General features: G+C 34.4%; 6 protein-coding genes across 9 annotated transcripts; 4 read left to right on the top strand and 2 right to left on the bottom strand.

Annotated features, from left to right (window-relative positions):
* Window positions 1-9,342: 9,342 nt before the first annotated feature.
* Window positions 9,343-27,262, bottom strand: LOC128202639 (zinc finger protein with KRAB and SCAN domains 1-like). 4 transcript variants are annotated; one of them, XM_052903643.1, is made up of 6 exons: window positions 27,178-27,262; window positions 26,128-26,269; window positions 25,342-25,516; window positions 23,965-24,432; window positions 20,746-20,883; window positions 9,343-17,451 (listed from the first exon to the last, which is right to left on the bottom strand). In XM_052903643.1, the coding sequence occupies exons 2-6, from the start codon at window positions 26,221-26,223 to the stop codon at window positions 16,829-16,831; spliced, it is 1,500 nt and encodes a 499-aa protein (XP_052759603.1). In that variant the 5' UTR covers window positions 26,224-26,269; window positions 27,178-27,262; the 3' UTR covers window positions 9,343-16,828. The 4 variants fall into 4 exon arrangements, with proteins under 4 accessions (XP_052759603.1, XP_052759606.1, XP_052759605.1 ...); XM_052903646.1 differs by having other exon boundaries at window positions 25,360-25,516; XM_052903645.1 differs by having other exon boundaries at window positions 26,128-26,266; window positions 27,178-27,226.
* A 4,720-nt stretch (window positions 27,263-31,982) lies between these two features.
* Window positions 31,983-35,814, top strand: LOC128203134 (uncharacterized). Its single transcript, XM_052904418.1, has 5 exons — window positions 31,983-32,097; window positions 32,545-32,644; window positions 32,923-33,020; window positions 33,445-33,520; window positions 34,712-35,814. The coding sequence occupies exons 1-5, from the start codon at window positions 32,058-32,060 to the stop codon at window positions 34,923-34,925; spliced, it is 528 nt and encodes a 175-aa protein (XP_052760378.1). The 5' UTR covers window positions 31,983-32,057; the 3' UTR covers window positions 34,926-35,814.
* Window positions 35,815-39,222: 3,408 nt separating this feature from the next.
* Window positions 39,223-40,488, bottom strand: LOC128245866 (transcriptional regulatory protein AlgP-like). The gene is made up of 2 exons (XM_052964087.1): window positions 40,463-40,488; window positions 39,223-39,901 (listed from the first exon to the last, which is right to left on the bottom strand). The coding sequence occupies exons 1-2, from the start codon at window positions 40,486-40,488 to the stop codon at window positions 39,223-39,225; spliced, it is 705 nt and encodes a 234-aa protein (XP_052820047.1).
* Window positions 40,489-41,217: 729 nt separating this feature from the next.
* On the top strand, window positions 41,218-49,385 carry LOC128203133 (uncharacterized). Its single transcript, XM_052904417.1, has 5 exons — window positions 41,218-41,332; window positions 42,621-42,720; window positions 43,349-43,446; window positions 43,871-43,946; window positions 48,932-49,385. The coding sequence occupies exons 1-5, from the start codon at window positions 41,293-41,295 to the stop codon at window positions 49,134-49,136; spliced, it is 519 nt and encodes a 172-aa protein (XP_052760377.1). The 5' UTR covers window positions 41,218-41,292; the 3' UTR covers window positions 49,137-49,385.
* A 1,277-nt stretch (window positions 49,386-50,662) lies between these two features.
* On the top strand, window positions 50,663-54,984 carry LOC128203778 (uncharacterized). The gene is made up of 4 exons (XM_052905318.1): window positions 50,663-50,743; window positions 52,240-52,347; window positions 53,671-53,751; window positions 54,541-54,984. The coding sequence occupies exons 1-4, from the start codon at window positions 50,689-50,691 to the stop codon at window positions 54,840-54,842; spliced, it is 546 nt and encodes a 181-aa protein (XP_052761278.1). The 5' UTR covers window positions 50,663-50,688; the 3' UTR covers window positions 54,843-54,984.
* Window positions 54,985-58,061: 3,077 nt separating this feature from the next.
* Window positions 58,062-63,557, top strand: LOC128245401 (uncharacterized). Its single transcript, XM_052963539.1, has 5 exons — window positions 58,062-58,228; window positions 58,720-58,825; window positions 60,047-60,144; window positions 61,771-61,846; window positions 63,070-63,557. Exons 1-5 carry the CDS (start codon window positions 58,189-58,191, stop codon window positions 63,296-63,298), a joined length of 549 nt encoding a protein of 182 aa, XP_052819499.1. The 5' UTR covers window positions 58,062-58,188; the 3' UTR covers window positions 63,299-63,557.
* Window positions 63,558-68,040: the final 4,483 nt, after the last annotated feature.

The following is a 68,040-nucleotide window of genomic DNA, read 5'->3' as shown; positions in this document are numbered from 1 at the left end:
CATACTCCTTTAAAAAAAAGTATCAAATACGCCCAAAATGCACCATTTCGGACAAATGGTTGTTAAAAGTGTCCGCTACCCCCTGCCAACACTTTAAACCAAATGTATTTCGGTTCTAAGAACGGGAAGTCCAGTCAAAAGCCTACGCCCCTAAGTTACGACCCCTCTAACATCATACCCTGGGTGTGTCCCTGCCTTGAGTTTGTTATTGTACAAGCAATGAGCTGTACATGTTCAAGTAAACAATAAATGTTTTGTTATGCTCTGTTATGCTCTTTTCTAAATAAAATTATGTTCTTTTCTGTTTTGTATATTATAGCTGCACTCCCACTGATTTTTTTTGACAACTTTTTTTTATTTTTTTTGTCTTAGAATGAGCCAAAATTTGCATAAATGTCTAAACACCAGTGATTTAAGACTGTTGACAAAAGATCAGATCGCAGGTTTTCATAATTACGTTCGAAAATTGATTTCTACAATTGATACATTACAGATAAAGTCATGGTAGTGGTTTTCTATTGTTCAAGGTCAAATGGCGTGTTTACAATATAGACGAACGCCGTTGGACCCATGTCGCTTGGCTCGAACTTGCTTGGCTCGAAGTTCTCGAGGGTCAAACTTGATCTAGAGGACCGATTTCCTTATACTGAAAGTAAGCATACCGCTTGGCTCGAATTTTCCGAGGCTCGATGTATTTTTCAAGAATTTCAAGCTCAGCACACTATTTTTGATTTGGTATACGTGTAATGTTCTATTTTTAAAGAATTGTGATGCTTTTAAAGGAAAAATATTTGAGGTGATAAGAAAGACTATTTTGTTTGTTCTATAAAATCAAATTTAAGTAAGTGTTTTTGCTAAATGAAATAAGATGCTAATGTGAGTTAGGCTTCAAGATGCACACATTCTCCCAAATAAGATTTACATGTACCACAATTAATGCATTTGTTTCAATATACCCAAAATGATGAAAAATATCACAAATGATAGTTCTTATAAAGGATACCGAATTTTATTTGAAAGAAAGCTGCAGAAAACACGGTATTTCTACCTCATGAGAGTATAGTTGACCACAGTAAATCTTTTAGGACTCACCAATCATTTAATATATGTGCGTGTTCAGCTATTAAATACAAGGGTTGTACGGAAAGTTTTAAGACTGTATTCATAAAAAACATACCACTCATAGGATGCATTTAAAATTTTATCAGCTGACAATTGTATCTAATATAAACACGGTTACAATCTTGTTATATGTAATCAATATTTCACATAAATGCATTATTTACTAGGAAGTAGTTTAATGTTTATCACTCAAAATGTATGCTTGTTATACATATGTATGTATTGATTTTGAATAAGTGTCACTTTAAGAATTCTTTAGAAAGTTTGGGTCATGTATCAAAATTTAACATTATTGTACGTGGAATACATATAATAATACGGGGGCATTGGCCCCAATTTCACGAAACATCCTTTATAAGAGGATTTCAAGCTCAGCACACTATTTTTGATTTAGTATGCAAGTGTACTATTCCATCTTTTAAGAGTGTTGATGCTTTTAGAGGAAAATAATATTTGAGATAAATAAGAAAGACTACTTTTTGTTATATAAAATCTAATTTAAGTAAGTATTTTGCTAAATGAAATAAGATATTTAAGTCAGTCATGCCAATAAATTCTTAAGGAATTTTGGGCCATGCATCAAAGTTTAAAATTATTTTACGTGGAATACCTTTACGCACATTGACCAATACCGAACTGCATTTTTTACGTCATGACAACGTTCTTTACATATGATTAATGAAACAATTAGACATATAATTAATAAATGCATAACAATTGTTATTATTGTTCCGCTAGCCTTCATACAGTCGTGAAATGTCACGTCATCCAAATATTATTGAGAGATAGTTCAGACTACGAGTTAAACTTTAATATCGCCTTTGATATCAGCATTGAATCATATATCCAATGGGAAGCTTGAAATTTATCCTGGATAATATACATTCAAGGAGTACACATTATATCGCCTTCGATATAGTTTTTGGATCATATATTCAAGGAGTACACATTATATCGCCTTCGGTATAGTTTTTGGATCATATATTCAAGGAGTACACATTATATCGCCTTTGGTATAGTTTTGGAAAATACATTCAAGGAGTACACATTATATCGCCTTCGATATAGTTTTGGATAATACATTCAAGGAGAACACATTATATCGCCTTCGGTATAGTTTTGGATAATACATTCAAGGAGTACACATTATATCGCCTTCGATATAGTTTTGGATAATACATTCAAGGAGAACACATTATATCGCCTTCGGTATAGTTTTGGATAATACATTCAAGGAGTACACATTATATCGCCTTCGATATAGTTTTGGATTATACATTCAAGGAGTACACATTATATCGCCTTCGATATAGTTTTGGATAATACATTCAAGGAGTACACATTATATCGCCTTCGGTATAGTTTTTGGATCATATATTCAAGGAGTACACATTATATCGCCTTCGGTATAGTTTTTGGATAATACATTCATGGACTACACATTATATCGCCTTCGATATAGTTTTGGATAATACATTCAAGGAGTACACATTATATCGCCTTCGATATAGTTTTGGATAATACATTCAAGGAGTACACATTATATCGCCTTCGGTATAGTTTTTGGATAATACATTCAAGGAGTACACATTATATCGCCTTCGATATAGTTTTGGATAATACATTCAAGGAGTACACATTATATCGCCTTCGATATAGTTTTGGATAATACATTCAAGGAGTACACATTATATCGCCTTCGATATAGTTTTGGATAATACATTCAAGGAGTACACATTATATCGCCTTCGATATAGTTTTGGATAATACATTCAAGGAGTACACATTACATCGCCTTCGATATAATTTTGGGAACCAGAAGGGACAGTTTAACATAAAACAACTAAAGAATTACCGTGACGTCTTGAGAACGATCTTTTTCGTGGACAATTTTGTTTATAGTTTGTTCATTCGGTATACATATCGAAACGAATACCACCGAATTTATAAATTAGTCTTCACTGTAGGATGAAAGAAACAGTACTGTACATAAATCAGACTCAACGATTGTGTTAAGGTCGTGTTTTAAAGATCACGTGCGTGCATATATCTATCCATAGACTTGGATATCGGTGAGTGTTTGAACGGACCTTTAATACTGACCATTGTAGTGACCAATATCATACTATTTCGTCGCCAAAATGTCACAGTTGTGAGTATATGGAAATTGGTAATGCATAACAAGGGATAAACAGTGCTTCTTCTTTATATAGAAGTGCCTGCAGCCATGGAGGAAACTGCAGACCACAGTGACTTTGCCCATTTTCTGAACCTTATGATCAAATTGGGAGCGCCTGTAATTTTCACCATTGTGCTACTGCTCATGATTTTATGTGTAATTCTGTTCTTCTGTTCTGGCCATGGACCAAGGAAACAGTTCTACGACGCCTGAAGACAAATTTTGGCAAAGGCTTGATGTTTGTGACTTTTGATAAATTATGTATGCGTCCATGCAGTATAAACGTTCGGCCGCTATTTTGCACACACATTCGAACCCGTTGGTTCGAACTCGCTTGGTTCGAATTCCGCTTAAGCTCGAACTCGCCTGGCTCGAATTCCTCTTAAGCTCGAACTCGCTTGGCTCGAATTCCTCTTAAGCTCGAACTCGCTTGGCTCGAATTCCTCTTAAGCTCGAACTCGCTTGGTTCGAATTCCTCTTAAGCTCGAACTCGCCTGGCTCGAATTCCTCTTAAGCTCGAACTCGCTTGGCTCGAATTCCGCTTAAGCTCGAACTCGCCTGGCTCGAATTCCTCTTAAGTTCGAACTCGCTTGGTTCGAATTCCGCTTAAGCTCGAACTCGCCTGGCTCGAATTCCTCTTAAGCTCGAACTCGCTTGGCTCGAATTCCTCTTAAGCTCAAACTCGCTTGGCTCGAATTCCTCTTAAGCTCAAACTCGCTTGGCTCGAATTCCTCTTAAGCTCAAACTCGCTTGGCTCGAATTCCTCTTAAGCTCGAACTCGCTTGGTTCGAATTCCTCTTAAGCGCGAACTCGCTTGGCTCGAATTTCTCTTAAGCTCAAACTCGCTTGGCTCGAATTCCTCTTAAGCTCGAACTCGCTTGGCTCGAATTCCTCTTTGGCTCGAACTGAACGTTATGGACCGATTACTATAAATTGAAGATAAGCATCCCCGCTTGGCTCGTAATTTCCGAGGCTCGATGTATTTTCGCCGGTCCTTGTGAGTTCGAGTCAACGGGGTTTGACTGCACATAAAACGCGCTAGCACTTCTTGGAAAATTTGCAAAATCGCGGCCAAGCGTTTATTCCGAATGAACGCACGAAGAATTAAAATCAATCGATATATGATTATATTTCCCCCTCTTTTTAACTTTATTTTTGTGGTAATTACGATTTTGGTTGTTATACTTTTCGCGTTTATCAAGAAAATTGTTGAGATTTTTAAATTCGTTTTTTTATATTTGCATCACCCAAGCCTTTCTTGCGAAACTCCGACTACAAAGATCACAAAAGGTCGACCGGTTCAAACAAAATGGACGGCAATTTTATCGTACCAAAAATCAAGTCTGAATATTAATATGTTTATACGGAATTTCGTTTAGGCCATCGCATGTGAATGCGTTGATCTCAAACGCGTTAGTAAGATTATGAAAACGCAGAATTACGAAACTACGATAACGGTTACGCGACAATACAATGATGATAATGCAACAGAACAATAATGAAAACGCGACAGTACGGTGATGAAAACACGACAGTACGATCATGAAAACACGACAGTACGATAATAAAAACGCGACAGTACGATGATGAAAACACGACAATACGATAATGACAGTGCGACAGTACAATGATGAAAACGCAACAGTACGATAATTAGAACGCGACAGTACGATGATGGACACGCGACAGTAAGATAATGAAAACGCGACAGTACGATAATGAAAACACGACAGTACGATGATGAAAACGCGACAGTACGATGATGTTAACGCGACAGTACAATAATGAAAACGCGACAGTACGGTGATGAAAACACGACAGTACGATAATGAAAACGCGACAGTACGATAATGAAAACGCGACAGTACGATGATGAAAACACGACAGTACGATGATGAAAACGCGACAATACGATGATGTTAACGCGACAGTACAATAATGAAAACGCGACAGTACGGTGATGAAAACACGACAGTACTATCATGAAAACGCGACAGTACGATAATAAAAACGCGACAGTACGATGATGAAAACACGACAGTACGATAATGACAGTGCGACAGTACAATAATGAAAACGCAACAGTACGATAATTAGAACGCGACAGTACGATGATGGACACGCGACAGTAAGATAATGAAAACGCAACAGTACGATAATGAAAACGCGACAGTACGATGATGAAAACACGACAGTACGATGATGAAAACGCGACAGTACGATGATGAAAACGCGACAGTACGATAATGACAGCGCGACAGTACAAAAATGACAGCGCGACATTACAATTATAATTACGTAACAGTACGATAATGACAGCACGACAGTACGATAATGATAACGCGACAGTACAATGATGAAAACGCAACAGTACGATAATGAAAACGCGACAGTACGATGATGAAAACGCGACAGTAAAATGATGAAAACGCGACAATACGATGATGAAAACGCGACAGTACGATAATGTAAACGCGACCGTACGATGATGAAAACGCAACAGTACGATAATTAGAACGCGACAATACGATGATGATAGTGCGACAGTACGATAATGACAGCGCTACAGTACAATGATGATGATAACGCAACAGTACGATAATGACAGCGCTACAGTACAATGATATTACGCAACAGTACGATAATGACAGCGCTACAGTACAATGATATTACGCAACAGTACGATAATGACAGCGCCAGAGTACAATGATGATAACGTAACAGTACGATAATGACAGCGCTACAGTACAATGATATTACGCAAAAGTACGATAATGACAGCGCTACAGTACAATGATATTACGCAACAGTACGATAATGACAGCGCTACAGTACAATGATGATAACGCAACAGTACGATAATGACAGCCCGACAGTACAGTGATGATAACGCGACAGTACGATAATGATAGCGCGACAGTACAGTGATGATAACGCAACAGTACGATAATGACAGCGCGACAGTACAGTGATGATAACGCGACAGTACGATAATGACAGCGCGACAGTACAGTGATGATAACGCGACAGTACGATAATGACAGCGCGACAGAACAGTGATGATAACGTAACAGTACGAAACTTCTGCCGAACATACTCACATAGTCTGATCATATTTTTGCAGTTTGACAATACCATAATGGATGCTGAAGACAATAAGGGATTTGTTAAAGTTTGCCAATCAGGGGACATAACATATGACTGATTAGTACGACCTCGCTGGTTATGGAACTTTGCCCATAGATTATTTTCATATATAATACATACGTAGATTATGCAGAGATTTAATAACCTGACATTTGTTAATCATTCAAAAATAGCTGGGGTTCTCTTAAGAGTATGAGGGATTCATGCTCTAAGCTTGGTCAAGGGGCTTAGACCAATTTTGAAATTATTTCCACGGTCATTCATATTCATTTTAAGGTAGTTCCTGTTGTTTTAGGTACAAATGTTCGAGCCAAACATTTTTACAACTTAACAAGAGTCTGGAGTCAAAAACCCTCGATCTTAGTTTCAGGATCAAGCCTGTACTTTTAAAAACCCTGAGTAATACTGTCAAAGGCGACATACATGAACAAGAACCACACGGAGCGAACGTCAATGCTCGTCTTTTGCTGTTCCTGTTCAGTCGAACAAGGGGCACAACTCGAAAATTGTTTCAGTTAGAGTTATAGACCTTGATATATAATTGCGTATTGTTTAATGGCATCATATGTTTGAATATCTTGAACGTTTTTTGCCTGTATGCAAGTTTTTTTTCCGACGACAATAAAAAACTAAGTTTTCACAATACCTCGAGGTTGTTGTTTTTTTTTCAAAAAAGAAACAGTGACCTTGAACTTTAAGGTAGGGATGTGGCCCTTCATTTAACGGACAAATTTGCGTTTTTTTAAATGCCACGGTGCATGACAAAGTTACAGCCCGGGCACGACCAACTATACTATATCTATGAGTATATGTGCAGCAAATAGTGATAAACCTGTGTGGAAAGTATGACCTTGACCGTTGAGGTAGCGACGTGCATTCTGCACGCAATACGTCTTCTTTATACGCTGAACACATCTGCCAAGTAATCTTAAAGATGCACACTTACTCCCACATAAGATTTACCACAATTAAAACAAATGTTTTAAATTAAAACATTTGTTTTAATTGTGGTAAATCTTAGTTGGGAGTATATTAAAACTTTTAATATAACAAAAAGAATAAGTGTCAAAAACAATGGTTTTTATGAAAAATACCGAGTTTAATTTGAAAGAAAACACGAAATTTCTACCTGATGAGACGATAGTAGATCACAGTTTATCTTTTAGCACTCACCAATAATTTACTATTTTTGCGTTTTCAGCTAATAAATACATGGTTACAATATTGTTATCAGTAATAAGTATTTTCCATAAATCTTGTGGCTTTAAAATCCCCTCTTCATCGCAAAGTTACAACCCGGACAAGAATAATGGGTTGACGGACGTACTGACAATCGGTGCAATTTAAATATGCCTACTTCAGGGTATATGAACAATAACTACATAAGCTGTTTAATAAGTAGGCTCAGGGCATACGAAACATAAACTACATATAAGAAGTTTAATATGCCTACTTCAGGGTATACGAACATAAACTCCATAAGAAGTTTAATATGCCTACCTCAGGGCATACGAACATATGCAGTTTTATATGCCTACTTAAGGGTATACGAACATAAACTCCGTAAGAAGTTTAATATGCCTACTTCAGGGCATACGAACATAAACAGCATAAGAAGTTTAATATGCCTACCTCAGGGCATACGAATATAAACTACACAAGAAGTTTAATATGCCTACCTCAGGGCATACGAACATAAACAGCATAAGAAGTTTAATATGCCTACCTCAGGGCATACGAACATAAACAGCATAAAAAGTTAAATATGCCTACCTCAGGGCATACGAATATAAACTACACAAGAAGTTTAATATGCCTACCTCAGGGCATACGAACATAAACTACATAAGCAGTTTTGTTTTACTATCATTTATTTTGGTATCTAGCCGACTTTACGGTATACATGAAGCAAAAATAAAAGTTTAACATCGTCTAGTAACAATAAACACAGATACGACATAAATTCATCATCACAATGTACAGGTAAATTATTGCTAAAATAGTTTTATACTAATGCCGCGTTCACAAATTGATGAATAAATCTTTAAACAGAAATATTGAAAGTTATGACAAGTGATGTTTCATGCATGCTTTTTACCTCGGGACTGATCTTTTGAAACTGGGAATAGGTGAATTTTCTTTTTTTTAATTGAAGTGGCTGTCTTAATTTTAATTCTTTAAAAACAAATGCAGCATATAATGTATTTTTTTTCATAAACTAAATCTAATCTTCTTTACTTAAATATCAAAATCATCAACTTAAAAAGGTCATTAATTATATTATTATCGCCTAAACAACTTTATTCTTTATTATGAGTTCATATGTCAACTCGTTTTATTAATTGTAAAACAGTAAAAAAATACGTTTCTCCATTGCAACGTCGACATTATCCTTTTAATGCGTTTTTCGAGACATAATACATGTACTTTCAAAAGTATGCAAAAATATAAGTACATAGGTAACAGGTAAATTAACAAGAGAACCACGGAGCGGCCCCAACGCTCCTCTGTTATTTGGTTTAATAAAATAATGGATATAACTCCACTAATATTTAAGCAATTTTTATTGGACTTGCTATACATGTGTGTATTGTCTCTTTCAACATGTGTACCAAGTTCCATTAGAATATCTCTAACAGTTTTGGGGTTGTGGCCAAGTTAAAGCTTTTTGAACGCTGTTACAATTATTCAAGCCATATGTATTGGCCTTGTTGTACATGATGTCTCTTTCAACATGTATACCAAGTTCCATTTGAATATCTTGAACATTGTTTAAGTTAGGGCCAAGTTTAAGATTTTGCATAACTAAACTGCTGACAATTCCTAAATTTTACCACAGAAAAATATACATGCTCATAAATGCATAATCCATAATAAACATTCAAGACTATTGCTATAAGAAAATGTTTATTATTCACATTTTTTTTTCTGAAATATCTACTCAACTACTATTTACATGCACAAGATCAATGTTATTTCATTGCAAAATATTGATAATATGGCAACTAAATATCACAACAAAAATCATCACTTAATGTTACAAATTGTTCAGATATTGTAAACTAAATAACAACGACAGTTTTTCAAAAGAAAAAAAATCTACTCTTGCATAACAGCAGCTTAACAAAATGTTAATAAATCACAAAAAAAACAATCTTGAAAAGATTATAATGACAAAAAGAAAAAAAATGGTTTCTAGAAAATCAATAAAGTTCTGAGGAACATGTTTACCAAGTTTCATTTTAATAGCTTGGTCGTTCATGAGTTATGGCAAAGTGTACAATTTTTATAAGCAACAATGCCTTCAACAACAATGCCAAGGCTTTTACACTTTGAAAATCAGACAAGCTTTTAAATTAAAAAAAATATTCATAACAACTATTAAGAAAATGGAATGTTTGTTGTTTTCAAAATTTGATGAGAAAGTCCTATGAAATGAACAAACATTGGATGGCAGGAAGGTTAAGAAATCACTCACATGTGAAATTATTCCTTATAACTTTCTTATGAAATAAACAAATCATACAATTTATGGAAAAAAAACAAACAAAAACAACTTAATTCAATAAAATATTTTTTGAAGATTATTAGTCACTTTTGGTATTTGTTAAATGACATTGTAATTGAAATTTGCAAGTATTGATCATACAGCAGAGATGACAATGGGTTGTTAAATTCAAGTCTTATCAAATTCTTGTAATATATCTAAAACAACATATTATTAAGTCATCCAAGTTATTTTTTGTTATAAGATTTAGTGGTTTTAGAATTTTACATTAGACAGGTGTAAGCTCAGGGTGAACGACCCATTATGCGTGCTACCCCAAACCCGATCAACCAAAAATATAGGCTCCAAATATAGCGGGCATTTTAGGAACGCCCCCTGCAAAATAGACATTAACGTTTGACATGAGACAACTTTAAAGGAAGTCAGAGGGGTGGGGTGGGGTAGGGGGGGGGGGGTCGTTTTGCCGAATGGATTCACTAGTGGTAGGTTAAAATTAGGCAAAATGAATTTTTTTTACGCATTTCAATGGTATAAGGGTGGATTAATGTGTTCAAATCTATGTACAGAATTCTTAAAGCTATCTTCGCGTTCATTATATCAAATCAGATAGCTAAAATAAAGGAAAAATACTATACAAATCTACTATGGGAATACTAATACACACATAATGACAATACTGACTTTAACATGACTATATTGCTTGGACAAATCACAAAACAATATTTTGATTTTATAATTTGATGCTTAAAATGAAAGGACTACAAAAAGCGATAAAAAAAATACGAAAGTTTTCAGAAACTTATTTCCAGCAAAATGACATTCTTTTCATACTGGCCTATAAATTCAAGAAAATTGTTGGCATTTTTTATCTGACAGAAAAGCATTAACCTATTTCTACAGCTCTAACACAGTAATAAATACAAAATTTATAATATCGCTTTCTTAAGTAAAGATTCTACTTTAGGAAAATTTGATTAAATGAAGTAACCAATGAAAATTTCACAGAAAATCATCTGTTTTAGGTCTAGAAGAACGAGTTTTCGATAACATGATTTATTCCTATCATATGTGTAAATTGAAATACTGCACTGTCTTGAAATGATTTTATTTTTCGTAGAAACATAATTGCCTGTAGAAACATAATTGCCTGCATGTTATAGAACTAGAAGTATTTATCTTTTTTCAAAAACATTTAGGCTGATTTCAGGGTGAAATGAAATTAAAACTTTAACAATGAAATAAGATTTTACTTGATTTTTTTTCCACAATTTCTGCCCTGTGTTTTTTACACCTATTAACTGTTTTTTTCTGATTTGATTTTGAGCCCAAAAATGCAGAAACATGACATGCTATACCTTTTCACTTATTAAAGATGTGTATGGTCAAACACAAATATTTTTCTATAAAAATTATAAAAGTTTCTCGCGAGCAAGAAAATAAACATGAATGCTAATTTAACAAAGATTGGTTATTGGAAGCTGGATTGTACCAACAAAAATAAAATATAAACATACTTTTAACAACAAAATAAGTCCGATTTTTTTCCGGTCGTCTGTGGGAGGAGAAATATTTTAATTTGCTTAAGCATGAGTAAAAGTATATGATATATTCCTGAACCTTTGTGAATTTATATTGCACTCTATATGAATGAAGTGTCTTTGGAAATGAGTACCCATATTAACATGTAAAAGGTAATAAAAATACCTCGGTTTATTTTTTTTTTATCAAATATATGTATTCGGACATAAAACATTATTAAGATAAGTAAGAATATTTTATAAATAAATGGTTGTGAAACAGACAATAATGATGATTATGATATGGTTTTGTTAAAGGGACTAGACACCAGATGGTCCAAAAATCAGCAAATACAGTATTTCCTCAAAGCAAGCCAAGAATTATCAAGGGGGGCTAGTATGAGGCCCATGATACATTATTTACATGATTATAAGAATATGTTGTCGCTGTCTTAGCGGAGTTTACCCATTTAAAAATAGCCCATAATGGTTTCCCAAGTTTATAGTGTCACACAGTGTATATTTAGCATGTGAAAGTCACATGATAAGTTCAGCTCCATATGCCGATGCTATTTTTAAACTTCCTGGGATTTATATGGTAAACAAACCCAGTCAATTTAGAACTGAAAAATAATCAAAAACTGAGAAGATACATGTGTCGTAAGCGCTATGATACATCAGTAAGTAAGATTTAAGATAATGCCTTGTACACAACAATATCAATTTTATTTATTGTCAAGTTTTTGACAAATTTCTTTTTTTCTTGCATTGGTAGCAATTGGTGTCTAGATCCTTTAAGAGACACTAATCATGACTGAATTCTTCAAGGCAAAGTAGTAAGAATGTCCTTTAATTCTATAGAATTAAGTACATGTATAGTATACAACTAACGTGGAGAAAACTCTTCTTTGTTGTTTTTGTGGAGAAAACGCTTGTTTGTTGTTTTAAATATCTGTTAATAGTCTTTTGCAACAACCAAGATTCATTTAAATATCTTGAAAAGCATACAAAATATGGCCAAGTTTGAGAACTTTTTGCATAATGCCACCAACGCTGATGATGATTACCTTAATGCTATCATAATACCTAAACATTTTTCGATAAACAAAAAAACCCGAAGAGATAATTACACACAAATAGGTGAAATCCAAACATTGTATAGTACTAAACTACATATACAATATATATGTATATATACAACATGGCAAAAACGGTGGTCAGAAAAAATGTAAGTTATTTATAACAACAACATGTGACATGAAATCGTATAACACAGAAATTATTTACACAAGTCTAATAGTATACATTGTTCATAAAATTCAGTTTCAAAAATCTGTTATAAATGTATATAATTATTCAGATCAATTATTGTAAACATGACTGAAACAAAACAACAATTTGATTAAGACCTTAAAACAAGTTCAGTATTACTGAAGTAAAAACATGTACCGGGTCATCGCTTATGCACCATTTCTGAGAGAAATATTCTTTACATCTACAATGTAGGTTATATATATATTTAAGATTGAGAAGAACATTATGATAACTTATCCTAAATCACTCTCTTTGGCAACATGTTGTGTTATGGGAGAAACCGGAGCACCTGGAGAAAACCCACTTGTCCAGCTTGGTGACCCAGGATGTCTTGGGTAGAAGTGACTTTGTGAACCATAATCACCTTTTAAAATTACACAAATACATATTGTCAAATATTGCATGTTGTTGTTTTTTACATTATATTCATTTTAATTATTTTTTTGAATCCAGATTGAAACCATTTTGATGAACTCAAAGCAATTAAGATTATAATTTTTCAAAATTCCATTAAAAATTTAGCAGGTCATGCATATGAAAAAATTTAATTTTATCACGAAAGTAAAAAGCACAATTATTGTAACTATTCTAATACAAATCATACATGTATATTCTAACAAGATCAACGTCTAAAATTGTTCACATGCAGGTACTCACTATTGATGTCTTAACATAAAACATTCCTTAAAATAATTGGATAACAATAAACAAGTTGTTCTCCTTGAACCCTTTTCATCAAAAATCCCAGGAGCCATTTTGTTCCTAGGATAGATTTTTCAACTGTAGTACAGCACCATTTTAAATCCATCCTATTACAAAAATTGTTTGATGGATTCTTAATGAAATGGCCCTCTAATGGTCAGATGGTCAGTGTCTCCAAATCATTGTAAGTCTGACTTCTCTCTTAAGATTGTAGTATACATTTTTCTCGTTGTCTTGAAGCTGTTGTAAGTTACGAGGTCTTGTAAACCATGTCATGACTTATCAGCAACTTTTTTTCTAATAACAGGGTTACAAGTTTTCATATACTTTTTTTGTAACTCATCAAAATGGAGACAACCTTTCAGTCATACAAGTTAGGTTTTCATTACCAAAAGTATATTATAACATATAATGACCAAAAACTTCACTTGGGCCACAAAATACATCTAGTATACATATCATTTAATTTGAAAATCGTAGCTGGCCTGGCAAACCAAGGTCACAGTACTACTTATGTCAACATAAATTACAACTATTCAACGCAATGAGGTTTCTCAATATACCGCAATGAGGTTTCCCAATATACCGGAATAAAAAAACAACATTCTCATAACAGTAAAATAGTCATTACTTTGGACACCAGACCCTGTAAGGCAATAGAAAATGGCTTAATATCATACAAATCCAAAAAATGTTGGGACAGATATGGAGTTACATTAATTCTTTTATAAACTATAAAAGTTTGCACAAGTTTCAAAAGTCAATTATTTGCTTTTACAGAAAGCATGCACATGTCACTTATAGATTTCACTTAAGGCCAGTCAAGTTCATTTTAAAGAGCATCACAAAAGATACCTATGTGTCAGAATTTTTTAAAAGCATCACAAAAATACTAAAGTCAATTCAAAATCTATCCATACAACAATACAAAAAATCTAGATATTCAGCTTCTGGCTTAAAAAAAAAGTCCATTTTTAGATATACTGTCAAACCTGTATTAAGTGGCCACCTTTTGGAAAAGGTCAAAGTGGCTGCTTAAGACAGGTGGCCACAAAATGCATGTGGGAAATTTCCGCCGCTGAGGCTTTGTTTAAACAAAGGTCTAATATATATATATTTGTTACTAATGCATATCATTTATGTAGCATTACCTTTCAATAAATAAAACTGGAAATATGAACATTTTAACTTTTTATAATGTATTTCCTTTTCGTCACAATATTTTTTCCCATTTTCTCTCAACTGTAATACTAATCTTGTTATCAATGTACAATTACAGGAGAAGAGTATCACATATGTGTGTTTAAATATGTTTATAAAAGCAGATGAACTTGACCAGCTTTAAGTCTTGAGATAATATAGAGACACAATATCAAACAATCTGGGGTCATCTAATCAACTACTGTACAACGAGATCTTGTTAAATTTGTAAGTGAGTGTCACTACATAATTAAACGTTTTATTTGCAAAACCTCATTAACTTCGCGTAAAGGCAAATATCCCTGTTGTCACAAGAATTAAGAACAGTCTAATGATCATTGATAAGATGGCCCCATTTTTCACATGCCTAAATATAAATATTACAAAACACCTTCAAAAAATACAGGTATCAGACAAAATCGAATATGTTCAAAAACCTTATTATAATGTGCATAGAAATTGGACCATGCATCCACACTATTAAGTATAAAAAATACCATTCTTTAAAGGAATTAACAGCATTAATCAATAAAGAAATAGATAAGGACTTTATAGCATCTCACATTCCTTGCCATTTAATACAAAGTAATTTGATAACGAGTTTCGAAAAAAAAATTAAAAGCGAACCATTAAAGTATATTTTAAATTGCAACGAATGAGAAATAGCTTTTATCACACGACTCATTTTTTGCAAAAAAAATGTCAATCATATCCATTTAAAAAAAAATCACAATGTATATTATTAGTAAAGCGTAATGACTTCATTGTCAGGTTACATTACACTAGAATAATATAACAAAATACATAATGGTTGTATAACACTCAAAACAAGAAACATCAAGTGATAGATGGCATATATAAAAATAGTTTACCAGTATATTAGCAGTGGACATGTCTCTCATGTTATTGCTGCCACAAGATTATTCAGGTCTAAAAATACGACCAGTTCGAAGTACCATATCAATTATTATGATAAAAAAATAACAATTGTGGGTAAAATGACGGAAAAAATAAATACAATGGTGGGATGGGTGTAAAATAGAAGTTGTTCATTTTTGTGATTTATGACGATGTATAATGCCATGGACTATGTTAAACACATTATTGTAATACATTCATATTAATTGCATACATGTATATTTATGTACATGTATAAAAACACACGAGATACATGTACATGTCAATGAACATATCAGATATAGTAATAGAGAAATTTTAAAGCTGCACTCTCACAGATTGACAGTTTTGCCTTTTCTTTTCATTTTGTCTCAGAATCAGCTGGTTTTGGCATCAAAGCTTTCAATCCATTCATTTAGAATAACTAACCATAGAACATCTTTCAAATGTTTGAAAAACTGCTGAAAAACTCATTTTACTTAAGTGTTAGAAACGCTTTTAGCAGTAAATATCTATTTTCGAACTTTCATACGAAGACTGTGACCTAATTTTTGCCAGCAGCCTTTTATCACTGGTTTTCAGACATTTACACAAAAACTTGCTCTTTCAAAGACAAAAAATAAAATAAGATGTTAAAACGGTCAATCTGTAAAAGTGCAGCTTTGATTCCAAGATTTGAGACCAGAAAAAAGTACAACCTATTTGTCTTGGGGAGATTTCTTCTAGCGAAAATTTCTACACCAAAGATAAATCACTCACAGTTTGTTTCAAGCCAAACTTCAGTTTACAATACTTCAATGTAAACCTCAGACTTGAACTTGAAGACATCAGACCATACATTTATGATAAGCATGGTAGCTACACAGTTTCACAATTTGCCTATATGCCTTTAGCTAAAATGTACAAAGTGGTTTCAGTCCAAAAGAACTGTCCACACACTTCGACACTTGAGGAAACAATTATTTCAGAGTAAAATGGTATTCCTAGTTCAAAGTTAGACACGGTATTTCCTTTATAGACTTTTAGCATTTGAAGAATTGACAAGAAAAATTTCAACGCAAATTTTCCCCCTAATAAATGTAAACACAGATTATCCTCAAAGTTAAGACAATCCAAACCTTATGTCCACAGAGGTCTAAACATCTTATTTTTGTCCAATTCTATCTAAAAAACACAAACCACAAACAATCACCAAAAGTTTTAAATTCCGGGAAACCACCATATTCCAAAGCCTCGATTCAATTACATAGTTATATTAAATTGGGAAAACTGAGACTGCCGTGAACAACGTCGCCTGTGCTGGTAAAGACCGCTATGTGCCGAGAAGCTTTTCCCGCACATATTACAAGAATACGGCTTTTCTCCTGTGTGTACCCGCTCGTGCGTGATCAGCGGACCCTTCTGTGTGAAGGATTTACCACAGTAGTTGCAGCTGTAGTTACGAATTCCCAGATGTGCCTGCTTGTGTGTGAACATGGACGTTCCCTTAAGAATCTTACCGCATATGTTGCACTTCACATACCCGTTGCCAATACTTATACCCGTGGGATGAATTACTCCTGGCGGGAGATTTTCGTACTCTTTCCTTGGACGGCCTCTTCTAAACTGCTGAACTGGAATTTGACCTTGACCTTGAACTTCCGCTTCAGACCCAGATGCTGCTTGGTCTGTTGCATTGGTGTAGGTCAAGGTCGTGGAGGGTGATTCCATAGCAACTGAGGTGTTTTGACTAGCCTCGTTCATATAGAGGTATGAATCCTTACGTGGACGGCCCCGTTTTCGAGGTACCAGATCGTACGGCCCAAGATTCGCTCCAGGAGAGAGAGACACGCCGTTACTGGCAGCTGAGGTATCCTGCGTTAATCCTAGATACAAAATACATGGCTTTTAGTTTATGAACGTAAAACAAAAGAAGAACACAAGGGTATGGGATGAAGCTGAACTTTCAAAATTGGGAGAATTTTTCAACCAAACATTGAGAAATTTCCATGAAGTAGTGTAGAGTTTTAGCTAGGGGGTTATGGGAGGGTGCTGGACCCTGTCATTTTTTGAAGCACCCATCTGCCCTCATAGAGACCATAATGTGCACCCTCCTGTCTTCAAAGATTTAAATGCTTAACATGTAATATTATATTTCAGGGTTTCTAAAAACCGGCAATTTGCCAGTCTGGACCGATTTTTGACCAAGCCAGACCGATTTCAGTTTCAAAAAGTGTAAAAAAAGGTTCCAAAATTTTAGAAGCTCTGTATATGTAATATTTATTTTTTTTGCTTTGATTCAAGTTTGAAAATATGATTATGAATATTAATAGGATCTTGACAAATTTAGCAGGTGAAACCTAATGTTACTTCAAATAAGCACAATTTCTGTCATTTTCTATTACATTCATAATGCTTTAATTATTCACTGCACGATACAATGTGCCCTTTCAGCACCCTGTCCCTTTTCTGCAGAACCTGTCCTTTTTATTACTTGGCTAAAACCCTATAGTGTTACATGTATCTTAATTACATGTCATTTGATTAAATTCATATACAGAGAAAAACATCTCCTACAGTTACAAATGGAGGGACGTTTGAGAATTAAGGATAGTTCATTTTCCAAGTCTCCCTACAGCTTGATTACATCATGAATAAACTAGAGAATATCATTTCAAGGTGTTATTCTGTCAACAGGTAGAAAATCTTCTGAAAAGTACATGTGTTATCAACTTACAAATCACGTCAAAAACAAAACGAAAAGACGAATGCAATGCAAAACATAGCTCAAAAATATGATTGCACGGTAACAATTTCAAAACAAATAAATTGCAAGTCCATACAGTATAAAGCATGAAAAGTGCATGCCAGTTAAATGTAGGAATCATGTCATCAGCAAGTAAAGGGACATAATATGGTGTCACTGGGGAGCCAAAAACTCAACTCACCTGATAAATCATCTCCCTTAGAATGTCTCCCAACAATTAGGCTTCTTCTGAGAGTCACCACAAATCCATGCTTTTCATTTCCACTTTAAATAGGAATCTTGCCAATTCACCATTAACTGCAGCTTTTGATGTTTGCTGTATTACATTTAAGAATTTCAGATGTACTCTTTCAATATCCTGCAATCTGTGGAACTCCCATACTTAAGAACCATACTGTTTCACATCTGTGAATATCAGCTAATCCAGTAATTTAACTCTATTTTTTTTTATTTACTGCTGATGATGTGATAAATATTAAATTTTGTTTCACATAATTCTCAGATATGCGGTTGTATCTCCAAAGCTTTTTCAGTTCAAAGCGTATTTCATTTTAAAATCAGAATATTCACATTTAAAATATGTGCACATGAAACTATGGTGCCCATGTAGTTGATTGAAAAAATATTTTCATTTGTAAAATTGTGGCTGCCCATACAAATATAAGTCAATTGCTTTGTTGTAACTCTGTATTCAATTAACCACTATTATATATTTATCAGACAAAAAACAAACAATATAATAATCAATTGGCTCATTTATTTTATATATAACTACATAGGTTAAAGGCCATACAAACTAGGGTAATATTTTGAATTATAATACAGAATTTTGAAGACACCATTAAAAAAATCAAAACAGCATGCATTGTCAGAAACATGTGGTGTTAAAGTTAAGAAATATCAAATATAATTTACTTTTCCTAAAAATGTTTACATTGATACACCTGTATTGGAGTTACTGGAAATATTCAATTTTATACTAACAACACAAAAATTCTATGTGAATGCAAGAGTTATAAAAATAGTCCTCTTTAATGTTATATAACACTAAATGCCAAATCAAACTACATTTTTATATTCTTCAATCATTTCAGGTCTTAAATAAGTGTACAACTTACTACTTAAATGTAAGAATCCAAGAAATATCTACAACTTCAAGAAGAAAACCCTTTTGCCAGTTATAACATCATCTACTTCCTTATTCCCAAAATGTTAAAATGTTACAAAGACAGTAACTGTTAATTTGTAAATGTTCATAAACGTTCTGTATAGCTTCATAAACATTCCAGGCCCCAATATCACAAAAAAACTCATTCTCATTTTACCACATAAAAGCGTAGTATGATTCAAAATATTAAATGTTTTTACTCTTTTCCAAAGAAATTTACTTTCTCATAGAATGTATTGCTAAAAACCTGTCAACATTTCAAAGAAAACTCATTCAAAGGCAAATGTCAGAGTGTACTTAAGTTTGTTAAAGAACAATGAGTCACACTCGATGACGTTTTTTGCTGTAGAATTATTTTCTTTAAAATATTGACCACTGTTTTCAAACAACATATTCTATGTGAGAATGAGTGTTTAAAAGATGTAAAAAACATATACCAGTACAACTACTTTTTAATGTTATGTGGTAAATTGAGTTGAAATTGAGATTTGATGAAATATTCTTGTGATACAATGTTATGTCCAAGAAGTATGAAGGGAATAACAGAGTTCTACCTGAAATATTTGTCAATCAAAAATTCAAATTTAGATGTAAAAGTGAGTTAATCTGTATTACTGGTCTCATAAAAACTTATATCAGCATTCTTTTTGATGAGGACACCATTGCACATTCTAAATCAATAAATCTCTTCAGAACCAAATGTCTTTTTATCACAGTCCAGATCTAATCACTCCAAATCTTATCATTCTTATATTTCATCTTAATTTCAATGATGTTTATTCATATGGTAAACTAGTCCACTTCTGGCAGTAAATGCCCTGTCACAGCCATCATGAGTACACTTAAACGGTCGCTCCCCGCTATGCAAACGTTTATGAGTCTCTAACGCCTGTTTTCCGGCAAACTTCCGTTGGCAAATCGGACACTCAAAAGGTTTCACGCCCATATGAGCTCGAACATGGTAGTTATACAACATTTTGTTCTGCAAGACTTTTTGACAATGTTGACACCAGTATGTTGTCCCTTTACCTGACGATGACATATCAATATTTGAAAAACTTGCAATGTTTCCTACAGCCGGCGTGAGTAACTGGCCTGCTTGGACATTATCGGGTTCATGTAAATTGGAAATTGTTCCATCCTCGGGAGAAAGAAACTGTCTAACATTTATATTGTCGTTCGCAATACTTCCTACGTTTAGCAGATGGTTAACAACTTCGACTGAAGGAGGTTCACTAAAGTTACCTTGGTAAAGAACGTTCTTTAGTTCCGCCGAGGAAATATCGGGAAGGGTTTTCGTGAAGTCGTAGTGTGCATTATTGAGTCCCGGAAATGCAATTCCTCCCAAGTTTGATGCCTGCGAAGTAGCTGACTCCAAACCATCTGAAATTATATTAAAAACAAAACCTACAAATGCATGAAGACAATTTACCGTCCTTCTAAATTTGGGGAATGAAGCCAGAGCCCTGAAAACAGGAATTAAGCATTATTTTTGCTAAAAAGCATCATCAAATACCCCCGATTCACACTACGCTATGCTTGGTTGTGTACTGTGGGCAATTTCTCGGAATCATGAATAATTAATAAGGCAGTTTCATTGGTTCCGCAAAGAACCAGATGCTTAAAGGTTGAAAAATATTCTGGCAATTGCCAGAGTTGAACCGGGCCTGCCTTCTCAATACAATAATATTTGGCAGCAGTCAAGACCACACGGCCATGGAGACTACTGACACTGTCAAGTTATTGAACAATATTTGAGTGTGAATTCATTGGAAGAAGAGTTGTCTCTCCTGCCTCATGCATATTCATTAAAACATGATTTTGTCAGTCAATTGTCCAACGATATATAAAGTGTAACGGAAAAAAGTATCATGGTTGCCTAAAAAGGGGAAAGTTGACAGAATCATAATAAAAGAAAAATTTAATGCAAAATGATGTTATATAAATATACCTGTATATAAACACAGTAAACAATGTACTGTCATACCAAAATGAAAAAAAATCATTTCTTTAAATCTTTTTGAGCTGCAATCATTTTTTAAACTTTTTGAGATTATGAAGGGGAATGTTCGGATAAAAATATATTCCTTGGCTTTTGAAAGGGGCCTTTTATCAGCCACAGAAATCGTTGAACAACAGCCCTGGTAAGTATCATATTCGTAACATCTGTGAGGGTCAATTTAATGCTATATACAACTTTTTTAAACTGTACGAAGCACCAGCATTTTTATAGCTCTACATATCGATGGACTCACTTCCAAATGTTGAACTTCAAGCTACAAAATCCAATGTTTTCAGTAGCAACATTTTAAGTATTTAACCTTGGTAATTTGATCACACATTTTTTTACTAAATGCCGAAGTTATAATTTTTGTAGTTACATGTACAATTTCTGATGGTTCAGCATTTTTGCTTCTCTGTGAGATATCCAATCATTGCTCGACATTTTGATCACCTGATGCAACACCATTTTCTTATTGGACTATTTACTCGGCATTTTGCAGTTAGATGCGGCACGCCTACATGATTTTAGTGATGTAAAAATTCCGAAATAATAAAATGCAGCTTCGGCATTTTGAAGTGAGGCCATCGATATGCAGAGTGGCATGCCTAATTTCTAGTTTTTAAAATCCTACATTCTATTTTGAATGATAAACTTCTGGTAATTAAAGTGATACATTATTCTTCAATTCATTGTCATGTCAATACCTCAAAATTCTGGAAGGAGCATACTCCCTAGCCTTTTGCACAAAGCTAGACAGCATTTTCAATTAATCTAAAAAGCATTAACCCAAAAGACAATTTAAAGCTGCCCTCTAACAGATATGCTGTTTACAACTTTATTTTTTTTGCCTTGGAAAGATCAATCTTTTGGGTATATCTGCAAACAAACAATAAAAGATTGCTGACAAAAGATCAGATCGCAGATATTCATATTTCTGTACTAAAATTAATATTTTACGGCATTTTTTTACTAACAGTTTAAGAAAATGTGCAAAACACCAATTTTTGAAAGTAAAATTAGTATAAAAATCTGTGATTTAAATTTTTGTCAGCAATCTTATATAACTGGTATTAATGAATTTTCGCAAAAATTAGCTCGTTCCAAGACCAAAATTAAACAAGAGCCGTCGTAAGACAATGCGCTCGACTACGCCGCTTTGACTTAGAATACAAAAACGATGTAATAATACCAAGTTTGGTCTCTTTATGTCAAACCTAACTAAAATCATTCGATACATAAGGTGACTCTGATGCTGCCCTCCCACCAGCCCGCCCAAACAATGATGCAAGTCATCCAAATAACATGATTTCCCATTATGAAAATGTGGTTAAGAATATACAAATATGCCTTTCAAATGAAATTTAAAAAAAAAAATTCAAGGGCCATAATTTGTTTTTAGGCTGAAAACGGAGTTATGTTTCATGTTGTAAGATGGTCATGAATAATTTTGAATTTTATTAAGTGCATTTAATGAACGGTATAGAAGTTTTTTTATTAACATCCCAACTTGCCCATAACTTTTACTTGCCTAAAACTTTAACCTAAGTCAGTCAGGGGCCATAACTTGTATTAAGGATATCGAGTTATGTAACCTCATTGGGTGATGGTCCTGAACAATTGTGTGAAGTATTAAGTCAATTGAATGAAGGGTAGAGAAGTTATTAAACATTATCCCAACCTGCCCTAAAACTTTAACCTAAGTTCCATAGTCAATCAGGGGCCATAATTTGTATAAAAGATAATATGGAGTTATCTAACCTCATTATGTGATGGCTCTGAACATCTGTGTGAATTATTAAGTCAATTGAATGAATGGTATTGGAGTTTTAAGTGAAAATCCCAACTTGCCCTAAAACTTTAACCTGCCCTAAAACTTTAACCTAAGTCAATCAGGGGCCATAACTTGTATTTAGGATAATATGGAGTTATGTAACCTCATTGTGTGATGGTCCTGAACAACTGTGTGAAGTATTAAGTCTATTGAACAAAGGATATAGAAGTTATTAATAAATATTCCAACTTGCCCTAAAACTTTAACCTAAGTTCCATAGTCAATTCAGGGGCCATAATCTGTGTAAAGAATAATATATAGTAATCTAACCTCATCATGTGATGGCCCTGAACAACTGTGTGAAGTATTAAGTCAATTGAATGTAGGGTATTGGACTTATAAGTGAAAATCCCAACTTGCCCTAAAACTTTAACCGGACGCCGACGCTGGGGCGAGTAGTATAGCCCACATATGCTTCGAATAGTCGAGCTAAAAACATTCAATCTGTGACAGTGCAGCTTAAGAATAATCAGGAAGTTTGATTCCAGTCTGAGCTCTTTTATACGATCTTTTAGTCTTAATGCTCAAGTGTGAGTCCAGGGGCTGCCGAATGACAGTTAGAGTAGCAAATATCAGATGAATAGTATGCATCCATATGTAATTGCAAAATAACAAATAAAAATCTCACTTGGATCTTGCTCAGTATTCGAGTCATCCCCCTGTGCGGAATCATAGTTACTATCCCACTCCCCAGCGTCACCCCCGTCTTCCCCTTCCTTGACCTTCTGTGATTTCTGGTTGCCTTGGTTACCAGATTCTTCATCCTGATTGGTCGATACCCCTCCACTCTCTGACTTATCGTCACCCGATTGGTCATTATTGTTGTCACCGGAAACCGAATCGACGAGCATGTCTCCTGACTCTGGATCTGGCTTAATACTTCCAGTGCCAGCTGTGTTACTTTGGTTACTGCCGTGATTCGGAGGTGAGGACAGCTGGAATGGATTCGGGGAGCCCACAGGGGTGCTGGTTCCGGGGGAGGGGATGGAATAAGGGCCTGGACGGAGGCGGGGTTTGGGTCTCCGCGAGGGAGGCAGGAGGTTCCGGCTGCGCTGATATGTAAGATCAACATCTGATGAGGCCTTATGATGCTGACCTGGAAGAAATATAAAGATATAAGCCCAAAGTAAACTAAACATAAGTTCTTCCAGCAGAAAATGGACCAAGAGTCCAAATCTTGAAATTATATTCCATTAAGAGAAATTCAGGCCCCTAGCAAAGTAAAACGGCAGATACTTCTTTTAAAATTCTTTTAAATTCTAATTTATATCCATTTCAAGATAAATCATACATTTTTTCATGAAAATAACCAGCAAAAAATCATCATTACAAATATATAGAGCAATGTGAATTTTAGGCTCTAAATTATGAAATTGATTCAGAATTAATCCTGAAATTTAATCATCACTGTAATAGTCATCTTTTTGCATACAAGAGTACCTTTTTTACAGTTTTGAGTCACTTTGAACCACAAAGCTGTGACAAGACAAAGGCAATACCAATTCTTAGACAAGATACAAGACTGAAACCCCCCTTTTTACAGAGTTCTCAGAAGTAACAAAGTTGATATGTGATATGCATAATCGTATAATTTGCCGTTATAATGGGGTTGCGCATCCTCAAAAGTGCTAACTGCAGTTGACTGTAACTCCTAGCAACCGGCTTAAAGATGTCAAGCCTTGGAAAATTTAAGCCAATCAGGAATGCTTAGATTCAGAATAAAGAAATCGGTCCTTGACCTCAAGCCAGTGAGGTATTCGAGCAACCTACTCGAGGGATCTACTGTATCTGTAGAACAATAAAGGACACTGTGCACAGTCAGTCAAGAAGCCAGGCATTTCAAGACAGCAATGACAAGTTGTTTGGGATTTTTTCATGAAATTGGGAAAATATATACGTACATGAATTTGACTTAAGGAATGGGTCAGGCATTCTGAACTGTAAGTTGGGCAGAAAAAAGCCTGTATTATATAATGGGGAAAACAGTGGCAAAACAAGGCCCTACTATCATTATCACTCCTACTCTTGATGCAGTATCCCAGAAACTGGGCCTTTATCTCGTCTTTCCCGTCCATGAATCCCCGCCCCGTGGTCGAGCCCAGGGCACACATGGAACCATCGTGGATACTGGCAGTCAACACCACGGACTCCTCTCCTGTCTGGTCAGACATCTGTTCCATCTGTAATGGGAGTAAATTTCTATCAAGCCAAAAAATTGATCATATGGTTAGTGATACAATTTGTCTAAAAAAAAAGGTAGGGTAGTTAGGATTCGTTTAATATATTTTATAAGACTTAATATTAGAACTTTATTATTACCATAAGTGAAGGCTTGATCATATGTATAAAGCTTTTCAAACTATATTTTAAAACACTCAATTTAAAAAAATAATTTTGAAAGTTTTTTTTTATCTTACAAGACAATAAAAATGGTAGTGTCAGCTCCTAGTTCATAGGTAGGGTCCGGTTACCTGTACCAGAAGTGTGTGTGTGGGGGGGGGGGTTGCCTAAATTCTTCAATCATAAATATTCTCAACACTGTGTTTTACTGAAGACATAAAACTTCATAAATGAGTGTTGTGAACATTGTATGAATGAGACAGAAAATATTCATAATTGTTAAAGTAATATTTGGTTTCAACTGCCAAATATGCTAAGTTTATATGTTTTTTTATTAAGGTCGGGACTTCAAAAAAGGTTCTTTCAGGTAACCATGACCACAACATTATTTTTATTTTGCCTTACTGATACATACATACAAACAATAAGTGTTTCTTTGGGAAATACTTACCAGGAATTGTATCTGAGACTTGAGGACTGACTTCAGAATGGCCTTATACCCAGGAATCTCCCGAAGGACCTCCTGTTCCATCTGTGAGGCATTCATGTCCACAGTGTTACTTCTCACTGATATGTCTTTATAATGTTAGCTGCTAAAAAAAATATATGTATTTTAAATAGCCTTTATATTTAATCAACATTTATATAGTTAAAGTTATATTTATGACAGCTGTTTTTTAACATCCCTCGCAAGTTCCTACTTTTGGTGTTCACAAGATGAAATACAATGTGACCTAACACCGCCACAAATATAATTATTTTTACATTATGCAGAAAAAGGATATCAAATTACATTGAGTCATTTTATCTTATAATAGAGATGACTCAATATTAACATATTGAAAATAAGACCTTGAAATTGTTTCCCTGCCCTGTGTAGGCTTTGCAGTGTTTAGTAGGACCAGTGTAAACTTATGTTTGCTTTGATATATAAAAAATAAAAACAATATAAAAACACTGATAAATTTGACACAGTGATAAACAGAGATGTCAATAATTTCTCCAGTAATTCCCTCATGAGTTTATTTTGATGTGAACAAAAAATCGTGTAAAACTTCATTGGTTTGAAGTGGTTATTTTCTTTAGGCTAACACACCACAAAACATTGTCACAATAGCTATTTTACAAGAATTATTCATTTCAACTTGCATTGATCTAAATTTAAAATTTAGCAAAATTTAGCATCAAGAATGAAAGAAAACAATCTACTTGGAGAATTTCATTTCTTGAGACATAAAAATCACTTTGGCGATGCAAAAAAATCCAACATTAACTAATGTCTGACTTTAGAGTGAGAAATAAATGTTGTGAGCAGGTAAAAATAATAAAAAGAACAAAGAAATCCGCCATCTTATCTGCATCGAAAATCAAATAAAAATACAACTTTGTTTTAGCGCACTAGCGTGATATTTCAAAACAAATTACCAGTCATTGTGATTAAATCAATAAGCAAAAATAAAATAAATTGGATGATATAGATTTTAAACGACAAAATCCTTACCAATTTTATGAATTTAGAATTTTAATTAAATGATCAATTATGATATCGCCTCCATTTTATTGGCTTGAAGAGTTGTTTATATTTTTAATTTAACAAAAAGAAAACGAATGAAAAAAAAGAAAATTTAGGTCTTACACAACTATTTCTACCGTATTCCCCAAAACTTTGACGCTAACGTGCATTGACGTGGAACAAGAGAACACACAGTGGCTACGTTCAACTAATTTTATTTTTCTTATAAGAAACGGAACTTCTTTCTAATGTTGTTTAATCTTGTTTTACACATGTTGAACTTTTCCCCATATGCTTTTATTTTGTTCTTGGGGTTAGTGAAGCAATATAAATCAGGGTTATTTCGTGTACGTATTGGTCAGACGTCAGTTGTTTATAGAATACAATCTATAGGGAATTCGTTTAGTAGTCTGTGACCTTTCGGTGTCAACCCGGGGTTACCCTAAACTACTGAAATATATCTTCTTTAACCATTTTCACCTTCTAACAATAGACTTGTGTTATTTAAAACTGTTTCGAGCGAATATAAAAATAAATGTTTTGATTTTTTTACGTAAAGAACAATGAAAAAGCATGGGGTTCATCGATGACGTTTACTGTGTTAGATCGTGTGTTTTATTGTCATTTTTTTAAAATTTCAATCACTTAATGGCTGAATTCTGTAAAAACATCCAAGGGAACGTGATTTCGAGTGCAAATATGTTAAAAATAACAAGTTTCCTTTTTTCGCAAAAACACGATTTTGACTGTGGTGGGTGCTATTTTCAAAAAGCTCTAAAATCTTCAGTTATTTGCAATAGAACTTCAAATCAAGATTTTCTTTACCCTAAATTATTTACATATGTAAATAATGCAGTTATATGGAGAGGAAAGATGTCTCTTATCTTTAAAGCTGCACTCTCACACTCTTACAGATTTACCGTTTTTACCCCCCCCCCCCAAAAAAAAATAAAAAAAAATAATAAAATAATAATGTCTTGGAATGAGCAAATATTTGCGTAAATATCTGCAAACCAGTGATAAAAGACTGCCGACCAAAGAAAAGATCGCATAGTTTCATATTTCCATTTCAAATTTTATGTTTTATGGCTAAAACTGTTACTAACGGTTTAAGAAAAAATGCATTTATAAAACATCATATTTTTAACTTAAAAATAAAAATCTGCGATCTTATTTTTGTCAGCAGTCTTATATGACTGGTTTACATAAACATTTGCATGCGGGGGTTACCAAAACCAAACGAGATGTATGTTGTTTTACCATTTTTGCGTCCGAACAATAGAATTATGACGTTTTAATCCGCGTTTAGCGTTTAAATATAAAAAAAATGTTGATTTTGATTTTTATTCGTAAAATCTATGGAATGGCATATATGTCAACATAAACTTAAGTACTTTCTTGCATTATTTCATATAAAAAAAACGTGTGTTTTGATGACGTGCTTTTAATTTCAATCATTAAATGGTTGAATCCTGTTAAGACAAACATTTAAAAGTGATTTTAAAAAAGAGTTTGTAATGTTTGAGGTGTACTGGCGTAAGTACTATACATAGCAGTTATATTATCATGCACCAAAAGGCTCTTTGCGTTGTGCCTTTGCACCGAAATGTAGTTGAAATGCTAGCATTTCTCAACATTAGAAAAACAGTCTGTATCGGGAGAAAAGCTCCTAGCACCACAATTCGTAATATATTGAAACGGAATCGTAGCCAACCAGAAGTAAAAGGACTGTTTAAAAAAATGGCACCAGAGGCTGAAAAAAATAAGGTGTTTACATCAATTTATTTAACTTATCCAAATAATGTACAATTATCAAAGTTTACAAACATTATAATGGTCCAGTGAAAACAACCAGCATAAATTTTTGGCGGAACTTTTAATAAACTTGATCAAGGAAAACATATGAATTAATTGATCAGCTAACATATCAAGAATTTTGAAAATTACTTTAACAGTAAATAAAGATGGTATTGAGTTTCAGTGGCAGAGAAGTTTTGCACAATTTAACACCTTCAAAACACCTGTATGTCCAGTTTTGAACTAGAAATATGTTTTTCCATTACAAAATTGTGTTTATTTCGCAACGTGTGTACACAAAAGTGTATGCCTTGGTTAAAATAATAGCCAGATTAAAACACTAATATCCAAAATGTTTATTTGAATGACAACCAAGTACTATCTGAAAGATTTAAAACAGTAAATCACTGTTTGAATTATTTGCTGCCACAAATAATGAACATACCTCAATTGCCAGAAACGTTGCACTCCTGACAAAAAATGTCATGTAAGAAACTGTACTATAACACATTTTTCATTAAAACTATATGCATCAGCTTAATATGATGATTTTCATTAAAAATCAATCATATTTGTTCAGAAAGTGTTAAGACAATACACATTATTGTTTTAGCTTTTTATTCTGAAAGGGAATAAATTTGATTGGAATTACATGAAAACATATTCATTCATCATTTACTAAGAATAAGTTTTGAATAAAACAAAAAAGTGTCATCAGATCATTCTGTTATGATGGTATGCATAAAGAAAAAAATATCCAGAAACAACACTAAATACTTTGCTTCTAGAAACTGTGCGAGTTTATCTTTCCTTATTTCCTTGTAAGCTTTAGCCTTTGTCCTTGACTTGTTTAACTGTTCTTTTTATCTTTTCATATATCTGTTTAGCACTTTTCTATCAAGTTGTAAATTCATGGTGGAAAATGCCAGCTTCTTCTTAACATCTGACACATTTTTTCTTGGTCCCCCAACTTTCTTCAAGTTCAATACTGACTCACAGTTCTGTTTTGCTTTATCACTGCTTTCTCCTAGCAGCTTGGACTTTTTATCAGGTGTCCAGTAGTTTTTGCCAAGGCTCTTGGACTTGGGTGTTTGCCTGCACGCTCATTGAGCTCTCTTTCTAATACTAAATATATTTGCTGCTTTATAGACTAAACATTTGGTTTTCATTGAAAGTCTTACAGGTGTGTATTGGTGTCAGCTTTTTAGTCTTCTCTTTTAGCAGTGTTTTAGCCCTCCTTTTGCGGCTTACTTTCTGCCATCATCTGATATCTGACCTAGCTTTGGCATCATAAGTAGGATTCAATAGTCCCTTTTGTTTATTTCTTCTTTATACTTTGGTTTTCCTCTTTTTTTCCTTTCTGTCTTTCATTTTCAGGTTTTCACTGTCTCCTTTTAGTTTCTCGGAATCTCCGGAATCTCTCTGTTGAAGCATTTGTTTGTATTTTGGTATGTGTCTTTAGGTGTTTTTTTGTGATCTCTTTATGTAAACCAACAAAAGGTATCTCCATTATTTACAGTCAAAGTAGTTCTTCAAATAACCCTTGAGTCACTGCAAAAGGTTTAACTTCGTTTGTTTTTTTAAATCAAACTTTTGCTCACATTTTATGGTGATAATTAAAGAAGTCCAACTTCAACACAAATTATTTATTTACGAAACAACGTTTCGGCCATTCATCAGGTTGTATAATACAATGAACAGGAAATGACGTCAACATCAAATGACGTCAACGTTGATAACGTCAATATAGCATACATTTTTGCGCAAAATAATGTCTTATATTAAAATCTATAACATGATCATTATAAAACCACATTTTAAATTTTTTTGTCAGGAGTACAACATGTAAAGCTGTGTTAATGTTAAAAAGGGAATGAATCTTCTTCTTTTTTTAAATTCCACTTAAATGTATGTTATAAATTCATTATATTTACTATCATGTTATTCATTATCAAGGTTTTATTTTTAATGTCCATATTTATATTTTTCATATTTCAGTTTCAATAAAGTCTTCAATATGGATTTAATAAATCAATTTTATCACTTTAATCTCATTTTACTACCAGTGTTTCATTTTAAATGAATCATTTACATGTCTTCTTTGAAAAAAACAACAACAATAGGTTAGTTCTAGCAATAAACTTATCTTTTTCTATCGGTCAAAACAGCATGTCACATAAATGCCTCAAAAAGCGTTGCACTCCTGACATGCACTTATCAACCTCTTGCTTAAAGTGAGTGCATTAAGTACAGTTATTAGAGTTGAAATCAGAAAGTATTGATCTAATAATTCCAGGAAATGCAACTTAACCTATTTAAACTGAACTGTTTAAACTTTATACACCACTATATAAGTACTAAAAGTTGCACTCCTGACAAACTCTGGTTGTCATCATATAGTGTCAGATATTGGAGGGATAGTAGTTCACAGTGTACATTTTATGGTCAGAATTCCAAGATTACATGGTTTTGTTTCACATTTCACATGTTAAATCCCAAGAAAAATGTTTGTACTAGAAGTTTAAGCCTTTCTTTGAAAAGTTTCCATAATTGTATTCCATGAGAGAGAGAGAGAGAGAGAGAGAGAGAGAGAGAGAGAGAGAGAGGATTGGGAGTACATGAATACAGATGACGGAGATTAGGAATAAAGAGTGGGATATACAGTGTGTTGACGGGGGGCAGGGGAGGGGGGGGGGGGAATGGGAACACATGTGGGAGATAGGTGGATTACTGGATTTCAGCAACGCCCAGATAAATAATTTGGAGAAGTTCACTTTAAAAGCAATGATTTACAACATTTAATGACACATTCCTTATATTCAATACCCTAAATTTTAATAATGGATCGGTAATCTAATTTATACAAAGCAATAAAAGTGTTCACCAGCTTTCTACCTTTAACGTTATCAAGAGTCACTTACTTGAACAAACGCGAAAGGGCAATAAATCTCCACAGACAAACAAACGTGTACATATAATGCGTTCGTTATAGAACATTCAAATTAAAAGTTGAATACTTTCATGAGGTTTTTATTTTGTTCTACGCATTTCATCAATTTTCAAAACAAAACATGGATATGATTAACAAGTTATTTGTGTTCATGGTTACTGGTAAGTTTGAGTTTATATTATTATTAAAACGTAACTCCTCCATCACAGAGTCAAAGTGTCTTGGTTCTTATAGCTTGTGTAAATTAAGTCTTATTCATATCTTTATCTAATTAGTTGTTTTTTCGTTCGCTTGTTTTTTCGTTCGTGTGTTCGTTTGTTCGTTTTTTTGTATTTCGTTCGCTCGTTTTTTCGTTCGTTTGATCATCATCCATCCATCCATCCATCCATCCACCCATCAATCCATCCGTCCGTCCGTCCGTCCGTCCGTCTATCCACCCACCCACCCAAAATCCATCCATCCATCCGTCCGTCCGTCCGTCCGTCCGTCCGTCCGGCCCATCCATCCATCCATTCATCCATTCATCCTTTCCATCCATCCTTTCCATCCATCCATCCATCCATCCATCCATCCATCCCTTCATTCATTCAACTGTTGTTTTCGTTCAGTGGGATCAGTGGAGATGAACGAGACCGCAACAAATCTCCAGTGTTATTCCTGCTTTGGTACTGGCGGGAACAATGAATGTGAGCAATTCAAAACATACAAGTGAGTGAAAAACATTAATATGAATAAAAGTACTCAATCTTGCTTCCATGAATATATGATGATCGCACCCAACGATATTGATATGTATTTTATGAGTTATCAGCGATTCCAACATTGCCTTTTACATAAAACTATTCGATTGTGAAAGAAATGTTTCGATATAATTGTATACATAATAGGAAGGCCTCCTAGGATGTTTTTAATCCTAATTAACCTCAAAATTTCTGATCGTCGCCTATGTTACGTACAGCAAAAACTCTCTCATAACTTTCTTCCAGGGAGGCTATGGATGACAACAAAAGCTATTCTCACTATCTAAAGAACTGTACACCTCCATACAACCAATCTTGTATAATAGAGACCTTCTCCGTTCTGGGTAAGCATGAGCATTGTTTAAAACTAAATGGTTGAACTTAAACCATTTCATTCACATTTTAAATTGTGTATGTAACAATGAAAAAAACATGCACGGTCATTTATATGCAGTTAAACGGGATATTTTAACAGTTTTACAAAGTAAAAAACAAAACAAGACAGTTTGATAATTAAGTGTAGATACTTTACTTTTACCTGGGGTCGATATACTTTATCGTGCTTGTTTTAATTCTTACATACTGCTATAATGTTGTCTTTTATAAAAAATAAATAAAAAATTGTCATTTCTATCAGTTGAAAATAATAAACTATACCTTTGAACATGTGTCAAATTATATTGTGTATGTTCTGATTGTATCCAAGCCTACGTCTCTTGTATTTTGATGTATGAACTCTTTCCAGCGTGTCTGCATTAATTGTTTCAGGACAGACCGTATCTCACATCCGGGATTGCAGCGACGGGAGGTTCTTCTCATTTAATCAGACCTTACAAAACCAAAGGTACGACCTTTTGTGTTTAGTTTCCGCCTTGTGATTTGCATCAAAGTGGCCATTTATTATCTTTTAAATAATTTTGTATGAATAGTTTAATAAGATTACCGACTTTAATCTGAAAAATAACTTGTTGTTACTATAGTGATTATCTGTGAAGTGCTGTTTGCAAATAAACATAAAAAAGTGTACACGTCAATAATTTAATATAATGCCTTTTGGCAACGAAGAACCTCCCAAATGCGATTTCCGCGCGTAACTTTAAGACTTTTATTTAATTGGTCAATAGATTTGAAACATATGCACATTCGGAACTCCTCTGCCATTTCCCATCGAAAACAGCCTCGTATGAATGGCGGTATATCAGTAGTAGTTTCTAAAATTTTAGATGATAGTATTTATTAACTGTAGTGTTGTAACGTGTATTTTGTATTACTACTTTTGAATTGATTCCCAGTTTTATAGCATAATTAACAAAGACCCCAAGAGTAAAGCCATTAAATATATTTGCTTATTTAAAATTACTACGTGATCTACTTGCAGTGTACTTAATTGTAAAGATTTCTGACATTGTAAACCGTCCATATACATCCTAGGTTGTTTTCGATGAAAAATGACCGAGTTTCGAGTGGCAAATGCATACTGTAGATGTATAAAGACCGTTCGCGGGTGTCTCAGCCCGCCCCTTAATAGTAAGTTCCATGTTAATATCCCCAATGGCAAATGATGGGAGTCGGCACTTTTTATGTATGAAGTCGAATGAAAGGCTATAGATGTTGTATTTAATTCGGACTTCACTTGTGTGTTTTTGCCTTTGGACGAATGAAAGCCATAACCGTACATGCTTAGTATAGTTGCAAACAGAAGTATGTACGACGGTCGACATCTAGCGTGCCATGGGTACCGAAATTAATGTCTTCTGTATCTACCCCCATCATCTTTTCAATATAGCATTCAACCGTTTATTCGACTACAATGAAAAAGAGTTATGCCCCCTTTGTTTATAAAGTCGAACGCCCCGGGACCGACAAAAACACATCGAACCCCGGAAAATTCGAGCCAAACGGTAATGCTTTCCTTCCGTGGAATGAAATCGGTCCTTTACATCAGCTCGAGCCAACGAGGAATTCGAGCCAAGCGAGTTCGAGCCAACGGGTTCCGACTGTATTTGAAACTCTTGCATATTTAATGTATTTCTAGGAATGCGTATACAAGATTGCACGAATTGGATAACAGCAACGAGACGGCGTGCGTATGGGATGGTCAACATCTGGTGTGCCTCTCTAAATGTGACGGAGATTTTTGTAACGGCCCTGTACTTGAGAGAAAGATCAACGCCGCCGCTGAACAAGGCGTTTCTTTAACTGTGATGTCTGCTCTGTCTGTTGTTGGACTCTGTCTAAGGATTCGCTGAACTCAAATATGTCATACTCAAAGTGCACTTTTAATGAATTAAAGAAAAAAAATGTTGGAATTAAAGTGTAAAAAGTGAATACAAATTTAGGTTATTTTCCGTTCATAGAGACTGTATACAGTGCACATTACTGAATTAAGAAAAATGGATTTTATGTTGGAATAAAAGTGTAAAAAGTGAATAAATCTTTAAGGTTTTTTTCGATGTTAAATGACTATACGTCTACAAAGATAGAATTGCTATTATAAAACAGGCAGTGGACATTATAGAATCAAGAATAAAATGGGTTTTATGATGGAATGATAGTGTACAAAGTGAATGAATATTCAGATTATTTTTAGTTGCTAAATGACTATATGTCTACACAGATGGTATTGCCAAACACAGACTTACGGCAGTGCACAGTATTGAATTAAGTAGAAATGTTTTTTATGTTGGAATGATAGTGTACAAAGTGAATGCATATTCAGATTAGTTTCCGTTGTTAAACGACTATTTGTCTACAAAGATAACATCGCTAAACACAGACTTAAGGCAGTGGACATTATTGATTTAAGAAAAAATGGCTTTTATGTTGAAATGATAGTGTACAAAGTGAATGAATATTCAGATTAGTTTCCGTTCTTAAACGACTATTTGTCTACAAAGATAGCATTGTGAAATACATAATAAAGGCAGTAAACATTTGCATATGATTAAAACATTGAACAAGGAAGTTGTAAATCCTTATAAAACGTTATCAAACACTTGTTTAAAAACGGCGGTTTGCCTTGTTATTTAAATCTTGAGTTTTATTACATGATGTGAATAAGTTTTGTTTAACAGTTATTTAATTAATATTGCCTTCTTTAAGTTTATAATATCTTTACAGAATAAATCTTCGTTTTATCGTTATAAAACATTTCTTGTTTTGTGCTGCATCTAGCATTCCATTCTTAGCTATTAATATAAAAAAATATTTTTATTCAAACTTAAGCACAATCCACATCGATTCACCATACTATGACCATTGTGAGTTTTATCTAGTTGTATTTGCATATTTGGCTTGAGTCTATTCCTCATCTAAGATGTATTTTAGTAAGAAACCAAAAGAAATGCCATATAATTTAAGACGAAAACCGTGATGCTTTTAAAGGGACTCGCTCATGTTTTTGTAAAATGCGCTTTTTTGTGGGACGAAGAGTTGCAAATCATTAGGATGGTTAAAACTAAGATATTGACGGCTCGAAGTCCTTGTGACCATGTTGTTTTGTTGTAAGTTTTCTAAATTCTCATTGACTGTACCGGCGTGGGTTCGCTCCCCACTGAATCCATTATATTTATTTTCTATTTTAAGTGTATTTTTTTTCTGCATTTTCGGTATGAAAGAGTGAACTAGTTATATTGTAAGAGTTTTTAGATGCATTACCGGGGGAAAATTTGCTGCCAACACATGAACGAGTCCTTTTAAGTGTATCGTAGGGCTACAATAATGAGTATTGTTTATAAGTATCTTCCATGGCCGAGAGTGTAAGATAGGTTCATTCCGACCCGAGCGTAGGGTGTTTTGCGGAAACGAGGTTTATCAAAGTAAACTCAGTTAAACAAAATTAATTAAAAAAAAAAAATTTGCTGGAACTCTTTTGTGCTTAGTGAAAATAATTGCGTACGGATATGCGATAATTCGTGGTTGTCATGGATATTCGCGCAGTGATCCAGAGTATGTAAATGGTCTGATCGGTTTTTAAATAGTTCTAAGAAGAGTAAAGCATTATTTCTTGAAAGGTGTGTGAAAACTGTTTTCTGGTGACATTTGAAGCGAGAAATAATTAACTAGCGTTCTAAATATTGCCACAAGACAAGGTTTCCATGATGCGCTACAGACGACAGTCTCCAACAAGGGAGGTAATTACAATGTGGTGACCATAAAAAGAAGTTGCATACGAGCATTTTATCTTCGCCCGTGGGCAAGATAAGAATTTCTAGCATGGTTAAATTAATGGATCTACTTATCTGAGGTGGGAGAAAAATTTATACACATGTATGATAAAAAGTACCGTAAATTATCATTTATTGTCTTGGAATGAGCAATCTTTTGCGTAAATATCTGAAAACCAGTGATAAAAGACTGCCGACAATTTTCAAATCAGATAATGTTTTATGGCTAAAAGCGCTTTAAATAAGAACAATACATAACGCATCATTTTTTAACTTAAATATAAAAATCTGCGATCTGATTGTTTTGTCAGCAGCCTTATGATATCTGGTTTACATGCATTTCTGCATAAATTGGCTCGTTCCATGACAACATATAAAAAGTTGTCAAAACGTTCAATCTGTGAGAGTGCAGCTTTAAAAGTTTATTTGTGTTTTAATATTAATTTATACAAGTTTTACCTATGTATACTGCATATAGAAAAGTAATATTAGTATTGCATGAACAGAAAGCACTGTAAGACCTTATTTTCCCCAGATCATATTCTTTCTCCCTAGGAAAAATAGGATCCTGTTCTTCACAGCTGGGAAAATAAGATCTTATTGTCACACATATCGAACATATAATTATGTCCAAGTTTCCAAGTTTATTTAACATCACTCAAGTCATAAGTACTTAACAAAAAGAGCATGAGTACATATACAATACAACATTATTAGGCATTACAAGATATATTGGACATAATAATACAGATTTTCTTAATTTTCTTAATATGAATATGTTTTATGTTATTGAAACTTTAACATCAAGCATATATAACTATATGTGGAGGAGAACATAGTGTTACATTCTTATACTAAATTTGTTAACAATACACTTGAAGAATTTACATAAGTTTATGAATTTTATATTATCATTGGGATTGATATTCGTATGTCAGAGCTCATTGGAAATTTGTGATCGAAGCCGGTTTTATGTACCATTAAATCTCATTCCTTAACAGGTCAAAAATTGTAAGATATTTTAACATAAACATATCTTTTTACAACTGACTCACATTTGTCACATATTGCTTATGTCAATACTGCAGATATATTTCGTTGATGTACATGTATGTGTATATATTCTAGTTATAAACAATCGTTGATTATGTTGATGTTTTTGAGTTTTTCTTGTTGTTGTTGCTGTAAGTTCTCGACTTGGCTGTTTTAAATTGTTTTGAAAATTTATGTTGTTGCTGTATGTGTATTATTTCTTTTTTTAGTGGTATTATAAGTAGGAATAGTATTGGTTCTTGTTGGCACCGTAAAAGTAGGTTGTAAGCATAGTAGTGGTAGATGGCATTGTGGTTGTTGTTGTGAATTGTGTTGGCATAGACAGATGTACTGGAAAAGCATTTCCGACGCCTTCAATGGCTAAATTTCGTGCAAACAGTGAATACGCCGGAAGAGCTTTGGTTTAAGATAGTTCTGTTCAGAGCTTGCCTGATATGGTCGAGTAATAACGATAGTGGTCTGAGAAGTTATAACCATTAATTGACTGGCATGTGGCAGTTAAAAGAAATAAGGCGTGTAACAATGAGTTGGCACTTCCGAATTGGTGAAATTTTCCCTCGAAAACAACCTCTGATGCGCTGTCGAGTATGAGTTGCGCTGGAAATTGATATGGTTTAAATCCTTACATGCCTTGCAATGATTGTTTTGTCTATCTGCTACGGAAGCAATATTATATGCCAAAAACCTTGGGTGTGTGCCGGTGTAATTTACCATAAACCTGACCCCTTCAGATTCCAAGTCCTCGAAGCAACTTCGAAGTCTGGTATGGAAGAATGTCTGGGGGAAGGGGCACAATAACAAGCTTATATTTCATAATATTTTAGTTCTTTATTGATAATTACATTGGTCAAACTTATTCCGTAACATGATTAGGACATGCGTAGACAGTGGTACAGCTTTATGAAAGGTGGAATAAATATTGCCAAATTTTATTACAAGGGTTTCTGTGGGGTCCTTTGTTTTAAATACCGCGTCTCCCAGGAAGTATTTTGCTTATTGGGGCAGTCAAAGTGACTTGACACGTTTTCTTTTTTTTCTGTTTGTCTGAGACAATCCGTTTTTCTTGAAAATCTCCATCTGTAAAGTATAAGATATTATGTGTTGTTGTTGTTTTTTGTTAAAATTATGTAAGTCAACATTTTTAATTGTTAGACACTGAACAATAACGCTTACATATTTTCAAAATATGTTAAAGTCCGTATCGGGCGAAAAGCTCCTGGCATCACAATCCGTACTGAAACAGAGTAATACCCAAGATGCAGTAAAAGGGTTCTTACGCGGTATAACATTCTCCGATTTGCGAAATACCTCCATGTAATAAAAGTAATCAGATGTCACATAAATTATACTTGCGTATGTACACATTTACAATAGGCACAAATGCATTCTCTTTGCCCCACGGATAAGTGGAGGAGCTTGCGTCTAGTGGCCGTGCAATAGGCACAACTGCATTTTCTTTGCCCCACGGATAAGTGGTGGAGCTGGCGTCTAGTGGCCGTGCAATAGGCACAACTGCATTCTCTTTGCCCCACGGATAAGTGGAGCTGGCGTCTAGTGGCCGTGCAATTGGCACAACTGCATTTTCTCTGCCACACGGATAAGTGGAGGAGCTGGCGTCTAGTGGCCGTGCAATAGGCACAACTGCATTTTCTCTGCCACACGGATAAGTGGAGGAGCTGGCGTCTAGTGGCCGTGCAATAGGCACAACTGCATTTTCTCTGCCACACGGATTAGTGGTGGAGCTGGCGTCTAGTTGCCGTGCAATAGGCACAACTGCAATTTGTTTGCCACACGGATAAGTGGAGGAGCTGGCGTCTAGTGGCCGTGCAATTGGCACAACTGCATTTTCTCTGCCACACGGATAAGTGGAGGAGCTGGCGTCTAGTGGCCGTGCAATAGGCACAACTGCATTTTCTTTGCCACACGGATAAGTGGTGGAGCTTGCGTCTAGTGGCCGTGCAATAGGCACAACTGCATTTTCTTTGCCACATGGATAAGTGGTGGAGCTGGCGTTAAGTCGGCGTGAGGGTGTAGGACAAGGGAAAAGGAGAGGTAGGAAACAAGAGAGAGAGAGAGAGAGAGAGAGAGAGAGAGAGAGAGAGAGAGAGAGAGAGAGAGAGAGGGGGGGGGGGGTGATGGGGAGGGGGGCATATTCGGAGGGCAGAGAAAGATAGGATTAAAGAGTGGGATTGACAGTGATAGAATGAGGGACAGAGAAAGTGTATGAGAATACTTGGGAAAGTTAGGTAGAGTAGTGGATTTTAGCATTGTCCCGATCAATAGCTTCAGGAAGTGCACTTTACATGTCATGATTTATAAGATGCAATGGCACACACGTTACATCCCATACCCTAAATTAAAATAAACGATCGGTAAACTAGTTATATGGTGTCATATTGCTGCCATAAGATTACTTAATAACGTTCGCGAATTGTTTTGTGTTAACCACTTAATTTTCGCGATATTTATTTAGCTATTTAGATCTAGTTAATGTTTGCGAAACGTTTTTGGTAAATACCATTGAATCAAAATCAGGCTCAAAAGCGGCCAGAATTTCCATCTGTTACCTTTTCATGTTGTGCAGCACTATCATGTTATCAAGTTATGGTTTTTTAATTCCACTAAGTAAGTAATATAATGACTGGTATACTAGATACATTCGTGTTACCAATTATCTTTAAATGCATTTCTGACTTCGAACAGTAACTGGTTATCTAGTTAATATGGTTTGCGAATATCATTTAGGACTTGAACATACTAACGGGTTAAACAATCAAGTGAAAAACACAAAATAATTCGCGCACGGTAAAATGTTATCTTACGGCAATAATATGCCACCATATAATTTATACCAAGTCATAAAATTGTTCTTCCTTTCAAGCTGCACTCTCACAAATCTACCGTTTTGACAAGTTTTTTATATTTTGTCTTGGAAGAAGCCAATGTATGCAAACATCCATGGAAACCAGTTACATAAGACTGCTGACAAAAAATTAGATCGCAGATTTTTATATTTAAGTTCCAAAATTGATGTTTTGTGCATTTTTCTTAAACCGTTAGCCATAAAACATTAATTTTCGAACGGATTTCTGAAAAAACTACGATCTGATTTTTTTTCAGCAATCTTATATCATTGGTTTGAAGATGTTGACATAAAAAAATGCTCTTTCAAAGGCAAAAAATAAAAAAGTTGTAAAAACGGTAAATCTGTGAGAGTGCAGCTTTAACGTCAAGAGTCACTAACTAAAACGAAACGCAAATAGGCAATAAATCTGAATACACAAACACACTTGTACATATATTGCGTACTGTCGATTGAGAACATTCACAATAAAATTAAATAATTTCATAAGATTTTAGTTCGGTCTACGCATTTCACCAATTTACCAAACAAAGGATGGATTTGTTTAACATTTTATTTGTGCTCATGGTTACTGGTAAGTTTGATTTTCTATTATTGTTAAAACGTAACTCCTCCATCACATAGTCAAAGTGTCATAGTTCTTATAGCTTGTGTAAATTAGATCTTATTATTTGTATAAATATTCATATAATTATTAATTTCTTTCTTGCGTTCGTTCGTTCGTCCGACCGTTTGTTCGATCATTCGTTCGTTTGTTCGTCCGTCTGATCGTTCGTTCGATCGTTCGTTCGTTCATCTATCCATGCATCCATCCATCATTCATCCATCCATCCATCGTTCGTTCGTTCGTTCGTTCGTTCATTCGTTCGTTCATTCATTCAGTCATTCAGTCGTTCGTTCGTTCGTTCGTTCGTTCGGTCATCCATCCATCCATCCATCCATCCATCCATCCATCCATCCATCCATCCATCCATCCATTCATTCATTCAGTCGTTCGTTCGTTCGTTCGTTCGTTCGTTCGTTCGTTCGTTCGTTCATTCTTTCGTTCGTTCGTTCGTTCGTTCGTTCGTTCTTTCTTTCGTTCGTTCGTTCGTTCGTTCGTTCGTTCGTTCGTTCGTTCATTCTTTCGTTCGTTCGTTCGTTCGTTCGTTCTTTCGTTCGTTCTTTCGTTCGTTCGTTCGTTCATTCATTCACTCATTCATCCATCCATCCATCCATCCATCGTTCGTTCGTTCGTTCGTTCATTGATTGATTCATTCATTCATTCATTCATTTATTCATTCATTCATTCATTCATTCATTCATTCATTCATTCATTCATTCATTCATTCATTCATTCATTCATTCATTCATTCATTCATTCATTCATTCATTCATTCATTCATTCATTCATTCATTCATTCATTCATCCAGTCATTCAGTCGTTCGTTCGTTCGTTCGTTCGTTCGTTCGTTCGGTCATCCATCCATCCATCCATCCATCCATCCATCCATCCATCCATCCATCCATCCATCCATCCATCCATCCATCCATCCATCCATCCATTCATTCATTCATTCATTCATTCATTCATTCATTCATTCATTCATTCATTCATTCATTCATTCATTCATTCATTCATTCATTCATTCATTCATTCATTCATTCATTCATTCATTCATTCATTCATTCATTCATTCATTCATTCATTCATTCACTCACTCATTCATTCATTCAGTTATTCAGTCATCCAATCATTCAGTCAGTCAGTCGTTCGTCCGTTCGTTCATTCGTTCATTCTTTCGTTCGTTCGTTCGTTCGTTCGTTCGTTCGTTCGTTCGTTCATTCATTCATTCATTCATTCAACTGTTGTTTTCGTTCAGTGGGATCAGTGAAGATGAACGAGACCGCAACAAATCTCCAGTGTTACTCCTGCTTTGCAACGGGTGGGAATAATAAATGTGAACAATTCAAAACATACAAGTGAGTAAAAAACACTGATATGAAAAAAGTACTCAATCTTGCTCTCCCGAAATATCTCACGATCACTGTTGATATGAATTTCATGAATTGTCAGCGTTTCCAACATTGCTAAAAAAACTATGCGATTGTGAAAGAAATATTTCGTTATAACTGTAAACATTTAATAAGAAATTTTCATATGATGTTTTAATCACCTGCCTTATCAATCTCAAATTCATTCGGAACACCTCGACGATTGGCCATTCGGAGCTCCCCCGCCATTTTTATCGAAAACAACCTCGGATGTATGCCGGTACACCAGTAGAAGTAGTTCGTTAAATTTTGAATTATATTATTAATGTATTTTAGTGTTTTAGCTTGTATTTTATATAAGTTTATATTGATTGCCAGTGAAGTGTATATTTTGCAAATAATTAAGATACCCAAGAGTTTAATCATTAAGTTTAACTGCTTAATTGAAATTACTACACGATCTACTTGCCGCGTAGTCAAAGTATAACTATTTCTGACATTGTAAACCGTCCATATACATCCGAGGTTGTTTTCGATACAAATGGCCGGGGAGTTCCGAATGCCTCAAATTTACCGACCGTAGCCTATGCTACGTACTGCTTGAACTATTTTCCAGGGAGGCAATGGATGACAACAAAAGCTTTGCTCACTATCTAAAGAACTGCATACCTCCATACAACCAATCTTGTATAATAGAGACCTTCTCAATTCAAGGTAAGCACGATTGATGTTTAAATATAAATAAATTAATTCAAACCATTTACTTTCTATTTTTATTTTTTGTCTGAAACAATGAAACGCATGCAAATTATTTATATGCAGTTAAAGGGATCTTTTAACAGTTCAACGAAGTAAAAACAAATGTTGATAGTTCTCAAGTGGACTAACCTTAATTTGACATGGGACCGATATACTTTATCTAGCCAGCTTTATCGTACATGCGTATTCATGTTGCTGTGTTGCTTTTGTTTTTTAAAAATTCTTTGTTTTCCTTTTTTATTCTTATCCGTTTAAATGATAAAATATACATTTGAATATGCGTGTTACTTCATGGATATTTAAAGATTGCATCCAATCACCCATCTCTGGTATGTTGATGTATGAACTCTTTCTTTCATGCCTGCATTAATTGTTTTAGGACAGACCGTTTCTCACATCCGGGATTGCAGCGATGGAGAATTTTACTCGTTTTCGCAGGCCTTACAAAACAACAGGTACACCATTGCTTTTGCGCCTTGTGATTTGCATCAAATAGTTCATTTGTTATCTTTTAAATTAAACTGTATGAATACTTTAAGTTTAATAACATTTCAAACATTCAATTGAGAAGTGCCTAGTACTTCTGTGGTTATTAATGTGCTGCTGTTTGCGAATAAACTTAGTACGTGTGTACTTGTCAATAAATTAGTATTTACACCTCATCATCCATTCTTTAAACGAACCGCGTTTCGGCAATTGTGATATTCAACCAATGAATGCAACAGCTTCAGCCATGCTTGGATCGCGAATGATCGCGTATATAAAATAATAAATAAATATACATTCAAAATATGGTATTGTTTTTATTGTGTCAGTAGGCCTTGAAAATCGTATTTTAACATGTAGAAAAAAGTGATTTATGATTTGTTAAATTATTGTGGTCACCGGCTTTCAATTTTACATTAAAAATCAACTATAAAGTTGATTTTTCCCGCGTTGTTTTGACGTAATATGACAAAACTATTTCCGGATATGGTTGGCCCGTTCTATTTATAAAATGGGTTAGAACTAATAACTGAAAGGTTTTATTTAAATGAAATTAAGTTTTTTTCAACATTTTTTTGTACATGATGAGCTATTGGTGTATATAAAAAAAAGAATTGCATTTTTGATGTCATTATCGGGAATATGAACGCAATTGTGCTTGTTAAAGTACGCGTAGAGTCATTTTAACTAGCCCAACTGCTTTCTTGAACTTGGCATGCGCAACATCAGCTGCAAAAAACAACATTCTGTACTCAAATACTCACAAATTAATATTTCAACACTTCTTTGGTTGGTGAGCTTTTCCCAAAAGGATAAACAGGGTATTTGAAACATTTTCCAAGTCATACTTCTATAGATTCAAGTCAGATCTTTGGAGATAGTAGCTTTTCTTCTATCGTTCAGCTGATGTAGGTGAAGGTCGCTTGTTGACCTCACTTCCGGTTTGTTTGTCATATGTTTTCGTAGATATGATTATCTTGTTTACCTGCCACAAAAACAATACTCATACATGGATACAGATTAAAACGACATTTATCCCGTAAAGTAATTATGTTTGTCTCATTGCTAACTGGTTTTATCATACTTACTGGTGCATATTCTGCAAAGGTCACCAGGCCGGGCATTTTCCTCAGACATGAACTCGTTTGCAATTGGCCTTACTTTTTAAAATGAAGAAATTTTGGCCGCCGTCTAAGGATGCAAGAGGAAAAGTGCACACAACTCTTCTTTTCCTCTCCATTTTGCTCCTAGCTAATTCACTATATGTTGAATCAAATCCTGGACCAATCTTAACAGATTTATATCTTGAAGGTAACTCTACAGTTTTCCCATGTAATGCTGTGAAAAACTTGTCACCTGGTCTTGTAAGGGCGTTGAATGTGAGGGCTGCTTCATCTGGTATCACGCCGTTGTCGAAACATATACAATGAATCTATGTATGACCGTCTTGGACAAAGCTCCAGTAATACTGGTGTTTGGAAATGCCTTGCTTGTGAAAATATAAATATCACTTCATCTTCACTACAAAGTCTTCATTCCTACGAAACATCAAATCTCTATGAATCACTTAATGCATCCAACAGCGACAATATCGTTTTCTCCGGTGCAAACCTCCACACCAAAATCCAAACCAAAAAACCCTACAACTAAGCAGCCTCTCAAAAAAAACATAAGAAAAAAATCAAAGATCAGTCAAAGTCCTAGTAGTGAACTGCCGATCAATTGTAGACAAAAAGAATGAATATAAAAACCTTATTCACTCCACCAAACCTGATATAGTCATTGGAACTGAATCCTGGCTTAAACCAAATCACTTTGACCATGAAATATCCAATCCAGACCAAGGGTATACACCATTTCGTAGAGACAGGGCTGGTCAAACTGGCGCGTGAATATTCATTGCTGTCAGAAATGATATAATTGAAATGATATGAAAAATATCCAGTCAAACTGTGAAGATCTTTGGATCAAAGTAAACCTATTTAGTAGCAAGTCACTCTTTACTGGAACATACTTTAAACCTTATGAGCATGACCAGCATAGTTGGGATGCATTTGCCAAATCCCTTAATAAAGCCAGCAAACTTAGTTGTAACATCTGGGTCGCTGGAGACTTACTTGCCCAAGATGGATCACCGGTGTCCCTCCACTGACTACAATCATCTCTCATACTACAAACAAATCATCGAAACACTTAATGACTGCAACCTTACCCAATCAGTAGCTCTACCAACTCGTGAATCTAATATGCTTGATCTTTTCCTTACAACTCTTGTCCAAATAGTCAGTATTCTTACCGGCATAAGTGATCACGATATTGTCCAAATTCAACTTAACACTTTCTGTAGGAACCGTTTCCCAGAAACCTCGGACTACATCTCTCTATAAGAAAGCAAATTAGGATGAGATGAAGCAGGAACATGATGCTTACCATCAGGAAATGTTGGAAAGTTGTAAATAGTATTCTATTAAAGTTGAACATCTCTCACTTTTAAACTCTTTAGCACCAGATTCAATTTTCCATGGGCCAATAAAAAATCAAAATATTTTCTAGAAAAATAGATAGAGCCTACCGAAAACAGGGAAACCTGAATATAGAAAGATATTCCTTGATCTTAAACATCTACATCCAGTCACAGCGAAGGGGGTTGAGAATCTTCTATCAAACTTTAATCCCCACAAAGCACCAGACCCAGATCAGATTAAGCCTGTCATCCTGAAAAACCTTTCGACCTCACTTTCACTAAGTCTCTTGACACTGGAAATCAACCCCTAGTTTGGAAGGATACAAATGTGGCAAAAAGGGACCCCGCTATCTACAGGCCCACTTCCCTTACGTGTATACTGTGCAAAACACTAGAACATATAGTCGCATCCTCTATTTTAAAACACCTTACTAAGCTAAATGCCTTTTATGAACTCCAACATGGCTTCAGGGAAAGGCGCTCTTGTGAATCCCAGCTCCTTATGCTGGTAGATGATCTTGTCGAATCCCTCCATAACGAAAAGGAAACTGATCTAATTTTGCTTGACTTCAGCAAGGCTTTCGACAAAGTCATTTACGAGATACTTGCCCTCAAACATTATGGCTATGGCATCAGAGGCCCTGCTCTAAAAAAGATTAAAAGGTTTCTTGATAACCGACGCCAGACTGTTTTCAATGGGTCTTCAACAGAACCCATACCTCTCATCTGGAGTCCCAAAGGGATCTGTACTGGGGCTACTTCTCTTTTAGTGTACACTAATGATCTTCCTCAGAATGTTCAACCCGAAGTCAGACTATTTGATGAAGATACTGCCATCTATTTAATTCTCTCAACAGCTATCCAATGAGAATTTATTCAAGAAGATCTTGATACACTTGAACATTGGAGCCATGAATGGGACATGGAATTTAACCTATCTAAATGTCAAGTCGTTCACATAACAGGTGCCAAAAACCCAATTCCAACATAGTAAACTATTACCATTGCTTACTAGAATCTGTATCCTCATCAAAATATCTTGGTATTGTCCTCAGATCTATCGTGGGACACAAACATAATTTGCATATCCAAGGACGCAAACAGTACATTGGGCTTCCTGAGGAGAAACGTTAAGGTACACTGAACTATTCAGCCTACAAAGTTCTTGGCCACATTCAGCTTGAATACTGCTCCACAGTTTAATGTCCTTTCACTGATACCCACATATACCGACTCGAATCTGTCGAACGTAGGTAAGCCAGATAGGCCAAACATAACTATGAACAAACATCAAGTGTCAAAGATATGATGTAGTCTCTACAGTGGCGAAGGCTTGATCATAGAGAAATAGATAACAGGCTACACCTTATGTACCGAATAACACACAACCTAATAGCCATTCCTATCTCTGGCTCGACATTATCACAGCTCCGCTAACAGATGTATATCTGCCACCACCGACTTCTACAAATTCTCTTACTTTCCAAGAGTTATCTTCCATTGGACGGACGGACGTACGGATGGATGGATAATGACATACATCACGCAATTCATTCTTTAAATAAAATCATGATCGTGATTTGCAACGAATAGTCGCCGAAAAGCATTCTTTATGAGCAGAACACATACTTTCTTGACTACAGGATATATTGTCTTGTTAAATGAACATGATGGTATATGTATTGTCATATTAACATGTCTGTTAGACATAATAGCAAGGCAGTTATACAAAATAGCACAATATGTCACAGCATAAAACAGATGTAGCGTTCCATAGAAACCAATGCAAACGGTAAATGTATAGACCGTTTGCGGTTAAATGAGGCACTTGGGTGTAACTTGATACGGTAAGCATACGCTCAATCGCTGACAATGACAGCTTTCTTTGATGTGTGAAGTCAATTGAAATCCTAAATATGTTGCACTTGAGTCGAAATTCACTTGGTGTATTTGAACGGAGCAAAAGCCCCGATCACTCAATAAATAAGTTCTTTTGAAAACAAAAGTATATGGAACGATTAACATCAGGCGTGCCATGGAAACCGATATCAATGTATATCACACCTCCAACATAAATGACGCAACGCCATTAGTCCAGAACTGGTCACGCGGTGACCCCATATTTTTCCATATTGGGTCCCCAAATTTATATCGTACCAAAATGGCGTATATTTTCCGATTCCGATGAATATTCCGATGAATTAATGAAATATTTAAACATGTAAACAGGTTGTCGATGTGATTTATACGTTACGGGGTAAGCAAGTGACCCGATATGGGATATAAAGGGCGCCGGAAACCGTTTCTTTGTCCCGTATATCCCATATCCCTACCAATCCCGTAACTTATAATATTGTATCTTCTAACATCATCTTTTCAATATAGCATACGCCCGTTTGTTCGACTTGATAATGGACAAGAGATACCCCCCCTCTTTGGTAATATTTGAAGCATTTACATATTTTATGTCGATTATATCTGTCTATGCAGGAGTGCGTATACAAGGCTGTACGACTTGGAAGCCAACAATGAAACGGGATGTGTATGGGATGGGCAATACCAAGTGTGCTTAACTAAATGTGTCGGAAATTTTTGCAATGGCCCTGTACTTGAGAGGAAGAATAACGCCGACGCTGGACAAGACATTTCTTTGGCTGTGATGTCTGCTTTTGCATTCTATCTACTAATACATTAAACTAACATATGTTATAATCAAAGTGCACACTAATGAGTTACGAGAAAAGAAAACTACCGTTGGAATGATAATGTAGAAAGTGAATGAATACTTATATTATTTCCCTTGTTAAGCACTCATTTGTTTACAACGCATAGCTTATATATGTCATAATCAAAGTACACAGTATTGATATAAGAGACAAAAAAATTAATTAAATGTTGAAATGATATTGTAAGAAGTGAATGAATATTTATTTTATTTCCATTGTTAAACGATCATTTGTTTACAAAGCATAGCTTAATGTATATATGTCATAATCAAAGCGCACAATTTTGAGATAAGAGCGAAGAAATTTAATTAAATGTTAAAATGATAGTGTAAAAAGTGAATGAATATTTGATATTATTTCCCTTGTTAAACGATCATTTGCTTACAAAGCATAGCTTAATTTATATACGTCATAATCAAAGCACACACTATTGATATAAGAGACAAGAAATTTAAAATGTTGGAATGATAGTGTAAAAAGGAAATGAATATTTATATTATTTTCCTCGTAAACGATTATGTTTACAAAGCATAGCTTATTACATACTACAGGAAGCGGCCATTTGAAATTGATTAATACATTGAATAAGGAAGTTATAAATGCTGATATAAACATTATTGAACCATCGTTAAAAAGATAAAAACGGTGACTGATTTTGTTATCTAAATCCTTAATTTATTAAAGGATGTGAATCAGCTTTGCGTAACAATAATTCAACTCTCTTGCCTACTTATATGATATCTTAAGATAATAAATTTGTTCTTCCTTGTACTACATTTTTGTTTGTGTTGAATGTAACATATCTTGTTAAGCATTCAATGTATTATTTATTTTATTGAAACTAGCACAATCCAACTCGATTCATTATATGATCATTAGTGTGAGTTTTATCTACTTGGATATAGCGATAGTCTATATTTCTGTGTAAGAAAATATACATATTTTAAGACTATAAAGCTTTTAAACATTTTTAGTGCTCAAATATTGATAATTGATCAGTTTATATACCTGTATGATACATAATACCGTACATTATCAATGAATTAACATGCAAACTATTTTTGTCTTTCTCCCTCTATATTGTATTTTCAGTAAGAGAACTGTACGATATTATTTTATTATTTCATAGTAACGAAAGCAAAAAAGGTGTAATGATTTAAAAGTATATTTGTGTTTCGATATTGATCAATCCGCGTTTTACTCAATCCGCATTTTACACAATCCGCGTTTTACTCAATCTGCATTTTACACAATCCGCGTTTTACTCAATCCGCATTTTACACAATCCGCGTTTTACTCAATCCGCATTTTACACAATCCGCGTTTACTCAATCCGCATTTTACACGTTAGTTGTATACAGAAAAGTATCATTGCATGAGCGTAAAGCACTCTCTTTAACCAACTGTCTCACTTCTTTTTATATCAAATGTTTTCGTTGTCATGAATAAAACTGAAATAATTAGTTTTTGGATTGCATGTATTTAGGATGAAAATGCTCAGCCAGGACACATACCATTAGCATGAAGTGGTATACAACATTTTTCATTGGCTTAATTCTCAATTGGAGGGAGGCAGGTAATGTACGAGAATCGATATATAGAGGATAATTGTTTGTGTTTTTTTCAGTGTAAGATATCAATTTATTTCATGTTGTTTTTTCTGTTTTATTGTTAATAGACTGTTGATTTTATTCTGAAAAACTAACCGATATATCAAAATATATTTCTAATGTTACAATAATTTTAGGCCGTTTCACTGCAAAAAAAAGAACGTAAAATCTAACAGAGTTGTGGGGGAAATGACGTTTTTCCCGGAATGACTACCTTTGGTCAAAGTTTAGACCAATTTTCCATTAAAATATAATTAAATATTGATTTTGATTAATTATAAGTATGAAAATAAATTTTGTTATATATTTTCGTGTGTCAGTGTAAAATTGCAACAACTTTCACATTGAGGTAAACACACTCAAAGAAATATGTCTTATGGAGCTCACTCGGTAAAACATTATAAGTATCTACCATGGTCGCTCGACTTTAGATGAACCTATCTTACACTCTCAGCCATGGAAGATACTTATAATCTTACATCAGCGGTCATGGCAGATGCTTTCTTTGTAACAATTTATTGATAAAATGTAATTTGATTTTTTTTAAAGAACTGGGTACATTTTCATTTCTGCCCGTGGGCAAGAAAAGAATTCCAGTATGGCCAAATATTATGATCTACTAGTATTTATCTGGGGTAGGCGAATATCCTATCTTACATTAAAGCCAATGATTTACAACCCTCTATATTTTAAATCTTATCAGTGTATGTCTGTCTGTAGCCATTTAATTAAATTTTACTCTTTTTCGCAAGTATATAATTTTACGCTAGATATGGAATAACAGATGTTATGCATTTGACCTTTTATTCTTTCATGAAAGAGTCTCATGGCGACTTTGCGCTTAGGATGGTTAAATACGACTAACTTAAGAATCAAATGAAACAAATAACAACGTACCTAGCTCATTGTGTAAAAGATTTTCTTCCACAATAATATACAGGGTGGGGAATCATGTGATCTCAAAGGGGTTCTCAAATGGGACACCATGGGGCGCAACCAATTAAAACAAACAAGTAAGCAAATAAAAAAATATTTCACACTTGTAGAAGCAAAAAATAGAAAAGACTTTTATAGGCTAAGAAATATTTTCATATTATTATGTTCTGTCAAAACAATAATTAGAATGTTGCGTCACTTACTTGTTTGTTTACATCGGTTATGACCCGTGGTGACCCATGTGTGAACCCCTTTGCAGTCACGTGATTCCTCACCCTGAATTGTGTTCAACATACGTATTCCATACCATAAAAAGCAACAACTGAAAATGTTATAGTAGTTTGACGAGAAGGATATGGTTCATATTCGCCACATATTGATATTCTTTTGTTCTACGTTATATCAAAACATTGTTTAAGCTGTCAAAACATTCTTGAAGACGGCTAGCTATACTTTTCTGTGATGACATAGTTTGAGCTGTCAAAAACGTTTTGGAAGATACTTTTCGATCAAAACATTGTTTTAGCATTCAGCAGTGTTCTGGAAGATGGCAACCTATACTGTTTCGCATGTTTTGCCACGAAAAGCAACAGCAAATGTGACGACTACAAAGCCTATAAAGACGCCATACATGGTATAGTTTGTTCATATATGTTTTTTAAAACATTTATTTAAATGCATTTCAAACAGTGAATGTATACCACGGGATAAATTGCGTCATAAATGCTACATCGGAAGGCAATATTTTGCTTCGAATGAAGACTTTAAACAAAGATAACTTCACTAGTTCTTTACCATTTTAAATGAAACATAGCGCAGTCTCCGCCACTAACAGAGCCCCGCCTTCGGTTTATTACCAGAGTTTGATTGAGAGTTTAGTTTCTTAAAACACTAAAATGCGGCCGTCTGGCGGAGCACTGTCAAAACGTTATTTTGGAAACAAGTTTGTCGAAGTGTTTGGTGAAACTAATCACCTTATCAAACTCCTGTAATAAAACGAAGGCGGGGCTCTTTAAGCGACATAGACTGTCCTTTGTTTCATTTAAAATGGTATAGTGACAGAAAGGTTATCTTTGATTTAAGTCTTAGTTTTAGGAAAAATGCTGCCTTCCGACGTAGCGTACATGACCTAATTTATCACGTGGTATACACACACTGCCAAAGCTATTACCTAAACAATATTGCGAACATTTTGATGCCTGGTGACCCTTGATTAGGTTGGTAGCATTTGAAAAGGTTTAATTTTGAAGAAGAGGAATATGTAATTGTTTTACCCATACAAGTACTGCAAACAAGTTGTTGAAGAAAATGGTTATTTCACTTCTGATTTCAGTTGAAATGAAATATCAAAATTAAAAACTGTCATTACTTTATCTGTACTTTATTTTCGATCATTTATTTTACATATTATTAATTAGTTTAGCAATACACTATAAGAAATAACATAAAGTCGTTAGTCATCAACATTTATCAAGGAAACAACAGTGTGTGTTAACCACGTGATAAATGACATCACCGAAATGCTAGGTCGGAAGGTAACATTTTGCCTCAAATGAAGTCTTTTAATAAAAGATAACTTTACTATTTATTTACCATATTAAATGAAACATAGCGCATTCTACTCCGATTACATAGAACCCGCCATCGGTCTTTTACTAGAGTTCGATCTAGAGTTTAGTTTCGTAACAGCAGTGTCAAAACTTAATTTTGAAAACAGGTTTGTCGAAGTTTGAGGGCATGGATGATGTGGTATACACAAACCTATCAATGGCTTGATGAATTGACGACTTTATTTGTACATCATATATCTAAATAATCATTTCTATAACTATCGTTGTAAGAATGCTTGTCATATTAATTGCCACTCACGGACATTGCTCTTTCTTTAGGTTTGTTACCTTAACAGTAAAACTGTGTCTGGTGGGATTGGGTGTATGTATTAATTTATATTTATAAGGTAAGGGCGAACTTTCCTTTCTGAAGAGATGCACCGCCCCATACAACACTAGCTGTGTCATTGAGACGATTGCCATAAATGGTATGCATATATTATTAATTATGTTTATTAACTGTTCATCATCTTCTTCATCATCATCAGCATTATCATCAACGTCATTTTCATCAGAAGCAGCAGAGGTAGGAGCAGTAGGAGCAGCAGAAGCATTATCATTAAACAGCAACTGAAGCATCAGCAGCAGTATATATGGTATACGACCTCAGTTATTTTAGTTAATGTTTCATATAGACAACAACCTAGCTTTTAACTTCGAAACAGTCCACATTATACAGAAAAAAAACAAGTTACTGGCTGCTGTAGAAATATCCAAGACACAACATTTAATGACAAAGAAACATAAAGTTGACCAATTCGGCGTTTGGCAAGTGTAGAAAAACATAACCCTCGGGCCATGAATGTATGCTGCAAACAAATAAATTTTACGGAGTTCCACAGGCTATGATCAGTTTTCCAAAATTTACACTGGAAACTATCAACCTTTGCAATACAGTGTCAACTTATGTTAAGTTCTATGCAATAAGAGCACCTGTTTCTTCTCTTTCTTTCAACTTTAATACATGTAAGATCTTGACCACATGCACTCTTTTTTTGGACAATCTCGATCAAACGGGAGCAATCTGAAGTCTTGAGCCATGTAGTAAATTTTAGAGTAACCGACTAAGAAATAATAGGACGGAGTTGACATATATTTGTGTTGTACTTGTTTCCGTGTTTGCACACGTTTGCATTTGTGTCCGTGTTTGTCTTTCGATTCATAAGTGCTATACAAAAACAAAATGGCTCCATATCATTTTATTTTATTTATTTTAGGCGGAGTCTTCTCCCATATACGTGACTGCAGTGATGGCCAAGGGTCGACTAATAAGCGTTTGTCTGCACTGACCACCAACAACGAGACGGCATGCGTATTTAATGGAAATAATATGACGTGTCTAACCAGATGCGCCACTAATTTTTGCAACGGCCCCTCTTTTGATGACGCAATGGTAGAAGCCGAAGGCAAAAGCAGCACTTTGGACAATACAACGATTTTTTTCATATCTGCGACGGTGTTTTACGTTTTTGTGACTTTCTGTGCCGACTGCAAGACCGGTCGACATAATGTATTTTAAAATGTTATCCACTACATCTATTTTTCTGGTGTTGCTACCATTTAACACTAGTAATGACATCTGAATTATGATGGTATGTACAGGACGTTTAAAAGATGTCCAAAATGAGGGTTAACACCAATTCGTATTGAATTAACATGCATATGACAAATTAAATATATTTATTTACTCGTGTTGTTATGTCAATAGATCGGTCTGTTATCACTGTTCCAATTATACTAGAGGGGGTTTGTTTAAGGGCCCTAGTGTTTGTACATATGCCTACAAGAATTCCAGTGATGAACAAGGGCCATTCGAGCTCCATCATCGAGGCAAAATAATATGGAAACAACATGTTTCGTCTCCCTTTGGCCAAATAAAAAAGGGTTTCTCGGTCATCGTCACAATTAAAGTCTGCTTCATCCTTTTCTGGTATAAAATATTCTGAATCCTTTCCGCTTTTTCACTTTCATATTTTTAAGAAAAATGTTTTTGTTACATTTGTTCTGATGTTTGAATATTTCAGCAGTCAATGATACATCTATAGTTTAAACAATCGTAAGCTTAGCTGTATACATGTGATACTTTGATGTACTTCATACTGTCATTGTTTGGAGAGAAAAAAGAACTATTATCCGCGCTTCATGTTATAAATAAAAAAAAATCGTACCAGCAAAGCCATTGCTTAGTTTCGCGCCAGTCATAGTTATGTTATCGCAAAACTGTTGATATGATTTAGAAAGATAAACTGGAAAATGTTGCCGGAATGAAGATAGGGATGGGTGAGTTAGGAAGATGGGCGAAACAGATGGGATAAGAAACAAAGGTTTCAACTTAAGGTCTTGATTATGTTGTTGTTTTTGCTACAGTCAAATGGTCTTATCGGTATATCCATTTTTGTTTCGTTAAAATGCACTCTTACTCCCAAATAAGTTATACCACAAGAAATGAAAACAATATTTACCAAAAAGGATGAATACATATCGAAAACAATACTCCTTATAAAGGACACCGTGTTTAATTTGAAAGAAAGGTGCAGAAAACACGACATTTCTACCTCATGAGACAATAGTTGATCACTTTAATTCTTTTAGCATTCACCAGTCATTTGATATTTTTGCGTATTCAGCTATTAAATACACGGTTACAATCTTGTTATCAGTAGTTAAGTTTTTGCATAGATGCATTATTGTGTTATTATGTTCGTTTTAAATGTGTATGTATTGATTTTGAATAAGAGTGTCACTCTAAAGAGAACGTATCTCCCCTCCAAACTCAAAAGAGATCAACTCCTTATAGAGCTAGACAACCAAATTGTTAGTTCCACAGGCACAATCGCATTTACGTTTTTATTTAATGATTTTTGTGTTTCATTATAAAGATTAGTTATCTGACCTACCTGTTTTTAGTAATTATGAAGCTATTATGAGACTGCGCAGTCGCTGATACGTTTAAATAAAACAGGTGTTTTAGATTCAAATTTTAAAAGCTTTCTCTTATGCAGATGTTGGTTTAATAATTATTTATTAGATTTGCCGAAAAAATATAAATAATGAGTGAAAAAAACCCTGCTCGTTTGTTTTTAAATTATGTGACTGAGAAACTAAAGACAAATTCTTCTTCTAGCCAATCGGAACACCTCGACCATTTTTTCATCGAAAAAAACCTCGGATGTATATTGACGGTTTACAAAGTCAGAATGCTAAACATTTAATTAAATATATATTGGACTTTATACTTCAACTTCTTGGTAATCTGGGTCATTTTCTTGCATTACTATGCAATTTTTGGCAGGTTCAAAATTATCCATCTGTATGGATAAACCTGTGAACCACCTTTTGCTATGCTGTCTGTATTACTATAAGTTTACAACAAAACATTTCATGAAATACACCAATCAGTTCGTATCAATAATGTCATTAAATTAAAACACTGAAAGATGTCTAAAAGGTGGTGTTGGTGGTGGTGAATGCCATGCTATCCAATGGTAGTAGAGCGGAAAATAAGAATTATTTAGTACTGGATAAGAATATTGAATTTTGAAAATAACTCTGTTTTCAAGCATACTTATACAATGTTAAAGAACAATTTAGATAATAACAATAACTATAACAGATTAAATTGTGCTTACCATGTAAAACTATATTAGATGAAATTGGAATGTCTGATCTATGGTACTCTCAAGATATAGTCCCCATTCAATTGATAAAGCAGAGAATTATTGATATATTTAAACAATCTTGGAATACACATATTAACGAATCAAACAGATTAGTAACATACTGTTGGTACAAAAACGAACTTAAACAAGAAAATTATCTAGATGCAATACAAACGCACAAATTAGGAATAGCACTTACAATATTTCGAGTTTCCTCCCACGATTTATTGATTGAAACGGGTAGACATCATTATATACCGAGGGCAGATAGAATTTGTACTTATTGCAACATGAATGTCATTGAAAACGAATATCATTTCCTTCTAGTTTGTCCATATTATAATAATCTTAGGAGAGAACACTTTAAACCTTATTTTTGCAATTGGCCTACAATACAAAAGTTTACCACTTTGATGTCATCAGATTCAAGAAAAACATTACGAAATATTATTAAATTTTTGTACTTTGCATTTATATTAAGATCACGAAATTAACATGATGTGATAACTAAAACCATTGTTACAAATATGTTAGAAATTATACAACATCTCTTTATTGACCATGTCTTTGCTATTTACGACAAAGTGATATAATTTATGTTGGCTATGAATGTTGTAAACGTTTAATGCTGAATAAATGTTATGTTATGTTATGTTATGTTATGAATGCCATGCTATCATTCATATTATATTTTTGAACATCCAATAGAAGGATCATTCCTCAAGCCATTCAGCACTATCAGTGCTTTGATTATTTTTGCAGTCATACGCTTCGAATCAAATGAACTTAGTTTAATAAAAATTACATGTTTAAACAATACAATTGATTATTTTTTTACAAACTTCTTTTACTAATGTACCGGCATTCATCCGAGGTTGTTTTCGATGAAAATTAGTCGAGGTGCACCGATTGTCCTCAAGTATTACTTAGCCTTATCATGGGAAATTCCCACAAAAGCACGGCCTTTCCATTATGTTGTCCTGCCATCTAAATGTTAATAAATGATCGGTAATCTCATCATAGCGAGCCGTACAAATCTGATTAGCTTTATATTTTGTATTTTATCAAGAGCCGTGAACTTAAATAAACACAGACAGGCGATCATTTCCACTGCCAAACAAACGTGTACATAATTTGCGTGCAAATAAACATTCAACGGAATTTTTAATTCGTTCAACACTATTTTTTAATTTACCAAACAAAGGCATGGATAGTTTTAGTTTGTTGTTTAGTTTCCTTTTATATGGTAAGTTTGATTTTCTAATATAATCAAAACGTAATTCCTACATCACATTTAAGTAAAGTGTCCCGATTTTAACAGACTGTATATTTACATAATTTGATTATAAGTTGTAGTAATACTAATAATAAAACACAAACTCAAACACGTACACAAACGCACTAAAGCAAGCACGTACGTAAGCATACGCGCGCGCACACACACACGCGCACGCATGCACACACACACACACACACGCACACGCACACAAACACAAACACACGCACACGCACGCGCGCGCACGCACGCGCGCACACACGCGCGCGCGCGCGCAAATGAGCTGGAGGCCTAAAAAGACTGGCTTATATTCTTACAGTACTATTTTTAAAAATCTTGTGTAGGTCAGGGCCTTTAATGCTTTAGTGGAGCTACGTCGGTGTTAGTTTTTTTGTTTGTTTTTGTCGTTGTTGGTGGTGCTGATGTTGTACAGTATTTTTAATACTGTTGTTATCATTTAGCTGGATCGGTGAAGACGAGTGAGAATGAGAACGCAACAAATCTCCAGTGTTACGCCTGCTTTGCAACAGGCGGGGATAATGAATGTGAGCAATTCAAAACCTACAAGTGAGTAAATAACATTAAACTGAATATAACTATTCAATCTTGCTAGCATGTGGATCGGATGATCAGGTTTTGATATGTTTGTTCTGATTGGTCTGTGTTTCAAATATCGTGATTTATACAGAAATATGTGAAATTGTAACATTAAAGTACTGTTACGTTTTTTGGCAAAACGAAGGGGCATGTAGCCTCTCTAGGGTCTGAATTTACATCCGATTGTATGTACACTTTGAGGAATCTCAAATCTGTTTTTATCAACAATTCAAAGCCTTGAATTCTTACTTTTATTACATTTGTCAAGGGAGATAATTCTTAAGTATGAATGAAAAGCCAAAGTATGAAAAGAACAATCTCGGCACCACCCTTTAAAGTTATGCCCGAATAAGTTTTATCACGTCTGATTCCAATTTCACTAATTATAATAAAAGGTTCAAAGAATCATATTTCGTTAAGCCAAAAGCTTCAAATCTCTTTGAATGGAGAAAATTGTACAATTGATACAAAACAAAAATAGTGTGCTAGGTTTGATCATGGAAGTACTTGGGGTTTACCTAGATACGATTATTATTATTTGTTTTATTGATAAGTTTCCTCAAGTTAATGCATACTTTGATAAGATTTACCTTTTGTGTTTTATCTTTATTAGGAATTGTTGGAATGAGAGTGAAGTTTGTGCACATAAACTGGTTTAAACCCCCAGTAAATTTACATTTTACTGACCGTTCCAAGGCGGTATATAACAATTCTTGATAAACATACCTAGTTTTTATATATATATATAGTATGAATGCACTGTGCTGTTTGTGGAGTTTTGTACTGTTCTTCTATGTTTCGTGTTGCACAGTGCCACTTAACCGTGTTTTATATGTTTAAACATTTTGCTACTGAGCTTGATCTGTAGCTTTTTGCATATATATTGATCCTGTTCGAAGGAATTGTTTGAGAAGTTCAGACAACGAGTAATCAAAACTAGATCGCACTGTTTTCTTGTTAGATTATCCCTTAGTCTTAAATAGCATAATTCCCGATCTACCGACTCAGTGATGTATTGGTCAGGCCACTATTTATCTAATCGTTTGCTATTTCGGTCAGAAAATATGAAATAAAAGGTTTTGATTTAATTTTATACAAAGCAAGAAGGTCTCCAAGCCTGTGTTCAACTCTTGCTCAATTAACGTCAAATTTTACCCATGTAACCTACAGGAAACTTACAATTTCTTTCAGGAAGGCTATGGATGGCATCAAAAGCTATTCTCACTATCTAAAGAACTGTACACCTCCATACAATCAATCTTGTATAATAGAGACATTTTCCGCCAATGGTAAGCATGGTCGTTATTTAAATTGTTGAAATTAAACCGTTACATTCCCATTTCTATTTGGTCTCGTACAAAACAATACATGCACAGTCATTTTAATCTGGGACCAATAACAAATCATATTCCCAGCTTTAATGAAGTCAAAACGGGTATTTTAACAATTTAACAAAGTAAAGAAACACTGCTTGAGAATTCTGAAGTGTAGCTTCTAGAAACATTACTTGTACCTGGCAATATACTTGAACGAGCCAGTTTGCATTCACTTGCGTTTTTGGTGGTGCAGTCGAAACTCGATGGTTCGAGCCAAGCGGGAATGCTTACAGAATGTTTTTTTATTCGTTACAAAAAGTATTGTTTACCTCATTTGTTACTGGCTACGCGATCTCCGCAAGAGAAGAGAAGAATATACCATTTGATTTTTTTTATTTATTATAAAAAAAAATATTTATGCGAAAACAACAAACAAGCAATTTTAAACAGTGGGTAACACAAACATAAGTTATAAGGTATATCATAATGCATAGAAATCTATAGTTTGATAGCAATTAGAGACAGAACTTAAAGTGGTGGCATGTTTATCCAAACTGTTAAACCTTTTAAATTTGATAATAATTATAATACCAGTCAAGTTATTTTAATAGATTAGCGCCATGTGCTAAATGAAGCCAAGCAAACAAATCAAGGTGTGAGATTCCTAACTGAACCCGCGAAAATGACGTCGTCCTAAGCATACAAAACAAAGTGTGAAATTCTTACTTGGGACTACGAAAATGACCGTGGAGAAATTTCGACCCTCAAGATATCGAGCCATCCGATCGAATTTTATATGAACAGATTCGTTCTTTTAATCTTGTTCGAGCCAACGAGGATATCGAGCCATGAGGTATCGAGCCAACGAGTTTCGACTGTACTAAACTTGTTTCGGTTTTATATCGGTTTAACGTACTGTGTATTTGTTGTTACAGTTTCAATTAAAAACAAAACTAGTTTTATCGTGTTTTTTTTTATCGAAAACCTAAGCGATTTTTGACTATCGAAACCCCTACCGGAGGCGGTTTAATCGGTTCGTTCCATCCAATAACTAGTTAACTTTGAAAACAATTTGACGGAGAGTGATCAACCACGTTTGTTGAAACTCAATTATTTTGATAACAATTCCTGACAATGGGCAAATGAGTTAAATGAAAAAGGTAATATTAATAGTTGGAAATAGCGGCTACATGCAGAAGCTCCACCATGTTGTTAAAACTGTACACAAAACCATGCATTTGTTACTTCAAGCAAAATTATCAAAACCGATTTCGAAACTGCTGAAACCATTTAAAACCAAAACTGAAACTGGTTTGCTATCAACAAAACACCCTTAGAATTCATTCATGTTGCTCTGTTTTGTTGTTGTTTGATTGTAGTTTTTTCTCTTTTTTCATGTCTGTTGAAGCTGCACTCTCACAGATTGAACGTTTTGACAATTTCTTTTCTTGAACGAGCCCATTTTTGCGAAAATGCATGGAAACCAGTTATATAAGAGTGCTGACAAAAGTTAGATCGCAGATTTTTATATTCAAATTCAAAAAAAAATAATGTTTTATGAATTTTTCTTCCGTTGGTTTAAGCCATAAATTGTTTCAGGACTGACCGTATCTCACATCCGGGATTGCAGCAACGGCGAGTTCTTCTCGTTTAATTCGGCAGAAGAAAAAAAGAAGTACAAACATTTGTTTTTAGTTTCCACCTTGTGACTTTCATAAACAAATGAATTTATATATATAGTTGTATAAGATTCCGGACTTTCAATTGAGAAATGCCTTACTCAATTTTTAATTGTTTCCCTACTGTTTGCATATAATCATAGCATACTCGTCAATTAGCTAATAAAAGCACAACAAGTATGCCTTTTTGAAACGAAAAGTCCCCCAGTGATTTCGACTGACAGTTTTCCACAAGAGCGTTATCTAAGGCTACGATGTGAGTATTCTGCTGTGCAGTTTTAGAGGTTTAATTACAGAAAGGGACCCTAAACCATTAAAATGGAAATTAAAACCTCCAAAACAGCACAGCAGGATATTCAGATCGTAGTTTTTAGGCAATTAGGCAATAAGATTAAGATCATTACACAGAGGTTGTATACAATACACGGTTGTTGTTTTATTTGTTTCTTGTTTGTTGCGGTGTTTTGGAAAGGGGTCACTTGTAGAAGGATTAAACTAAGCATTTAAAGTAATGTAATTGCAAAAAGTATAAAACCTTAGAAGTATGTTCCACGTTGATACACGTTTAAAAATACACTCTACTCTATCATTGACGGTGGCAGTCGGTTTTCTTTTATGTGTGAAGTCAATTGACAAGCACTTATTTCGGAATTCGCTTTGTGTATTTGAACGGAGCAGAAGCCACCATCATTCAATAATAGCAGTTTGACGCGTTCCATGAATACCTATATCAATATATTCTGTTTCTCCCTATGTCATCTTTTCAATATAACACAGAGCCGTTTGTGCGACTTAACAATCAACAAGAGTTGTGTGTACCCTTTTTGTTAAAAATGTTCTCTTACTCCCAAATAAGATTTTATTATTCCAAAAAGGACAAATAAATATAGAAAACAATGGTGCTTATGAAGGATGCCGAATTTAATTTGAAAGAAATGGGCTTAAAATACGGCATTTCTACCTTATGAGACTATATTAGACCAAAGTTAAACTTTTAGCATTCACCTATCATTTAAAATTTGCGTTTTCAGCTATTTAATACGGTTACAATCTTATTATCAGTAATTAATATTTTCCATAAATGCATTATTTGTAAGTAGTTAAATATCAACGAGAATGTGAACAAAATATGATTGTTAAACATGTACATGTAAATGTATTGATTTTAACCATTGTCACTTGAAACTCTAGCATATTTTATGTCCTTCTGACTTTCCAGGCCTGCGTATACAAGATTGTACGACTTGACCAACAACAATGAGACGGCTTGTGTATGGGACGGAGAAAAACAAGTCTGTCTCTCTAAATGTGACAGTGATTTTTGTAACGGCCCTGTATTTGACAGCGCTCCGGATGGACAAAGCGTTTCTTTGACTGTGATGTCTATTGTTGGACTCCATCTACTCCTGTTGATTTTATGTTGGAATGATGGTGCAAAATTTGAATAAATATTTGTATTTAATTGCAATAATATTATGAATATTGTTAAACGCCTATCTCTTGTCTATAAAGATATCATTGTTATATAATGACCAAAGGAAGTGGACATTTGAAATTGATTAAAACATTGAACAAGGAAGATTTAAATCCCAACAAAAATATTATTGAACACTCATTTAAACGATGATAACGGCAATTGATTTTGTTATCTTAATCCTGACTTTTATTAAAGGCTGTGTATCAGCTTTGTTTAAACGTTTTTCAATTCTTGTTTTCTACTTCTATCCCTCTTCTAAAATGTATTCAAGTAAGAAATATTAACCATACATCCGAGGTTGTTTTCGATAAAAAAAAATGTCTGAGGAGTTCCGAACGTTGGAGGGAAGGAGGTACTGTATGAGACTCGATACCTAGATGATAGTTGGTTCTTTAAATGTACTGTAAGATATCGATATAGTCCATGTTTAGGGTGGTTTACTGGGGAGAAAAAAACACGGAGGATAAACATTTATTTTATCGAACTATAAGTAATAGTTAGATAACATGAAGTGGATTCTTAATGATTAAGAATGGGCGGAGTGAGCGTAACATCTAACTGACTCAGAATACATTGTCAATGCAAAATCTGACGCAGGAAGTGTGTATCGGATGACTGGCAGTCGGCGTATCTTTAAACACGCGCGGAAGTTGAAATACTTTATAATTAAGTCTACTACTTAATGACTGCTTATCTGCAATTTTATAAGCTGAAAATGTAGGTTGTATTCTAATGTCGGTGTTTATTTCTTCTTATTTTGGTCAGTTTAAAACACTGTTATGAACTTGTGTAATCGCACACGGTGCTGGAATGAAAATTATCAATGTCGTCATTATCGGTATGACGTGATTTGGCTTACAATTTTGCCCGATTTTCCAATTGATTTTGGTGTTGATTAAAGGCATGAAATTAAAAAAAGAAGAACACGTTTCAAAAGTAAACAAAAGTAGCTTTGTCACTCGTAATAAAGCCATTCATGATATATATCCTATGGTTCTCACTCAGTGAAATATCGTTATCTTACACTGAAACAAACAAATATCCTGTAGTTGATTTTGATTGCACTGAATTATTGAAAATCTGTTCATGTATCTGTTATTCATATAAACTACTTTTAGTGGGGTTGAGAACCGGTCATGGATGTTTCAACTTGCTTTTTGACTTTATCTTAATAAGTATAGTTAGCTCTTTGAAAAAAAACAACGCTTTATTGTTCTTTTTTCTGAATTAATATGCCAATTATGTGAGGATTTCCTTATGTATAACATAATTAATTATACTTAAGTGAAAAAGAATATTCGTGTTGAGGCATTAATTATCTATCTTTGATATAACAGGTCTTATACAAGAGTCAACAGTTCAGTGTACAGTTTAATGGCTGGTATCAACTTCAAGATCAACAGTGGCCTTCGATCGGCTGAATTCTGAAATCAAAGGGCTCATTTCTGGGTTAAAGGTTTTTACCCTATATGACATTATAGTATTTAGGGTTAGCTGGCTACTACTGGTACCTTATTCCTTAATACAAAATGAGGTTGGTTAGTGGTCACCAAGCCGGACAAGTGGGTTTTCTCCGGGCACTTCGGTTTCCACCACAACACAAGACCATACTCTCGCGCAACATCGTGCCAACAAGAGTGATCAAAACTTCCTTTACAATCGTTGTAAAATATATAATGTTTAAAATAAAAAATGAGGCAGATTCTGAATAAACCCGAATTTGTGAATTTGTTTATAATAAAGATAATGCGTTACCATGTGAAAATAAAGATGTTATTATTTTGTAATTAAGTATAATATAAACTTACTCCAAAACACAACCTTTGGCATATTTGTGAAAGAAATATGAGTTTATTGTTATATCATGTTCTTTTCGTAAAGGTTAACGTTCTTGCACGAAAACGCCCACAACAATAAGCTGTAACAAAACCTCGACCTTATTCTGTGAACGAGCAGATGAGCTAAACAGACATACGAAAGACACTTCAGTGAACCCCCGTTGGCTCGAACTCCCAGGGACCGGGGAAGTTATCTTGAACCTCGAAAAATTCGACCCAAGCGGAATTTATAACATTCAGTATAAAGAAATCGGTCCTTAACATTCTGTTTAAGCCAACGAGGATTTCGAGCCAAGCGAGTTCGAGCCAACGGGGTTCGACTGTAAATGAATTCACACCGTAGCAAACAAAACATTTTATATAATTAGTTGATTAAATACCATCAGATATATTGCGAAATTCATTATCAGCAGACACAGCTGGTTACGAAACTATATATGAAGATACTTCCTGTGGGCTAGCTTGCTTGTTGAGTCATTGTTCCGGATTTGGACCGTGCAGTAAGGTTAACTACGAAAATCATTATCAGTTTCCTACTTCCAGTAGACTAACTGCCCATCAACCTCCTGGTTGTAATTGTTATATAACTAATCATATTTATGATTCCTGGGTGTCTGCATTCCTTTTAAGTTATTATCTCGCCGGAACAAGTATATAAGTAGTCAGCTATATGTACAGTTTATATACCAAGGTGTATGTGTCTTTTAGTATTTTTGCTAAAATTATGCTATCAACGGTCGATTATAAAGGATGAAATGTTGTAAGGTTGGAACAAACTGGATGTCAATAAAAACTAAATTTAAGACTTTATATATGTTAATGAATTTATGACAAAAATCACTTCTCAGTGAACACACTATGATCAGTTTTTGCCTGAACAATTGTCACAGATATAAAAAATACAGTTGGTTCAGAAGAGCAGGATGCAGCAATAGACAAAAGAAAACCCTTTGAATCAAGCACACAAATGTATGAAGTCTATTAAGTCTGCCAAAGCAAAACAAGTAAAGGGTTAAAAGTACTTAAAGTGACACTCTTATTCAAAACCAATACATACACATGTAAAACAAACATAAATGTTGAGTGATAATTCTTTAACTACTTTATAAATAATGCATTTACGGAAAATATTAATTACTAACAAGATTGTAACCGTGTAACTTTTAGCTGAAAAACAAAAATATTAAATGATTGGTGAGTGCTAAAATATTTACCGTGATATACTATCGTCTCAAAAGGTATCAATACCGTGTTTTCTGCACATTTCTTTCAAATTTAACTCGGTATCCTTCATAAGTACCAATGTTTTCAACATTTATTCATCCTGTTTGATATATTAACACAATTGTTTTAAATGTGTAAAATCTTATTTTGGAGTAATGGTACATCTTGAAGAATGGGCAGCATTTTAGGGCTGGTCCTTCCCATGACACAAGAAACAAACCGTATACAACAATATATGGTTTTGCCGAAAACCTACAACATTAAAGCTTTTTTGACAATGTTTTAAGTTTGTTTTCATTCAGATAACCCCCATTGGTTTCATAAACGCTTTGTCAATGCTCCAATGAATTTATGGCACTGTTGACACTAATTTATGTTCCCACCCTGTCCTGTGTAAGAATGAATGCTTCAAGTGTGACACAATGTGTCTAATTATATATGTAGGTTCTGTCCAACACTAGTTGGCAACGTTTGATGACAAGTCATTAATTAAAGTTGCGGTCTTACTCCCAAAATCCGCCCGGTTAGCTCAATCGGTAGAGTGTTGGACCCTGAATCGGACAACCCGGGTTCGATTCCCGGGCGGACCAGGTCACTTCTGTTGTGATTGGTTATGAAATCCTTTCTACGGCCATTCGCACTGTACCACTGCCCCTGGTATGTACAGAATATGTCAGTTCCTTGCAGAGGTGAAGGCACCCAGTACTGGTTCTGCCCAGGATATGTGTGCGGTGGTTGAACTGTCACTCTGGGACCCTTCAATGTGCTCACGCCGGGACCCGGAGTATAAACTACTAACACCACCACCCAAAATTATTCCAAAAAGGATAAAATAAATACAATAGTTCTAATAAAGAATACCGTGTTTAATTTGAAAGAAATGAGCATTAAACACGGTATTTCTACCTTATGAGACATAGTAGACCACTGTAAATATTTTGGCACTCACCATTCATTTAATATTTTTTGCGCTTTCTGATATTAAAAACACGGTTACAATCTTGTTATCAGTAAGTATTATTTTCCATAAATGCATTATTTAGTAAGTAGTTAAAGGTTTATCAGTCAAAATTTATGTTTGTTATACATGTGTTGTATTGATTTTTAATAAAATGTCACTTTAAATGCACGTTCCTTGAATTTTTATTATATTATTTTGTTGTAGGATTGTTGTTGTTTTTTTTGTTAATTATTAAGCAAAAAAAATCGATATATCTATTTATTAGTTAAACATAATATAGAAATTTATGGAAACTATGAATTTCAAATATTAATATTAAATTTCATCGCATCGTTTTGGATTGCATATCTATTGTCTTTTGTATATATTGCGCTGTCGAAAATATTATTTTATTGCATTCTTTTGTTTCCGTTTTTTGATGAAATATGAGATAGTCGAAATACAATAACCAAAGACAAAAATACAAAAAATTATGCCATCAAGATACATTGAACAAAAGTACTTAATAAGCAAAGTAGCCTTTTTCAGGAAATGCAGTTTAAATTCCGTCATGGTAAAACAATGAACGGAAATCAAAATAAATATATTTATGATCTTTTTTTTCTATAAACCAGCGATTATATTGTGGCATATTGTATATCAAACCACGTGTTCTCGCATTATATGTCCATCACTTATGAAGCCAATACG

This window comes from Mya arenaria, chromosome 9 (genome assembly GCF_026914265.1).
Source record: "Mya arenaria isolate MELC-2E11 chromosome 9, ASM2691426v1".
Classification (NCBI taxonomy): Eukaryota; Metazoa; Mollusca; class Bivalvia; order Myida; family Myidae; genus Mya; species Mya arenaria.
Note: the sequence above shows the minus strand (reverse complement) of the source record. Positions and strands in the feature narration are given on the sequence as shown.

What these genes read in the sequence shown, in the direction of transcription:
- LOC128202639 (XM_052903643.1), bottom strand. Translation starts at nt 26,223, where the DNA reads ATGAATGCCTCACAGATGGAACAGGAGGTCCTTCGGGAGATTCCTGGG. An exon ending in GAGTAGGAGTGATAATGATA is followed by an intron (nt 24,433 to 25,341) that starts GTAGGGCCTTGT and finishes TATTTCTTCCAG; the next exon opens with GTCAGCATCATAAGGCCTCA. An exon ending in AAAGAACGTTCTTTACCAAG is followed by an intron (nt 17,452 to 20,745) that starts GTAACTTTAGTG and finishes TTTTGTATCTAG; the next exon opens with GATTAACGCAGGATACCTCA.
- LOC128203134 (XM_052904418.1), top strand. Translation starts at nt 32,058, where the DNA reads ATGGATATGATTAACAAGTTATTTGTGTTCATGGTTACTG. An exon ending in ATTTGTGTTCATGGTTACTG is followed by an intron (nt 32,098 to 32,544) that starts GTAAGTTTGAGT and finishes GTTTTCGTTCAG; the next exon opens with TGGGATCAGTGGAGATGAAC. An exon ending in CAGACCTTACAAAACCAAAG is followed by an intron (nt 33,521 to 34,711) that starts GTACGACCTTTT and finishes ATGTATTTCTAG; the next exon opens with GAATGCGTATACAAGATTGC.
- LOC128245866 (XM_052964087.1), bottom strand. Translation starts at nt 40,488, where the DNA reads ATGATAGTGCTGCACAACATGAAAAG. An exon ending in GTGCTGCACAACATGAAAAG is followed by an intron (nt 39,902 to 40,462) that starts GTAACAGATGGA and finishes ACTTAACGCCAG; the next exon opens with CTCCACCACTTATCCATGTG.
- LOC128203133 (XM_052904417.1), top strand. Translation starts at nt 41,293, where the DNA reads ATGGATTTGTTTAACATTTTATTTGTGCTCATGGTTACTG. An exon ending in GAACAATTCAAAACATACAA is followed by an intron (nt 42,721 to 43,348) that starts GTGAGTAAAAAA and finishes ACTATTTTCCAG; the next exon opens with GGAGGCAATGGATGACAACA. An exon ending in CAGGCCTTACAAAACAACAG is followed by an intron (nt 43,947 to 48,931) that starts GTACACCATTGC and finishes CTGTCTATGCAG; the next exon opens with GAGTGCGTATACAAGGCTGT.
- LOC128203778 (XM_052905318.1), top strand. Translation starts at nt 50,689, where the DNA reads ATGAAGTGGTATACAACATTTTTCATTGGCTTAATTCTCAATTGGAGG. An exon ending in TCTCAATTGGAGGGAGGCAG is followed by an intron (nt 50,744 to 52,239) that starts GTAATGTACGAG and finishes ACATTGTTTTAG; the next exon opens with CATTCAGCAGTGTTCTGGAA. An exon ending in TGAGACGATTGCCATAAATG is followed by an intron (nt 53,752 to 54,540) that starts GTATGCATATAT and finishes TATTTATTTTAG; the next exon opens with GCGGAGTCTTCTCCCATATA.
- LOC128245401 (XM_052963539.1), top strand. Translation starts at nt 58,189, where the DNA reads ATGGATAGTTTTAGTTTGTTGTTTAGTTTCCTTTTATATG. An exon ending in GTTTAGTTTCCTTTTATATG is followed by an intron (nt 58,229 to 58,719) that starts GTAAGTTTGATT and finishes GTTATCATTTAG; the next exon opens with CTGGATCGGTGAAGACGAGT. An exon ending in TCGGCAGAAGAAAAAAAGAA is followed by an intron (nt 61,847 to 63,069) that starts GTACAAACATTT and finishes CTGACTTTCCAG; the next exon opens with GCCTGCGTATACAAGATTGT.